At 44.8% G+C, this 71,937-nt stretch overlaps 2 protein-coding genes across 2 annotated transcripts; both read right to left on the bottom strand.

The window, feature by feature from the left end:
- Positions 1 to 34,531: 34,531 nt before the first annotated feature.
- On the bottom strand, positions 34,532 to 39,018 carry INHBB (inhibin subunit beta B). The gene is made up of 2 exons (XM_088519546.1): positions 38,622 to 39,018; positions 34,532 to 36,187 (listed from the first exon to the last, which is right to left on the bottom strand). The coding sequence occupies exons 1-2, from the start codon at positions 39,016 to 39,018 to the stop codon at positions 35,412 to 35,414; spliced, it is 1,173 nt and encodes a 390-aa protein (XP_088375672.1). The 3' UTR covers positions 34,532 to 35,411.
- Positions 39,019 to 58,922: 19,904 nt separating this feature from the next.
- On the bottom strand, positions 58,923 to 66,080 carry RALB (RAS like proto-oncogene B). The gene is made up of 4 exons (XM_010224084.2): positions 65,903 to 66,080; positions 64,835 to 65,043; positions 61,894 to 62,071; positions 58,923 to 59,800 (listed from the first exon to the last, which is right to left on the bottom strand). Exons 1-4 carry the CDS (start codon positions 66,014 to 66,016, stop codon positions 59,681 to 59,683), a joined length of 621 nt encoding a protein of 206 aa, XP_010222386.1. The 5' UTR covers positions 66,017 to 66,080; the 3' UTR covers positions 58,923 to 59,680.
- Between the last annotated feature and the right edge of the window lie 5,857 nt (positions 66,081 to 71,937).

The raw sequence follows: 71,937 nt of genomic DNA, 5'->3' as shown, positions 1-71,937 counted from the left end.
CTTGACTCCAGCTGCTTCCCACTCTTGTTTTCAGCTGAGCCGCTTGTACAAGTACCCTGATCAGGTTCAGCTGGCAGGAGGTCCAGCACCTAACACTGCTTAAGCAACAGCTTTCAGGTAACACAGCTCAAATGGACATTTGGGAGCTGTCACAGCAGCAGTAGCTTCCCTGCATGGTCAACCTGAGGCCACACAGGCAGCCTAGGGCCGCAGCAGGACTACATGGCTGATGTCCCATGCGCCAGTCGCACCCTTTAATCCCAGGGCAACTCTTCCTCACCCAAGGGAGGCCAGGGCAGGACGCCTGGGCTCCTGCCGGAGAATCTGCATTCAGAAGTGACAAGCAGAGCTGACAATATCTGTGCTACTCCGAGTATGACTTCAGTGCAAGAGCAGAGCTGCAGACATGCAAAGCATCTAATTTGCATCTCTAAAGTCTAGCTTTAAAAATACTTTAGAGAATTATCACGGGGTGAGAGGCATCATTTTGGCAGAGCTGGTGAAAATGCGATCACTTTATCTATGGGCACGTACCCTGGGCTGTCATCTCAGCCCAGCCCTGACCTGAAGGGCTGAATTTCTCCTGGGAGATGAGAGGCAGTTTAGTGCCTGCAGCTCAGAAGCTCCTGCCGAGACCCGCAGCTCGTGGCAGTGGGTTTGCAAGGGGGGTGACACAGGGCAGGCTCCTGCAGAGAGCAGTCCACAGGCACACACTGACATTACCTGCTTTCTTACAGTCATTACTAAACTGTGTTGGATTCACATGGACAAAGATCTGAATGTTAAATGTCATGCCCTAAGGTATCTTGCCCAATAACTGCTGGATTTTGGAGCAATTCTCCCCTCTGGAAAGAGGTACTAGCATCAGTGAAGTTCTAACTTTTTGGTGTTTTTTGCCTGAGCATTTTCCTCCACTCAGTGCACTCCCCTGCCTCCTCAGCCAGCATCGCCACCTCTTTGCTTTTAGAGGCAGATTTAATTAGCTATAGCAATTAATCAGGCACCTCAACTCCTCCCAGCCTCAAGTGTCACCTCTCAGCACCTGCTTCACTGCACTATAATCTCCATAAAAGTAATTATACCAGGACCTCACAGATGTTTGGCCAGATTTGCCTCCACGCTGTGATTTGGGAACTAAAGCACGACATTGCTGAGCCTCATGCACCTCTCTGCTAGCTTCTGCTTGAGCCTCAGACTACAGCCTGTCACCCAAGGATCAAACTCAGGTCAGCCACTGCCATCACTCAGGTGTCGCAGATAGAGGGACTTCCAAAACCTAGAAGCATAGACCACAGCAAGTCAAACGAAAGGGTTATCCCTACTGGCCAATTAAAAAAAAAAAAAAAAAAAGCAATAACACATTAGGCCTTTCTCTGGTGTTTAGTCATCAGACACGTTGCTTGCCGAAAACAGTGTGGAAGAGCGAGTGAAATGTAGGTTTACCACAGCAGACATTTGGGTCCTGCTTCCAGGCCCAGCCCTGGCTCGTGCTCCCTTCCCCAAATTCCTAGTTGCTATGATTATATGAGAAAGGATTAAGTCTGAAAAAGCTTGAAGTGCACAGAAAGGTTAAGAACAGTCGGTGAGAGAGCAGAGATTAGATCCCATGGGCTGTCAGGCACCAGTAGAGTGCATTTGCCCAAGGCTATTATGTGTAGGAAAGGCTCTGTTGTGCATGACATTTTACTAGTTGGGCAGGAACACATGACAGAATATATGACAGGAATATGACAGCAGGGTCTTTATATGGCTCAACGATCTTCATATGGATCAACGAGGAAGCACTGCTCCAACTCTGAAAGAAGTGCCAAAAAATAAACAATGACAAGGGTTGCCTTTTTTTCTTTGCTTTCTTTCTAAGAGCTTTTAAAGAAAAAAAATTAACAAACAGTAAAGCACTCTACCTATTTTCAATCTCTGCCATGACCCTTGAAGCTGATATTTCAAGACAGGCTGAATACTGTACCTAGGGTTTCATCTGCATTTATCCAGTAGGAAGGATAAGCACCACCGATCCCTCCTGAACCCACAGACAAAACAGCTTATGGATTCCTGGAAGAGCAAGAACTAGTGGGTGAAGAATAAAGAGAGAGATGCCCCCAGCTGGCTGCCCCACAGATCACATATCAGGCCAGCTACAGTCAACCAGAAGCAGCTTTCTTCAATGCAAGCAGTAGAGAGTGCTGACGTACCTAAATTGTAACATCAGCTCCCCTCTGAGCTTTCTGCTGCTGAAGTGATTGTGCTGGCAAAATACTCAGAATTTGGTGGGTGACTGTAGATATCAGGGGGTTTCCCAAATCCAATTTCCAAAGACACTTGCAGGGACTCAGTCAAGGCAAGAAAGCAAGAAACAACTCATAGTGCATACTCAAATGCAGTATTTCTCACCCTGGACAAGCACTTTGGCATCAGTGTTTCCTCTTGCACCATATGCTTTGACACCTGAAAGGGTAAGGCATGGTTTGCATGTGCTGACAGAGACCTAACCACTTGTACCAAGATGCATCTTTGTACCATTTTATCTTCAGGACTTGCAGGAGGCTCTGCCACTCTTGGATCTCTCTTGAAACGTGCACAGCAGGACCCAAAGACACCCAAACCAGGAGGCAACACTAGTCTGGCTGTATGTTGAAGAAACCCAAGAAGACCTCACACACCCAATTTCCTTTGGGAAACAGGTGTCTGCTGTGGGCGGTTGGTGGCACCTACCTCGAGAGCCCTTGGACTAAAGGATCAGGTTACTGCCTGCCAGGGACTCCAAACAAGAGACAAGGTCCAGCCACCAGGGTGAGGTGTCTGCAGTAGATGCTGCCAATTAACTCATTCTCCTGGTACACTTAATCTCTTATTCTGGAAAATAAAGTAAAGCTTCCTTGAAAGCATGGTTTGCTTAATCCTAAAAAACAAATTTCAACTCAATATGAAGAAAGAGAAAAGTAATTGCAGCATTGCTATTATTCAAACATAATAAAGTGTATTGTTACACAAGTCAGTGATCTTGCAACTGGTGTCTTTTGGCCTAGGCATCCAGAGATGATAATCTTGGCCATCAGGATGTCAGTCCTGATTTAAGTCTTAAAATCCTTACAAGACAAAGGAATCCTAAAATAAGAACCTAATGCAGCTGGCATACAGAAGTCTACATGAGGAAAGCTTGGCAGCATTTTTGACAACTATTTTAATTATTGATTTATTTCAGATCAACAGGGTTTGATATTTTATGTCAAACTTAGATATGTATATTCAAAAATTGAGACCTAAGGAAAATTGAGAATTCTACAAGTCAAACTGATTCCTTCATGTTTTAAAATAAGTATTCTTTTCTAAACATAAAAGCAAGGCTTAATTTGAAAAAAAAATCATTTTTCTTAGTACAAAAGTGGTAATAGGCACCAGCAAGAACAAGCAATAAAAGAACATGCTGGTTGGGCAGAAGTTACTTTCGTTTTGGACAAGCAAAATGCACTAAATTCACTTTCTTCTGAGTGTATCAGACAAAAGTTTTACTGTGAGTGGGGCTGGCACAGCCACTCAGTAGAAAGAGATATTCCCAGAAATCTGTTTTAGACTCTGTAGGCACCAACGCCTCTGAGACATGATGGAAAATTCAAAGTCAGGCGGTCTGCGACTGGGGCATTGGAAGTGTCAGCACTGCTACTTATCCTTCTCCACGTGGGAAAGGGCTGGGCGGGGAGGAAACCATGAACCTGAGAACCTGGATAGTCCTGGATAGGGAAGATAGGGATGAGGCTGATCCCTGCCACAGTGAGGGGAGAGCCATCCTACTAGGTCCTGGGCTTGTCTCATCTCTTTGCTTCTTCATGGTCAAGGCCACGTGCACCCCGTGCTCCTGAGCTCCTCAAAAGCGTCATCACCATCACTCCTCTTCCTCCCACTCCCAGGGCCACCAGGCACGCTGGTGTCATGAAACCAGCCAGCCAAGAGCCCAGGGAGCATGTCCCACCACCTGTAGTGCTCAGGAAGGCATGAGATCTGCTATCAAAGTCCTATACTTAAAGACCATATAATTTGTGCAACAGAAACCAAGAGCCACAGGCCATCTTGCTCCATCCTCACTCTGGTATGGAGGCTGAGTTCTGGCATTTCTGGCTACACCCTTCATCTTTCCCAAGAACAGCTGCTCCATTTCTCCGCTACAGCAAGAGGTGGTTTATTTTGGCATGTTAGTTTTATTTTGTAAGAAGTATTTTGTATTTGTATAACCATATAATTTTGTAGCTGGAACTTTCCCTTCCTTACTTAGCAGGTGATGTTCTATGAGGGCAAATGGTAGTTGTCAGTGGAACATGTTGAGGCTCATCAGCTCTCTGCCAGGGAACAGTCTTAGCTTCCAAGGCCTAGACCAGAGAAAGACCCTTGCGGCAATGTTAACTCATACCTCACTAAACAACCGTCAGAAAAACAATCTCCTGTGCACTCTCACAGTTACAAGTGTATCTCAGGTAGCTGCCTAGCCTGTGGGCGCTTTCAGAGGCAGAGGCATGAACTAAACTCTTTCTGGTTCCTTCTGCTCTAATGAAAAAAGCCATATTCACAAGAGGTCTGCAAAATGCAGTAGCGTCAAGGCTACTTCAGCCAATATAAAGAGTATTTAAATACACATATATGGGGCAAGAAGGTAGCAAGTAACTATGGAGAAGGAATGGAGATGACAAGAGAGGCCACACAAATTTTAAGAGCTGAAACTGTAAGACAACTTGCTTCAGAAACTACAGCATTCTGCAGTCCCAGTAGGGACAACTGCCAACAATACAGGCAGTCATTTGGAAGAATGGAGAAAAACAAAGTTTTGCTCTTTGCAAATCTCTGCTCATCCAGGACATGGTTCAGTTTCTTCCAAGGAAAGGCCAGAATCACAGATTTCAGATTTAGCAAGCAACAAGAGGCACATGAATTCACTGCCATGACTCAGCCCATGCCAGCTAGAGTCCTGAGTCACGCCGTTCTCACCCAGATCTGACCTTCCCCACAAGCCAGGAGCATCGGAGCCAGTTACAGCACCTCACACAGACTCCACTTCCAATTTCTTAAAGTAAGAGGCCAGTTTTGATACAATCAAATAAGTCCGTGCCCGTCGCTGGCTTCTTTCATCATAGCTTTCAAACAAGGCTTGGTTCAAATCAGTATCATTCGTACATATTACATAAAGCTGTGCGTTTTACCTATGCGTCATCATGCCGTGGTGAAGCTACAATATGCCTAGGACACATCTAGGAATCTCAGTTTCTGTCCAGCAAACAGATGTTGGAGAGTAACCAAATATCACTATAAAAAACACATTAGAGCAGTTGACAAAGGGATGACTTCAATCACTCAAAGACCAAGGGAGAGAGTGACAGTATTTTCTAAATCTACATTTTTTTACTCTTTGTCAAGAAAGAAAATCTACATTAAGGACGCGATCGAGCTTTACAAAATGCAAGCACTTGGAGTTCCAAACTGCCAGAATTTCAGATGTCAGTGTAATCTCAGTTCAACACTCTTGTGACTGCGCACTAAGAGACAGGTTTTACTTATTCACATCACCCACCAATGAATGCAGGCACCTCACAAGTGGAAAGCAGAGCTGCATTACCATAACATACTGACAGAAGTTTAGGAAGGGGAAGGGAGGGGGGGAACCCTGAAAATAAACCAAATAATATCATACTGAGTAGAAAATGAATAATTGAATAAAAATTAACTGAAGATGCATGAGGAATAATACAAGAGCTTAAACCAGACAGATATACAAGTACAAGACCATGCACTTCTGCTTCCAAGAATGATCTTTAACAGTCAAAAGCCACCCTAACCATAGGGGCTTTTTATTATTTTTAAGTAGGTTTTCAACTAAATTTCCTCCTTAAGTAGTACTTATTTCTGAGCATCTACTTCAAAGTCAGTTACCGTGCAGATGATCAACAACATTCAAACTGAACAAAAATGCAAGCAGCCCACAAGTATCTCCTCTACAACTGCTTATCTTCATTTCGATCTCTACCATAGATGCAGATTTGTTGGGAAGTAAAAAGAGGTCATGCTAAGTATTTCTAAAGTTCTAGTCAAGACATAAAACCACATTCAATCATTTAAACTATCATCCTGCTAGTATAGCATTGTTTTTTTCCTTCAAAGACTGAAACGGAGGTTATTCCCTACTTCTAACTACAATGTAAAATTTTAAGGCCATTTCTGGTCATCCTTCTACAGCATTGCCAAGGACATTGCTGATCTCAGCCATGATGGGCTGCAGCCATAGCTAAAGAAGAAATGTTGAAGTGCACAAAAAGAAGTTAAAACTCTACAGATGAAGTGAGCGTGCATATTATTGAAATAGATTAATCAAAACCAAATGTAAAGTACCATTTCAAATGCCATGTTTTCTCTCCTCCAGTATATATTTTCCTCTAAGAGGAAAAAATTCTATATCCTGTAGAGGTAAAATATATTCAGCAGACCTTCCCAGAAATGGACTGCCATTAAATGTCATTTCAGATAGTGCAGGATTTGCCAGCTCAAAACGTTTAAGCATCATCATGACTTTGCACAGCCCATGAATCTTGTTATTTCCCTTATGGCTTTTTCACACATCAAATGCACCAAGATCACAATTTAATTTTGACCCCATAACCTTCTCAGTAATACTGAGACTCCATAAGTAGCAACTCAGAGTCAACAAAATAGAGAAAAACAAATATTTTAATGCAACTATGACTGCATGGACTAGAGGGTGTGAACTCAAAATATTGCAAGAATAATAATTAAAATCACAGTAGTTGGAAGTGCTTAGGTAACCTCAAGAAAGTTACTACATTTTTTAGTAAGTATTCAATCAAGCTTATATGCCTCCGAGGGTAGGGGTATCAACCATTCTCATCAAGGTGTGTTGCTGCTGTCACCTTAACTTTATCATCAAGGTTTTAGTTCCAGTACTTTCCCACAATTCTAGCTCACATGTGTCTGTTTACTTCCCTCTTTCTGTATTACAGTCACTCAGATATTAAAAGAGGGGCTTACTAACTCGCACTCCCTCTGCTGACTTTCTAGTGGTGCAGTCTATTTTTTTATTTTATTTTTAAATGAGCTCTACATAACACTTTTCATTCTAAAAGCATCATGGTTCTCTTGGGTCTCTTTCAAGCAGAAAATGTGAATTCAGTCCCCTGATCTTTAAAAGGCTCTAGTCAAGTCTCTTTCTTTTTTTGGTGGCTTGATGCAACTGGATAGCATCGCTGATTTGTCTCTGCATTTAATTAGGTGTCCCAAGCAAACCAAAGACCATTCACAGTTCCTGTAGTATCAGCAAAATGTATAAAAGCAGACAGCTGCTTGTTCTTCCCGGGGACCTTGATATCATCAGTAGCCCCGGATTGCACACACCACAGCCTTGTTATATATACACATAGTGTTGCATAGTGCTTGACCTAATATTATACTGATGAGCTCACTCTGTCCCTAAAAGATGTTGCAGAGAAGATGACGACGAGGGACGAGCTTAATTTACGCGTCTAACACAAAATTTGTTCTCAAAATGCTTGCAGAATTGAGGGATGTAGGGACTACAGATTCAGCTATGGAAGAGGCACATAAGTGTACTTGCTCCCTCTACCTTTATACTGTGTGTGTGTGTGTGTGTGATTATATATATATAACAATATATATTAATATATATAAAACATACAAATCCTTAAATCCTCGGGGGGGAGAGCATGTAAATACACTTACACACACAACTGCGCATTTCCCCAGTAGTCCAGTATCACAAATCCCAGTTCCTTCATTAGCTAAACCAGGGTCATAAAAAGATTGCAGCATCCAGAGCTATTTTGATACTCACCCCAAACTTTCATTTTTCTTGTCACTGCCCTTTGCCCAGCTACACATTCCCTACATGCACTGATCACCTTTTTCCCACTTGGCAACCAGCCTCGTTGCCCTCTCTTACAGCCCTAATTTAACTACTCCTGGTATCTCTTGGGCGTTTTCTATTTAGGTCTGCTGAATTATTACATCTTTGCTGTCCACCATTCCCTTTAGTCCACTTGATATGGAAGTTATAATTGATATTGTACCATAAATTCAGCAATCCAGTGAACAAAGGAATCACCCAGCACATTGCAAACGTGCCCAGGCCCCTTTTTTAGTTCCACATGATTCTGATTCAGTTAAGTGCTGTCGAGAGGTTTCACATGAAGCTGAGCCAATATCAAGGAAAGATTTTTTTTCCCTTTTTTATTAACATACCATGAACATTTGTTAGAACTGAAAGGCAAATTTCTGATTAACCAGATTTATGACCTCTCTAACGTTCAAGCATTTGCAGAAAGTGAGTGCAAAATTCTGCGCTCATGAATATTCCCTTACCTCACATGAGCAAACTGTAGTCCAAGGTAAATTCCAAATTGTTTTTGTTTGTAAAATTTGGAATGCTAATTAGTTATATAAGTCACATTGTATTGTTTCTGTTCCGTAACTCGGTGACAAAACTACTTAACACATCTTATATTGCTAAGTGTGAAAATTACCGATATACAATTTATCACTCATTTTGGATTGGTTAATTACACAAGTTCCCACACAGATTGCCTATGGCATATTTGTCTAATGATCTAATTATTCCCTGAAGAAATTAGTGAATAACTTTACATGACAAACCTGACAATTTCACAATCTGCTCCTGGACAATTTGTAAATAGATAAGTTTGATGATATTTTGATTTTTATCTATTGGTGAACTAGTCAATCAGAATTACAGGTCTTCATCACCTCAAAAAAAAAAAAAGATAGAAAGAAAAAAAAAAAAGCTGTTTTTATTTAAAATAACTATTTCTCCCAGAGGCAAACTGGGTCTGCCCCAAGCATTACACATTTGTCTGTTTGTTAGATGAGTTGAGAATATGATTAAAGTAAATGGAAAAAAAAAAAAAAAAAAAAACTAAATCAAATATGCTTTAGACAGCCAGCACCTATAGTTTGTCTTTGGAGAAAACTGAGCAGTACATGCAAAAAAACAACAGAAAAAACTCTGGAAGCTCACAAGGACTGTAGAGAGGTCACCTGTAGTCTCTGTAGCCTAGAAACTGGGTCTGCTGCAACCTCACCTGATTTTAGATTTTGCCCCAGCACCAAACTGAACTTTGGTGTAATTGAGACCACTCACATGGGTAAAGAAGAGTCAACTCAACAGCAAAACCTTTAAGCCTTGCACTACCAGAGCCCAAGCGTTGATACTGCGGCACATGCAGCTAGGGTACACCTTGCTTGCCAGGCAGTCTGGCCTGAGCACCAGCAAATCACAACTGCTCCACACAGCAACCATCAGAAGAACAGGCAGGAACCCCCAAAATCTGATAGACTTGGAGAGTGGGGCTGAGTTGCTGCTTACAGAGACCCCAGGGTGTACTTGGAGGTACAAGCTCAGGACAGGCAGGTCCCAGTGCCCACATTGGGTCCACCATATGCTTCTTGTTGCAGGGTAGGGTTGTACTAAGAGTCACTGCATTTCTCACAGCACTACAGAAAAATAGTTTAAGAGACACTGAGGAAAGTCAGTGAAAACTCAAAAGTCTTCAAGGAGGAGCTTTTTTTTTTTTTTTAAAAAAAAAAAAAAAAAAAAAAAAAAAAAAAAACACTCTCCTTGAGATGGTCTTATATAAAGAAACTGCAGTTAAGAAATTGATTTTGCATATCAAACCTATTTTTACCAGATACAACACATTTTACATAATAAAGTCTGACAAGGGGCCATTTCAGTGGCTAGGGGCATAAACAGTTTCCAATAGAGTATATATCTAGACACGCAATCACTAGCGCTCACTATTGGAAGATAACTGAAGGTTATCTTCAGTCTGCCAGATAAATGAAGAATTGATGTCAAAATAATAAAAGTCATCCTGAAAGGAATCAAAGGAGTCAGTTTCTGATCCATATTTAGCCCTTCTCAATTATAGAAGGGGTCCTGCCAACCATCACCATGTCACGAAAATCGTGTTGGGCGTCTCAGGAAAGGAAAACAAGGGTTACAGATGACACCTGCGCCCCCATGGGCTGCAATCCCTTATCTCTTCCTTCCTGGGACCTCAGGAAAAGGTGTTTCAAAAACAGGGAAAAGAAATATGGGCAATGGAAACATCTCAGGAAAGCAACAGTGCTAGAGTGACCTCCTGGAGCTGTTGGACGCAAAGCAGAAGCAACACAGTAGCTTTATCCCTTTCTAGTAGCTGTAACGCCTGAAATAGCAGAATGCAGCTCAAAGGCTAATTCCAGCCTGGCAGTAAGGTTAAATATTTTGCTGTATTTTGTTATAAGAGCTTGTCTTTTCACCCCCCCCCAACACACACACACACCTTTTTTAAACAAAATTTTGGCTTGGAAAGAAAAACATGATATCAGAACCTGCATCTTTAAGGACTGAAACCCCGGGGGAGGAGAAGGCTGGAAAGCCTTGTTGTTATGCACTGCCAGTTGGAACCAGACCCAGATTAAAGCAGATTTCTCACAAGAATGTGAGGCATTGAGTGATGGCTGAATACCACATGTATCGCACCTTCGCCACTAGCTCCTTGCTTCTGTCAGTACCTCCATGGGCTACCACGCTGCAATCCCCACTGCAGCTATTGCCACCAGAAACCCAGAAGTCGCTGGAAGGCACCGGAGGGCAGCAGCTCCGCTGCCCTCACCGCTTGCCTGCGCAGAGCCCCTCCTTTGCTCCCCATCTCAACCACATTTCGTATTTCAGACTGAAAACAGAGTCCTAGCCTGAGCGTTTCTGTACATACAACACCTACTACTTTTTCTGCACTAACAAATCCGCCCAACAGATCAATCATGAAAGACACATTCTATTCTTCAGCTCCGCTTTGTTCGCACTAACAGGTAGCATTAGAGCAGGAGCGTATTTCTCAAAGTGCATCCAGCTGTGCGTCGTGCAGTTCTGTTTTCATAAGGAAGATCAGATAAAACAGGATGAAGAGGATGACATTACAAGGCACAAGCACACTAATACAGGGACACGTTCACTTACATCAACAAAAGACGATGATAAGAGACTAATAGAGCCTGACGATAAACACTTTGGGCAATATAAAGCACATTTTTGCTGTACTGGAGGACAGCACAAAAATAGTCTACCAATCTTTCAGCTGAGATAGTTCTCCGCAATTACAAACCTTTGCGTGACAAATCTTTTACATCTGTAGCTTTGTGGCAGTGAAAACACACACGGCTACAGCAGGCCGGGCACGTGCACCAGGCGGCCCTGAAAGATGGACTCACCTTCACCTGAGAGCAATCACACCCCAGGAGATGAGGCAGGCAGCTGCTCCCAGTATTTATAGCTCCAGGAGAAGACAGGTAAGGAAAAAGACACAGTACTGGGACACATACACAACCCGGACAGGGTGGCTGGTTTTGCTCAACTGAAAATTAAATAGAGAATATTTGGGAATTATAGATTAGCTAGTGTTAAAAAATGTAATTTAATACAAGTAAATAGGCATAACACTTGCAAACTTCCAACAAATGAAAGCAAAAGTTTGTCTTCTCATATAAGAGCAGAACAAATACATCAGAACACTACAAATCCTGAAAAATACCTTAAAAATGTCAATGCACAGTTAACCAGTGTAACTCTGCCACAGGGCATTACCTTCAGACTGCTTGGCTTTCACTGAATGAAGGATCTTAAAAAAAGGGCTGGTTGCCCAAGATGGGGGTGGGGGGGAATAGGTTTGTGTCTGTTACCAGTTTCTTGCACTTTCCTCAGAGACATTTTCATAAACTGGACATTATTGTGAGTGAACATTGCAACAGATGGACCTCTAGTTTCAGCCACTACCACAGTTACATTTATGGGTTTGTGCTACCCTATGTTGAAGAAGTATCTTTGGAAAAAGAAAAAAGTACATACAAAAGTTACAGAATAAGATCTTAAGGCAAATATCTTAAGTCTCTTCCTAGCTAATTCAAGAGTTACCTATGGCATATACAAGTAGTTCTAACCACACAGTTATTTTCATAATTGCAAAGGTTGGAAGTTTAATTAGACAATCAGAAGGAAGCCCTCAAGCCAGCCCATTTTCTTAAACAGCTTTACCTAGGCAATGGGAGCAGCATTGTGTAACGCAGTGATTTACTCTGAATAGCATAATGTTCCCTTATCTTTTTTCCTGATTAATTTCCTGACTGAAGTAGCACATAAAACCAAGCTGGTTAGACAACATGTGTCAGGAGCCACGTGTCCTATTCAAATTTGAAATGGAGAGGCAGAATAGAGAGATTGGGCCTCCTTTTCTTGCTTGTTTCCTTCCCAGGCGTGCCTGGCTTCCAGCATGACACCCGTTTGTCCATGCACAGACACCAACTCTTGCAACTGCTGCCTATCTGGGACAACTTTTTGTTAGTTTTCTTGTTTGGCTTCTGGTCATCAAGGATGTGGAGGAAGGCTCGAAAGCAGGATGCGTGTGAAAGTGGGGCTTGCAGGATAGGTTTACCAAGTGCCACCCATCTCGTAAAGCCCACCGCCACGGCAAGGACAGTGCAAGCAGGGGGTTCCATGGGGCCCAGGCTGCATGTCTGGCCCCAGCACAGGGAGGGGAGCTCGCCCAAGGCCCCGAGCTGCCTCCACGCAAGGAGGCTTCTCCCTTTCAGCTGCCTCTCTCTCAAAGTACCTGCAAGCAGGTACACGCTCACCCCTTTTCAGGAATTTTACTATTGTTTTCAAGACGGAAAAGGGAAAGGTGAACCTGAGCTCTGCCAGGGCCTCAGAGCACAGAAAGGAGATATGAGGATTAACAAACCAAGGATGAGAACCAAGAGCGAGCTGCAGATCAAACAAAACCAACGTCTGGCAGCAGCAGACCTCTAGTAGAAGATACCAGTGGGAAGGCACCAGAGCAGCCCCAAGGCCCCATGGAGGCTCCCTGCGGACACCAGCGCCTGGATGGCTCCGGGCAGGCCACGCTGCTCCGTGTCTGCTTCCCTCCTGCAAAGCATAAACAGAAGCAGCTGGGCCCAGCTCTGCTCCGTCCCACATCTCGCCTCGCCACGCGCGCCCACGCCAAGCGAGCTGCGCTACCCAGCTACACCAGCAGCAATGTTTTCCACACACGTGACCGAGGTGCAAACGACAACCCAACGCGCTGGCACATCCACCACCTGCCACGCTGGGCCCCGCTCACCCCACCTCCCCCTCGCTCCTCCTCCAGCCACGCTGCTCCCTTCCACTCCAAAGGCTTCTGCTTCTCTCGCCGTTAGTCTCCACGGAGAAAACCTCCATTCTGGTGTGTTTGTTTTCTCCCAAGCAGCAAGAAATCTCTCCTCCTTTCCCCGGCCACCAGCTTGGGGCAGAGCTATCCTCCCGTGCCCATTACCCCATTGCTCAGGGCCTTTCAGCACTGACATTTAAAGCGCCTCACAACACAGCATCGTGTTGCTCTCCCTTTGGCCATCACATTGGGCTCCTCCCCGAGCAGCGCTCATGGCAAATCAGGGGGAATACTGCTGCCCCAAACCCTCTGCTCAGGGACTCCCACTTCTGCCACCAAATCCACAGAGCGGGGTGTTTTCACATCCCTCCCTTTTGCGGAGGTGATACTACGTTGCCAGCTACGCTTTTTACCATATGCAACACCAACACGCTGGCAGTTAACACGCTACAACACAGAACCACTTGGCAACACAGAGAAAATGGGGGGAAGAGAAAAAAAAAAAAAAGAAAAAAAAATCCCTGAGCAAGAGAAGGAATGCAAAACATCGCCAGTCCTAAGCGTGCAACACTAAGTCCCTGAGAGCAAAGGGGTGCTCCCAGGCCCACTGCATGCTTGATGCAGAAGAGGAACGTCACTGCTGCAGAGCAGACCCCTTCCTAACCCCGCAAAGCAAGGAATCCGAGTGGCCTCAAGTGCAATAGCAGCAAGAAACCAAACTGCTTTTGATATCAATCCCTTTAATTCAATTGATGTGACTGCTTGCCAGAACCTGGGCTCGAGGAGCCCATGAGGCGTCACCTGCAAGATGTCAGACTTTGCCCCAGCCATCGATTATGTAACGGGCAATGCCAATTCATAAAGAAATACCTAAAGAGCAGTGTAACACACAAACAAACAAACAAAACCCTTAAGTACACAGATGCTGCTGCTGAAAGCGGCCACTCCTGGCAGCTGAGGAGTCCGAGGCAGGGAAATCTGAGTTTTGCTCCTTTTCGAGGAATGAAGTTTTGAGCTGTCTTCACTTGTAACACCACATAATTCTAGGTGGCTGCAGATTTATTACTGCATTTTCTAGAATTTGGAAGGCTTCCACTTTTGACCACATTAAAGAAACGTTTTCCTCTTCTCAATACGACCTCCATTTTCTATTTGGAGACAAAATCCATTATGATAGTGCCTGGAAAAAACAAGGCATTTAATAGTTTTCTTGAAAATTCTTTTGAATTTTGAAATTGATTAGCTTGGCCAGGGTCTTTCCCTCTGACTTCCAGGGGGGGCAGAGGGGGAGTTTGAGAGATGCTCACTTTTGGAAAGCTAAGGACTGCTCAGAGAGCTCTCTGTAGCGATTTCCAGTCTGACTGGTGATTGCCACTGAAGGCCTGACCAGCAAAATCACTTACCAAGAGACCCTGCTCTGCCTTTTACACCTTGACAGCCATTACAGCCCAAAACTAACTGGAGCTTTGCCTTACACTGGAATTATCTAACATGTAACAGTCTAAAGCTCAGACCCAAGCTGACTTGGAAGACAGACATAACAGAGATAAATTTCCTGCTAGCATTTTATCTTGGGTGCAGAGTAACAGTGGGAAAGACAAAATCAAAATATCTGTATCTTCCCCTCTCTTGTATAGAGGGCTTTTAATCATTCCATTCCCTGAAGACACCTAAAAAAACCTGTGCATGTCATGGAAAGACTATTGGCTCAGAGAGTTGCCCTCTGCTACACTAATGTCATTAACATCCTTATGTATTCATGTATGTCTATATATACACACACACACACAGAGGGGGTGGATCTCACTACTTTATCTGCATTGAATTAGGGAACTTTGAAAGAGAAGAATATATGCGAAAAGAGTAGGATATGATTTTATTCATTCCAGCTCTGAGCCTCTTACACTAATTCAGAATTTTAGAGCATCCTAGGGTGCTGTCCACACTTACATTTGGGATCTGAGGTGTTCTTTCAGCACAGTTGGACTATTCATTTTCCTTCAGTTAAGCCATTTAACAAGCATGATGTCATTACACTCACCCAAGCACTGGGACACGCTTCATTTTTCACTTCTTTCCAGAAGTAAATCAGAAAGTCTTTAAAACATTTCCTAGAGATTCCCTTCGCTTGTTGTATTTATTTCAGATATAACACATGCAAATTTAGTTACTTTATCAGCAACATAAAGCCTATTGAATTTCAAGTCTGGGGTAACTCCCAGCAACTAAAGACATGATTTAATAATAATTCTGTCATCAAGTTAAATCTTTTCCCAAGATAGATACTGAAGGCAGCCTGCCCACATAACAAGAAATGGCAAGATGCTTATTTCTTCTTGGATGCTTTGCAACAGGGCCAGACCTGTGTAAGTGGCTATCGCAGTCCTTTTGGTTCACCCAGTTTTGAGCAAGACCAGTCCTAGCAGAGACCTGAGCCTGGCTTCCTATTTCATTCATGCTCTTGCTACTTAAAATTTGCAGTTTCTCTGGAATTCCCATCTACAGACCAATCTGAAAACATCAGCTTCTCTTGAAATGAATACCAGAAGTTGCTCAACAGATAATAAAACTGTAGTAGTCACAAAATCAGATCAATGAAGAACATCTTGTATGAGAATGAATGCTTCCAAGTTGTACTCATCATTCCCTAAATGTATGCAATACTGAGGGGGGGGGGGGAGGAGGGGAGAGTGCCATGTGGAAGTTTAATTAAGTACCACCGAAGATGGAGAATTACCTGCTGAAATTGTTCAGCTGTTCTTTTTTTTTTTTTTTATTCTTGTCTGTGCTGGCCAGCAAGCAAAACCAGTTCTGATTTCCATGTCTTTTATTCTTGCATTGTTCAATCAGGCACAGGCTGATTCCACATTAAAAATAAATATACTATGTCACCACCATAAACTGCACTGGCCAAAACCATAATGTGCTGATGATCAAGGTTTTGCAAACAGAGCATCCCCCAGAGCAAGACAAACGGGCACCTCGGCGCATGGGAATGGGGGGTGCAGTCGGCCTAGCCCATCATCGGGGCGATGGCCCTATAGAGGGTTGCTAGCCTGATCCTTTGCAGTGGAATAATCTGAGCCTCCACAGCCTGGAGGAGAGGGGGAAAAAAGCACCTCACAAATGCAGGTGATGTGTTACCAGTTATTTCTCCACAACAGGATTGGAGAGAAGAAGAAAAAAATGACAGGAAAATTGTCCATTTATAGATGACAAGCTCTAAGGCATTGAAAGCCCAGGTTCCCTAAGCACTTGCAATAAAGACACTTCATCACTAGCCTCCCACACTCCTAGGATAGCATCTTCCCTTGGCTTCCCCTCCCTACAATCTACAAATCCTGCAAAAGGATGACAAAAAACAAAGTTAACCTCGCCTGATGCCACTGTGCCCCCCATCTCCCACTATTCGCACCGATTTCCCTACTGTAAGTCTTGGGCTTGTGGTATATATACCCCGATATTTTATTTCCTGATATTTTATTTTCCACTCTGACATGCATTTTTGCTTATAAATAAAAGCTGCACCAGCTTAATTTAATTTTTAAACTCTGGCAAGAGTCTTTGTACAGACACATTTCTATTTAGGCTAAATTGGCTCAGGTATGGTTCAAGCTTGTGCATAGTGAGATTAAACAGAAACAAAACAGTTTTGCTCTGAAGTAAGCTGCACTTACAGACTTCATATTTGAATCCATTTCATTCATCTTGAAGATATTTAATCTATATTTTAGTATCCTTTTCCACCTTCCATACATATTTAAGTTCCACTCTTCATAAATACCCTCATGTTAACCTAAGAAATGCGGGTTTAGCTTTTATGATTTTTGCCCAAATTCTGCCATGAAAGAAATGGTTAGCAACCATCACCACAAACACTTTGAGCCTTTTGCTTCCCTGTGTGGATCTACTATTCTGCCCCTGCCCTTTCTCAGTGATGTCTTCCAAATACTTGGTAGTCCCTGCCAATGTTCATTAAAAAAAAAAAAAATGACACCAAGTGTTTATTTTAATGCAGCTACAAACAACGGTTTGTTTTAACCCCATCTCCTTGGTCTTGCTATGCCTCGGTCTCCTTCCTTGTAGGCTGCCCACCTCCATGGCCCCTTCTCTGAAGGCCGCCTGCCCACCGCAGTGAGGCTGGCATTTTTATTCCTTGTCTCCATACTTGTTTCTCCTGCTTTGCCATTCTACCTTCCCTCCCTCTTCCATGAGCTTTCGACTCACTCCATCCTCTCCGCCTCCTACTTAATTCACATGGCACTGCACCAATTTCTTGCTAAGAAAGCAGGCAGGGGTACAGTGCAGGTTCATCAGCTTGCAGCCCCCCCTCACTCCGCAGGTCTGAGATATAGAAGTTTCTCACCTGCCTTCCTGCCTTTGACTCGTTCATTTGACCTTGTTTTATTTTCTCACACTGACTTAAGCATTTCCTCCTTTTTCCTCACTCTCCCCAGCTCTTCACACTACACTTTCAGACCATTCTGCTGTAAGAATCTCCCTCTAACACTGCCTGCTGCTCCAGCCACCATCTCTTTGGCTTTCCGCCTCTCCACTCAATGCGTGCACAGCCCACCCATGCTGCGGCCTGCTCCTTTCCATGTCTATCATGGCCCCTTCTGCCCTCTCACTCTTCTCGGAACATCCTTCCTATGGGGATCTGAAAGCCCATTCCCTGGGCCTCAAGGAGCCATCAGTGCCCGCTCCACAGCACGGCCACATTGCTCTTCTGGAAGTCTTGTCTTCCCTCAGTCCTTTGGACACTGCTCTTCTTCAGCCACTTCCATCACATCATCTTGCTGCCCATCTTCCTACCCTGCCTCTCCACAGCTCCACTTCCTAGGAAGCAGGATGGCCTGGAGCTTCTCCTGCCTCCCCTTCCTGCTGCAGGCAGCATGGCGCGCACACACAGCGGGGTTAGGTGACATCCCCAGAGCCTCTCTGCTACACCAGCCAAGCCTCAGGATCTGCCTCCCCTGTCCTTATCAAAAAAGGACCTCTGTGTGATTAGAGCTGCCCTTTTAATCTTCTCTACTTACACGACCTTTTTCATCTCTTTTCCTACACATTTTGGACCATCCTTCAGGTTAAGATCCAGGGGGAGGCCAGTAGATCCATCTGCGTCATCCTCAGGTTTGTATGCACACATCATTCTAGGCCCTCGTTAGGTTGTACCTGTAAAACCTTTCTGTATAATCTAAAAATACAACCTCCCCAGACCTGCTGCACAACTCCAAGTGTCACCCAGGCACCTATAATGACAATAAGGTGAATGTGCTGTTATTGTGACATCCTTTTCTGTCACTTTATACATGCACTCTTTCTCTACTGATCTTCCACAAAATTCTGCTGCAATGATCAATTCATCCTTAACTACATTTTATTTCCACACATTTTGGCAAGAGCTTGTTTTTTTCTCCGCCTGTGTAGTGCCTAGAGCAATAAGGTCCCCACACACTACAGCAGTGTCAATAATATATATTCCCAACTGTGCTAGGTGCTATACATACACACAGTGACACATAGTAGAGCAGTGCTGCCACTTTTTCTCTTTGTAGTTTAGTTTAGGTAACAGATGATCACAAGATAGAGGAGTAAATGACCCTACATCATAAGATCTAATGTCCTCAAACAGTTAAGGCCAACACATATTTTCAAATGATTTGACTGGATAAGGCATGAAGTGTAAGGAACTGCTAGCAGATGTAATTTGAACCACAACAGGGAGTATAGCCACAATATCAAAGGAGTATCTAGAGTAATTTGTAGTATCTCTCACCAATACAAAGATTTTGTCAGCCTGTAGACTGGAGGCACAGACACATGATAAGATAGCCAAGATAAAGAGGCAAGAGGTAAAAAATAAATATATTTAAGTCAGAGTATGTAGCAGCAAGAGCAGTTATGAACACAGAAAGCACCTGCTAGTTTAATATCACTTGGAGATACCCCCAGCCAAGGGGAATTATCTACTCCTACCTGGTCTCTCTCCAGGGGCCTCTGCACAATAGACTGTGTAAATAATGCAAGAGTTTCTCTTCCCTTTATTCACAAGAGTTCTTGGACAGTCTTGGCTTTGCTGTGGAACAGGAATAACCAAGTGGATTACCTGAAACGCAGTCCCAGCAGCAGGCCTGGCTGTCCACAATTTGACACCATCTTCTCTTGAGTGTACCCTAACTGGAGGTTGGAAACAACCAAAGCTCAGTTCCTCTAACTACTACAGCTCCTACAGCCCACAGATGAGGCTAGAGAGATTTGGAGACCTGCTCACTGTCCCACCTCACATGAGTGAAACCAGGGCTCTGAAGCCAAAGCATCTTCAGTCACATTCAGAAGCCCCTATCAGAGTCACTGCCCAGCTCTACCAGGAGCACCGCAGAGCAGCTCATACTCACTCTTCCCAAACTGCTCCCAAGCACGAGATTAACTCTTTATTCTTATCCAGTTCACAAGCACTTGGCTGGAGATGAAGACTGATGCTGTTTGTGTTAGCATCAGGAGCGCTCCACGTGCTAATGCGGATGTAGGACCCTAGCCAGCAAGGCAGCTCCTCTCCTCAGCTAATCTTGGTCTCAAGCCTTGGATTCTTCCCCATTTTTTTCCATATTGCCATGCTGTGACTGTTCTTTCACAGCACCCTCGACCAAGCATTACATTACTACTGAAGAAGCAGGCACCACAAGAACAATTTGTTAGTTTCACAGCTACAAAGCAGGGGTTAAAAAAAAAATAACAACTCTCCTGATGCCAGCCCTTCCTGGCCAGCAGCACAAGACCCCCTGACCTGAGCAGCAAGGACAAACAGACCTGGGACGATCTCTGTCCCCACAATTTTCCCAGCTCTAGTGCCTTTTTTCCACCCATTGCTGGAGGCAGGGCCATGAAAGGCCCACATGCTCACAAGATGCTCCATCTCCAGCAGCCTGCAGCACAACCTCCAGAGGAGGGCATGACAAAATGCAATTGTCCAAAAACGTCCCTAGGAGAAAGAGGTGGGAGCCCACGCAGTTCTCAATCTCCTGACCAGGAAAACAAAGCTTTTATTCTCTACATTGTATGATTTTTTTTCTTATAATCTACATTATTCTCATCTGTACTAAAGCAATGCCCATACCAGGCTTCTGCCTTCCTCAAAATACCCTCATACACATCTTAGTCTTAGGCAGGCAAACATGCTCCTCCCCCCACCACCATACACAAACTTCAGACCTGCTTCTAAACCTATTACATGAATGTCAGAGTAATTAGCCTAGCAGAGGTAAAACCAGCATAAAACAAGCCCAGGTGGAGTAAGAATCAGATCCTTCATTTTAATTTCTGCATAGCCCTTTCCCTCCTCCCCCACCAGCCTCAACACTCCAAGTTCAAGGCAAATGCTTGCAATATTTCTGTGTTATCCTCAGTAACACGACAAGAGTAATTACAGAGTCCAGGGGAGCTAAGTAACACTGCTAAAACAGTGGGTGGTCCAATGACCTGAATAGCTTCTGTGCACTTAGGTGGTGGTGGTGGGAGTCCCCCCAGACCCCCACTCTGTACCCTTGGTAATTCAACTGCTCTCTGCAACAGTGGCCTTTTTGTCTGGGACATCTTGGCACCAGGGCTGCTTAGCTGAAAGAACCCAAGTTCTTTCAGGTGGTCTGCAAAGTTAACTCACTCCTTAAGCGTTCGTCCTTGGTATCCACCACATTCCCATTACTCTCCATTTCAAAAACCCTGCGCTGAGACACACTGAACATTTTGCAAGGAAAAACTGCTCAGAGACAGCTATTCCAGGTGCACAGGCTTTTGCAGAGTACATTATTTGGGGTATTCTCAAGGAAAAAAAAAAAAAAAACACCCTACTTTTACAGTAAGAGAGCCATTTGCCATGTGCAATGCAATGAAATACTTTGCCACAGCAAAGTCTGGTCTAAACATGTTGTTGGCCAATAAAAGGGGGGAAACACGCTGCCAGTAAACATTTGCGTGGTATGTCTTTGAAGGCTTCAAGGCAGACTAAATGGAATAATTGTGAAGATGTATTATTTATAATACAACAAATCTTCCCCACAAGATATAGGTCTCCATTAATCTAGTACCCAAGTGCTTTTAAGTGCATTTTTTAATGTGTTTACCCTGCTAAGGGAGTTATGTTTTATTATCTCCATTTTGCATTTGGGGAATTGAGGTACTGGGAGATTAATAGATTTGCTCCAGGTTACATAGCAAATCTCCAGCAAAGCACAAATGCAGACCAAGTGTCCCAGATTGTTCTTCTCCTCTGGATGTATCCATCAATATGCCAGGGCACATTAAAACATCAAAGATCTCTTGTGATGTGACTTTTTCCTGTATATATACATATTAAAAAAAAAAAAAAGAAAAAAAGGCCTCTCATGAACAAGCAACATGGTATTAGAGTCAACAGAAGTTCATCCATTTACACCAAAGCTGAGGGAAAGCTGTAGCCATAGCAGGAATATTCTTAATTTTCCAGCTATCTGGCACACACAACCCAGAACTACAAATGCCTTTTTGCCAATGAACACTGCCATCTGGCAAGTGACCTATTCGCTGATAAAGACTCACTGACACTGTCTCATACATGCTACCATCTGAAATCAGATATTGCTTCATGCCTCTCTCAAACTTACTGGAGCTGCGAAGGGGTTCAGCTTCTTAACACATGCCCACAAACTGAACTGCTAAACGTGGCTTTGGGGCACATTTAATGGGACAATGGTTATCTGGATTTGTCAGATTGGTTTTGATCTTGACCTATCTAAGCGAGGAGAAAACTACTGAATCTTTCACTATGCCCTAAAGCAGCAGCGTTCTAGGTGACCGGTTTCACGGGACTCGGAGCAGGAGAAGTTCTCCCCATGCCCCCTTCACCTTGCCTTCCACAGGGAGCCTCCCAGGAGGCGAGGACCTGGGCTGGTCTTCATCCCATGGTGGAGCTTGGAGAACTGGGGACACTGAAAGCTGCTTTCTCCTATTCCCCAACTGGCAGCCCCATCCCCTCATGCAATCCTTCCTTTGAGGAAAAGATTCCTCCCAGGGCAATTCAAGCAATGTTGCTTGAAGAGGATGAATCTGAGGTTTCCATTAATTTCAAAATCTCCAGTTTAAACTTAAGTATAAATGGAATTTGGCATAACTGGACTGTGCCTGCAGATACCCACACATACTCTTGTCAGCACGTTAAAGGAGATGCCATAAAACCTCTCCATCTCACCACAAAAATAAAAAAGAACAACCAAGGGCTTTGCCTAAAGGAACTTGCCTGGGGAAGGTAGTCATGGGAGCGTGAATTATTCATTCTCAAGATCAAAAACTCCCTTCAGTGCAGCAAAGCAAGTTACACTGAAGGTGTTCTGTGGAAAATTTATGAGACTGGTGAGCTGTTTCTTGTCAGCATGGACTGCAGGCCCACTTTAGCTCATACTGCTCCTCCTCGAAGGAGGACGGAGTCTTGGTGAGTTTGCCCTGCGAGCCATCACATTTAAGTTAGTCTTGCAACTGGACAAGCAAGACTCGATTGTCATTAAAAAGCTGCCCCATCAATCAGCAAACATCAAAAAAGAAACACAAGCAGACTGTACTTCTGGGGACAGGGGTCAGTCTTCTATTTAAGATTAGGGCTACACATATGTAAAGAACAACCATGCAGCTCCAGTCTACTCGGTGGCTCTGTTCCCTTTGAATGAGGCTACCCCAGGGAGGGGAGGGAGTTACAAGGCAAAATACAAAAAACTCAGAGGCACTCGGATGTCCTTATCCTCCTTCATCAAGGTAAGCACCACATGCACAACATAACGGTCTGCCTCCAGCACAGCGTCTGTGCCCCCCATTAAAAGACTATTCAGTGTCAAATGTGCACTAGGGTTTTGAACAGCTAAACAATGAATTTTCCCAGTGTCTCTCCTGCTAATGAGTGAATAAAGAATCCCCCAGGGAATTTCCCTTCATCTGCTCACGAGTGCCACTTTGCTAGTCACATTTATCCGACAAATCTTACAGATGGCTTGGCACAAGCTTGCAGCAAGCAACCATCTTCGGAGCTCGGATTGGCCGCTCGAGCCACGGAACAATTTCTGTGTTGAACTGGGCAAGCTCACGCGAGTGCCCCCTACAAGCAATTGCTCCTGGACAGCTACACCTTGCAAATTTAAAATTTCATTGCGTACAATCTCAACAGAAGACCCTGATGAAGAAAATGGCATTTCCCATGTTGCAGCTGCCACGAGAGGAGCAGTCTCTCGTCACAGAAGAACTCGTGCTCTGACCCAGACAGAAAGATAACCCAGAAAATTACTTCCATTGAGTCATTTTCCTGCTGTTATTGTGCTGAATGCCTTTTTGTTAAAGATGAGTTTTCAGTGTTAAAATAATGGAGGAAGAGATATATAAAGATCCATCTGCAGAACACATTTTAGAGAGATTTTTGTTTGTTTTCCAACATTGTCTGCGCAATGTTGGTTGAGTCGTTCAGGCTCTTTCCAGATGTGTACTCTCCTTTTGTGCTATGTACCCAATTCTAATTCCAGTTTGAAAGCTGTTTGACTCAGGCAAATGAATGGCAGGATTTAAAAACAGATACAAATAGTAAAACTAAGGCTTTGTAGAATCCCATAGGTACTATAGATGGGACTGTCCAAACACAGACCCTTCTAATCCACCCAAAAATGCCCTTAAGACCTGTTCAGAGTCAGACTTAAACCCATAAAATCCAGGAAATTCAGAGATAAGCCTGGATATCTGGACAGATACTCTGTCCTCAGTTCACCTTCCTTGGTAAATGCTAATGAATGCATTTGTTTATTCCCTACAGTTCTATGCAAGGAATATCAACAATCTGATATTATGGGAGGAGGTGAAATTTTTTCCTCCTGTATGTGGTGTGTAGGAGTTGCTCAATATAATTTATTCTCTTTCACAATAAGACTTTACAGCTCCTCAATCCTTTCAGGACTCTGAAGCTATGCAGGGTCTGTCTTGTAAAGTATTGGAGAAGAGGCCTCTAAGGAAAATCAGTTATTACAGGAAATGGGGCCAATTTTCAGTATTGCACAGTCTCTCTCCCCCATTAATGGTAAGCTAGTATTCCAGTACAAAACAGCATCCAGATGGGTTTCACCAAGGATCTGAACCCTGCATTTTTATAGGCAACAACCTAAGACTAAAGTCCCCTAGTTGGGGAGAACTGAAGTACTCAACACCTGTGGAGCAATGACTTATGGCAGCCTGTCCATAGCAGGGTTGTCACATAGGTTAAGAGCATAAGAGTGGCCACGCAGAACCACCTAGCCCAGCATTTGGTCTCCCGTACTGGTCCAATGCCTAGAAAACAGTAAAAGCAAAGCAACTACTTATGCTACTTCCCTCACACTAGTGCTAGCCTCCAGCTATTTTCAGATCCAGGTATTTCCTAAGCTAAATGTGGTTTCTAGGTACTCAGTAAGCCTCCACGCATTTCTTTACAGAAACCTGTCCAGTCACCCCTTGAACCTCTATAAGGCTTTAGCCTCTGTAGCAACTTTCAGCAGTGAATTCCACACGCCCATTACCGGTCCCAAGAAGAACAGCCCCTTTTGTTTGCTTTGACCTGGTTTCTTCTAGTGCATTTAATGATCTTAATTCTTACATGGCAAAAGAACAAACAGCAAGTGCCCACCTTGATGCTGCCCCTGGCACCTTGCAGAATTCTCTCCTACCTACCTTTCCATTCCAGGCTAAAGAGCCTCAGCCCATTTCCTCATGTGGAAGCCATCCTGATGATCATCTTTATCTTTTCTTTGAACTATTCCAAGTTCCACTACATTTGAGATGAGTAATCCAGGACTGCATGTGGTATTTAAGGTACCGACAAATATGACTGAAGTATAAAACCATTTCCTTCTTTCCTTTTGGGCTCCCATTATGACCCTTTCACTTCACACTCAGGAAGCACCATCTTTCCCATGTGATAAGCAATACAAAGCAGCAGCTAAAATGCTTGTCCCTAGTTTTATAGCAAATCTGTGAAGCAGCAGGGAAGTAGACTAAAATCTCCAGGTCCTATTTTGATACTGAAGAATCCAGTGATGTTAAGTCTTAGTCCTGAGGACTTGGCTAAATTCCAGTTGCAAGTTCACTTGCAATTTTTAAATGAATGAAGCAGCCTCAAATTCTGTTTTTAAGTTATATGCAACAGTACTTTTTCATTCAATCAATGACAGGTACTATGACAGAGATAGATCAGGTCCTCCTAGGTTCAGGAAGATGCCTGTACATGAACTGTGTGTTAGGAGATGTACCCATTCAGAATAATCCAAGTCTCAAAGTCCTGACACTCTCAGTTCAGGATATAAAACTATGAAATCATCTTCTGGCAGAAAAGATAAGAGAATCCATAGCTTGGTCATCTCTACACACCCAAAAATCATCCTGTTATTTACATCCTTTGTACCATCAGCTCTTCTCTTTCCATCCCCAGAATACACAGTAGGAGTAAGTTTAGCCTGAGCAAATATTTCTACAGCAAGAGGAGAAAGATGTGGCAGAGACTCCATGAATCTGCTAGAGGTTTTGCTATTGCCAGCTAATTTGATGTGAAAGATATGCAGATACTACTATCACAGGCAGCCTGTAGGATAGATAAGAATTCCATTTATGACAAAAAAAAAATTATCCCTAGTAAAAATGGCACAATTCCATCAAAATCAATAAGGTTGCACCTGTGAATGCCAGCTGTGAATTGAGTCCATGGTTCTTAAATGATGTAAAGTGCTTCAGGAGGAAAGATGCTATATTTAGGTGCCATATTATTGCTATGTAGACATTTTCATAACCCCTAATTATGGGGCTTTTTTTTGCAAGCTCTGTAGTATTAACTGGATTGGATAAATATATAATTAGAGAGTGTTTCAACATGTACACTCTTGATGCTAGAAGCTTTATCAGCTCTTTCTTTCCTTCACGATCTGTTTTGCTTTTCTTCTAAAGCTGTTCCTATCAATTATGGCAAGATTTACTGAGAGCCCCAATAGCAGATCACTGCAGACATCGCGATGGATTAGATGACAGCTACATTTATGTTCTAAACCTCTTCTGATTTCCAGAAAGGCACCTCTGGATAATCATTATATAACAACATTGCCAGAGGCTAAGCTGATCAGACAGAGAAAACCAACACCACCACAGCAGCAACAAAAACTCTTCAGATGTTCCCTGACCCCAAAACTGTTTATAGGCTAATGGTTCCTACTCTTAGCAGCCCTGACAAAGTCCACTGTCCAAATACCTGCTAAATCCTGGTCCTTTCTGCTGCCAGCAGATGGAGAGGACAACCAAAGGATGTCCTTCATTTTCTGCAAGACTCCAAAGATACACAAAAAGCTTAGAGGATCTCAAGATCTCAGATAAATATGCTCCTGTCTCAAAGGACAATCAGCACTAACAAATTACTAAATTGGTTGACAGAAAAAAGCACATCTTCTTTCTTGCCAGTGTCCTGTCTTTTCAGATTTAAAAAAAAATATATCATGAACATTTCAATCTAAATCCGTCCTATGCTAGCAAGAATATTACATAGTACCAGCATTTTCCTTTCATTCCTAGGCATTAATGAAAGCTAGTACTGTTTATTGCTTAACAAAAATAAATTCTTACACAAATATCTGTTTGCTTTTTTTCCTGACCAGATACAGCAAATAGACTGTCTGGATGTGTTTACAAACCTTTATCACTTACACCAGCTCATGCCCAGCGAGAATTCAAAAAGCTGAGTTACAAGCATAAACACCTGAAAACAGAAGTTAATAAAAGAAAGAACTGAGAACACTCACTGCTAAAGTGACATGATACAGATGCTGTATTATTAAATGTCTCACAACGGTATTACGACATGAGTCAGAAAGCCTGGTGCCATGAGCATATTGCAAAGAAGAACAGTAGCTGTTATCACCTGCTACAGAGATGCCCAGAACACAGTGCCGGGAGCCCAACTGCTGACTGATCAGAAGCAGGTTTTGTTGTTTTCAAGTCAGCAGGGCAAGTTCACAGCTGGTGCAAATGGGCACAACCTAACCAAAGCTGATGGAGCTGCAGCAGCTTCAGCAAGGTGCTGATACTGCACCAGAAGTACTACAGGCTTTGCTCTGTGCGGTCTTGCAGCTTGTTTATGACCATAATTGACCGGGGAATTCCAATATGGTAGGATTTTGAACCCGCTTTCTGCACGTGTAGCTACTTGAATCTGGCCATACAACTGTTGCAATGTTCAACATCGTCACAAAAAAGTTTGCTGTAGACAAAAGACAGGCAGCCATGAGCACATGGAATGGCTTGTCATCCTTTTTGCCCCTTTTTTTTCCTCATAATTGCAGGCCACAACTGAGGATGCTGAAGAAAAATCTCTGTCAGAGCTGACCTATGTTTTTTATGCTTTTCTGACCTTTTATTGTCAAAGCCCAACAGACAAAGTGGGGACTGAAATCCCAAGGCAAACTTACTTACTTGTGCTTCCCATAATTATATGTCTATTGGTGCTGCACAAAGGAAAAAAATAAAAATAAAAGCAGATTTCAGTTGGGCTAGAAACATGTACATGGCTTTACTTTCCCTGCTCGATGAAGTAACACAGTCCAAGGAGGTAGGATGGAGAGGTTGCGTCCTCCAAGCTTCACACATTCACAATTGTCAGTAAGAGGAAACAGGAGCAAGAGCAGAGTAAGGGGAATCAATGTACAAAATGAAATGTGGGACTTAATTCATTGACACACACTGGTGAGCTAGTAATCTGGCCACGATGGTGTACAACTAATATGAAGAACTAGCATAAAACCCACTCAGAAAACATTCTCAAAGGGGCAGGCAGCTATGCTACTTCAGCACTCATCCACCACAGTGATCCGAGAGAGTTTGTTTCATCAGCAAGCCTTTAACAGAGCAGAAAGCGATCTGCTTGAGGAGGGCAGGAGCGCATTTTTGTGCATGTTTACACATAAAACGCTCCCTGAGCCATGCCAACATGCCACCCCAAGCAAGCCAAGCGTACACAAGGCACACAAGACACAAATAAATACTTGTGAGTCACCAATAACCACCCTGCAAATTACATAGCCTTACAAAATATTACTACTTAAGATAATTCACACAAGTGAATACAGAATACACACGTATAGGGCTCTCATTAATGCAGATAGGAGCTGTTTCCTTTCACCAGCACCCAATACCCTCCTCCACAGAGATAAGGATTTTTATTTAAAAAAAAAAAAAAAAAAAAAAAAGGTGTCCCTGTGGCTGTGGGTCACTCCAAAAGAGCCATAAAAAATAAAACCAGATTATGGGGCACATCGCAAGGAAGCACATTGAAAAGAGGCATGGGAGGGGGAAGGCAAAGGCTTCAGATGATGGAAAGTTCTGGAATGCCCCAACAGCAAAACCCCCCCAACGGACCAGGCACACACCAGCCCCATCACCAAAACGCCTAGGGACAGAATGAAGCCCTGCTCAGCCCAGGCCCATCCTCAGCACCCTGTCCTGGGCAGCACAGTGCAAACACTGCCCATTTGCGTGGCCGACATAAAAGCTTAAGGGCTGCTCCCTGACTGCATCTTCACCCGCCTTGGATACAAGAGCCATCTTCGCAGCACTTGCAATAACACATTGCAGCAATAACATACAATTATCCTCAAAAACAAAGTAGGAGCTGGAGATAAAAATAGCAAACCACTAGCGCGCTTACCAGCTAGGGGAAAGAGACGAGACGAAGCTGGTCGTGGCCAGGCACAGCCAGCCACCATCTTGAGGCCTTGACAACCAGTCCTGCCTGGCACAACAGGCAACACGCAAGGTCCGAGGTGAAGAACTTTGCTAAGCTGAACCAAGACAAACTGAATCAAGCTGAACCAAGATGGTGGTTCAGGATCACCCAGCCCAGCTGGCTTCTATGAAGTCATTTGGGAGGCAGGAGCTGCCCCCAACACATGGCACCTGGTGGGGATGAGGCCCCACACAGCTGGCCCCAGTAACCAAGTCCCAGGTCATCGTGGACTGTCTAACTCGGGGCAATTAAGACACTGCTCAGCTTTTCTTCTCATCCTTTGTTCCATTTATTTATTTATTTAGTCAGATCTGCCGCCTTCACCCACAGTGGCCACTCAATATTCCTAAAAACAGTGGGTTTTGCACTATTGGCTTTCACCACAGTGACTCCTCAAAACAATTTAGAATGGGGGAAATATATTTATTTCCAAGGAGGTGGGCCTGTGAATCTGGTAAGAGTGTTGGCTTAAAATCCTGAGTGGTGGATCACAAATATATGAAATGTGATCCATGACAAAGGAATTCATAGCCATGTCACAGCTCTTTGAGGGCCTCACAGCTCTTTTGGGTGATTCAGCTGGTGTGTCAAAACTTGACATCTCTGCTTTCTATAGGGAAGACTGGGTCAGAGCCACACATCTTCAAGGAGGGCCTCTACTCAATAGAATTGGCCAAATCAGATTAAAAACCCAGTATCTGTGATGAAGGCTGCAAGCTGCTTGCTCTGAGAAGCTCCACTGATGTGAACCAGAAGCTCCTTGCATGTGGTCAGGCCCTAAATTTGATACTGGAATTTAAAAACAAATTAAGACTCCTATGTAATATTGACTTTTTTTTTTCTTTCCCAGAGTAAAAGATTTTACTGCATGGAATGTTATATGCAGTGGTTACATGAGTCCAAGTAATTGTACCAATTATATAATTTGATATAATTGCACTAATTACATAAACACATAATAATGAAATATAAGTTATTCCAAGAGCTAAACTGGAAGAACATTAAAGAACCTAATTCTGCTCCCACTTATTCTAGTACAAATCAGAAACAATTCCCCTGAAATCAATGAAGTTACCCAAATAAAATTGGCCCCCAACACTATGAGAATCCAAGTAAATCCAACTTTTGGTTCAAGGGTATTGACTGTGCAAGCAAATGAAAGCTACTGTGGTATTTTGCACTGAGGGAGATTGCTAATTCCTGGCCAAATTCCAGCATATGCAAGGAGATTCTCCCTGCATTTACGACCGGGTTAGGTGTCTTTCTTCTTCTGATCTCTCATGCAGTATCAGCATCTTTTGCTAAATCATTTAGCTGTTAATATTAAAGCAGAAGAGGGATTCTTTTTGGAAATACTGAAAATGAGCTGGGTACAGTCAGGATTTCAAGAAAACCAAGTTCTTGTTTGTCTTCAGTCCTGCTGGTGCTATCTTGAATTAAATCTGCAGACTGATACAAGTATTAACAGAAACGGGCTCTTCTCTTAGAGAAAACAAAAATCCTGACCCATTTTGCAAAATGTTCCTCAACCCTTCAGACTAGAAACCACTCCAAACAAAAATTATTACGAAGAAGGATTCATTCAGTTAGGGGGTTATATCTTATTCTATGGCAGGAGGAGTGCAATAATTAATTTCAGTTAGTGACTTTACCTTGCACAAGTAACGAAACAAAGCAGGTGAGACCTGGCAATTTTGGAGCAGGTGTCTATTATGTGCGGAAATACATGATGTATGCAGAGCTAATCCACTGTGTGCTCTGTTGCACCACATCGTGACAGTCACTCCTTTCACACAGTCCTCATTAACACCAGTGGGAGTTCCAGGCACAGGGACGTGGTTTTTGCTTGTGTTAGAATATTTTAAAGGACGAAGAATTTCCAGCTCAGGAGCTTCAATCTACCCTGGTGAATGAATGCAGTGATTTTGCATTTACAGGACCAAATTCAAAATCTATCAGAAGTCCTCAAAAGACATTTAACCTCAGGGGGGTCTGGAGTGTATTTTAAATACACTCTTCTCAGAGTGTATTTTAAATACAGCACCCAGGTTAGTGTAAGGGAATGAAACGAGACCCTCAGCTTTCTAAAGATTGGAATGAGAGGCAGAAAAATACAGACCAAATCTTTCAAAAAGCAACCATCAAGCTTGGGCATCTAATTTTTTCAGTTTGCCTAATTTCAGATATGTAGGAGGTGGAGGTTGCAAAAAGTGGAGTTCCCACAGCCTTCCCCCTGCAAAAAAAATCTAGCAAGAATGGTAAACTTGTCACATCTCTGAAAAATCAAGCCCAAATTGGGTCCCCTAATTAAATACCTTTTCTATTTTATTTTTCTTTAGCCTTAGAAATCTGTATGACAGGTTGTTATCAGCACCAGGCCTCAGGAATACTTGGCTTTCAGCAGCATGTTCATACCAGCAAACAATTCCACGCTTCAGAGAGCTCAGAGCATGTTCTGCTCATCCCTTTTCCGGGAACTGTTTTGTATAAAAGAACGGGATCTGGGAACCTTGATCCCCAGATGATGCTGCTCTTTGCATTTTACATTTCTGCCCTGGGAACCTCAGTGTCATAGGTTCAACTGGCACAGCAGGGGAGGAAAACTGTGTGCAGTGCCCTTCTTTACTGCCCCAAATCCCTCCTAGAAAAATCTCTAGCTTTAAGGGAAGTGTGAGCTTGGATTTCCTGGGGGAATTAAGCCTTGCAAATTCATCACAATGGAAGGGAAGAGTTTGTTAGCTACCTCTCTGCACTCAGGAGGAACAGCGGGCACCTTTCGCCTCCAGAATGAGCCAGACAGGAGCTATCCAGGTCCTGCTTCCCTTCCCTGCTCAGCTCGCAGTGAACCCATGCTGCAGTAGAGCTGCAGTCACTTGCGCTGAGCGTGATTATGTTATCACTAACAAAAAAGAAGAACAACTCTGCACCGTTTTCTAACAAGAGAACATAACTTTTTTGCTCAACTCTTTGAAAGTGTTTAAGGTCCCTGGCTGTTTTGGGGTTGGAAGGGGGGGCACATGGGAGCAGCGCGGCCTCTGCTCATGGCTCCCCTCTCGCAGCCTCTCGGCAGCACCAGCCTTTGGCTTGCCTGAATCCTGCTTTTAAGCTCCTCTCCGAGACACCTTGCTCTATCCGTGGGATAATATAGAGTCCTAATGCCTGAATGAAGCTTGGATTTGGCTCCAGCAACCAAGCCCGTCCTTGATTAGGAACAAAATCTAACCAGGCCCGAAGTCCAGGGCCTTGAGTTCCAAGTGGAAAGGCTTCTGAAAATCCACTTTTTAAGAATGTGGCCCATTGGCATTTACAAAGACTGGATCATATTATGTGAAACACACCTTCGCACGGAAGGCACGTGTGTTTGCCACCAGCCTTTGGGTGGCAGGGTAACTTCATTTGTGTTAAAGGGAATTTGTTCCTTGCTGAGGAAGTAAGGCTGATCAAGGGAGAAAAGACAGGAGAGAAATCTGCTAGGAAATGGAATAGGAAAGCTGAGCAGTGCTTTTGACAATACATGTGTGGTTAGAGGTGGTGAGAAAGCTATAAAACATTCCTCAAAATTTGGTCTCAGGACATTTTGAGCAGCAGCTTTTTGACACAGCAGCAAAAAATATTTCTAGAGGTTTCCTGACACAAAGCCCTTTAATCCAAGTGTCTGGACTTCAGGGGAGGTGTGGGCAGAGTTACACTTGAATTTGAACTGTATCAGGCACCCATCGTTAGTTGCAGTAGTTGCTGTTAGAAAAGCATTAGTTGCTTTTTCAACACTTTCCACGTGTCAGGGCCAGACCTGAAGTTTGCTCGGTCAACAGAAGTCCTTGTGTCAGCTTCAATTGCATGTGGCCAGACCTCCAGGAGGAAGAACTTTTCTGCAAAGATCAATTAAATCAGTATAGAAATATATGTGTAGCGGACAAGAATTTACTTGAACATTTGTCCATTTTTTTTATTAGTAAAGAGGACATATTTTTACACAAGTGCCTGGTGCCAGTTAATTTAAAAATAAATGTTTGTCAAAATGAGCTTTGACGTGTTTTTCCTGGAAGTGCTTTCTACGTGATTTTTTATCTCTTCTAACAGATTAGGGAGCGATCTAGACAACAAGTTACATTCTTACATAGCAGGTGAACCAGGAACTTGCTCTAAATTACCGACAGGTATGCGGAACACGCTTCCACGTCTCCTTTTAGGCTCTCCTGGTGTTAAACAGCTGAGAGACCCATCACTGACACAGATACAAATAGGCAGATGCTTACATATATAGGTGGAAAAAAAAAGGGAAAAAAAAAAGAAAAAAAATCAGAGTACAACAGCTGAACTCTGAGACAAGGCTTTCTGCAATGACTAATATGAGTACAGCCTAATGCGACAGTTCACCATCTGTACCCACGCTCAGTGCGGAAAGTAACCAAGTTTCTCCAGATGTTACACGCTACAAAAAAAAGCACACACAGTTTTCAGTCTTTTTTTATTTATTTATTTAAACTGTACACAAATGTAAAATACTTCAACAGCAAATCTAAGTGAAAATTGTTTGGTTTAAATTATTATGGAACAGAACCTAAAAGGAACTTTATTAAATAAACATAAAAATTGGATTTAAAGGATGCACATATTGTAATGTATTCTACAATAGTCATTTTTTTCACTCTACGTTCCATGTGCGTATGGTATAGAAAAGACACTGAATAGAACAAACAGAATCCATTTTGTACCCTGAAATAATTGGTAGGCCTCGTGAGGGATTGCTCAGTATGACTACAAGATATATGATGGCTTTGCCATCTAATAAAAATTATAACTAATATGTTGGCCTCTTTGGTTCCAAAATTTATGTATAATACATTTAACTGTATTCATTTTTTGCTGCTATAAAAATAACATTTTTTTCAAATGGCAGTTTTTTGACTAATCATGCAACTAAATCAGTGCAAACATTAAAAGCAATCATTCGCTTTAAAAAAGAAGCAAAAGATTTAATTTCAAGTATAAAAAAATATAAAAAAGTCATATCATAAGTCCAGTTTTGTCTAGTATGGGTCAACACTTTAAATTGCATAGCTCATGCGGCACCTGTTTACCTAGATAGTGAGCAAAGATAAGTGCACTATCAAGTACCACTTTTCAAGGCATTGAAATTTGCAAGTGCTATTATACGTGCATTCAAGCAGTTTGCAAGTGCTATGCTGTATCATTATTTTCTGATCTTTATGGCCATCCTTGACACCTCCTGGTAAGGAAATTGAAAGCACTCTCCTCTCTCCTGCTTTCCAAGACTTGTTAAAATGTTCCTCGCCTGTTATTAAATGCACTGCATTTTTCAGAGTGTCTCCACTGTATTACTGTCATTCCTCTTTAGGGTTCATTGGTTTAGCCGTGGTAGCGTTTGTTTGTTTGTTTTTCCCCACGTGACGTGTCCTTGCTGAGTCCCCTGTTGAAGAACACAGATTGCAACTTTGATTTTTTGTTCTTAGAACAGTGAGAGATGCTAACGGTCAACACAGTCCAGATATGACACCAAATCCCCTTTTCCGAGACACAACAGGTATAGCCATCCACGGATTGCTAGTGGTCAGTTAAAGCATCAGATAAAGCCAGCCCAGCTCGGGACTTCGCAACGGTCTGACGTTAGAAACACAGCAGTTGCTTATGTATCTGTCTCCTCTCCTTCCTCTCTTTCTCTCTCTCGCTCTCTCTGCTGTTATCACATGATTCCTTACTGGAAGTGCGGTATGAAGATGCGGGTATCTGTGATGCTTATGTTTAGATAAATTTAAATTAAGAGGAAGTGATCACCTACAAAGGCAGGTGTTCTGCAGCCTCCCATTACATCTAAGAGGTGACAGTCTTCTTTTTCTTGCCTTTTGTTTTCTTAATTTCTAAGTTTGGTCATTTTGACACCTGCGTGCAAGAATATGTCGCGTTCTCTTAGTTTGTGCTTTTGCCATGAGCCAAGGGAGCTCATTTCGGTCTGACTTCGCTAGCAGGTGGGGAAGCAGCTGCTGAGCCATTCACTTGTACTGGCAGGCATTTAGTTACATCGTCACTGGTCACTGACTTCCTCTTACTGATGTCCCTTTTTCAAGCTGCCTTGTGTGTGTCCGTGTGTGTAGGAGCGCGTGTGTGTCTATGTGAGTGTGAGTGTGCGTGCACGCTCTGTGTGTGTGTGTGTGTTTCTTTAAGATATTTCATAGCATTAACTTATAAGTGGTAGAATATATAAGTGTCCAAGATCCACAAACTGCCACTGTCCTGACACCAAAGTGAAATGATTTTTTTTTTTTTTAAGTCAAACTTTTCCACAGTGACTTTTCAACACTGATGCCTGGATACACAGTGAAACTTCCTCCAATACCATCTAGTACGGGAATGTTCTCTCTCTCTCCCCCCCAAAAACACACCTTAAATCAAGCACAACCACATTCTTCCACAATCATATTGGGAACGTCCCTTTTCACAATGTTGTATTCATCATCAAAGTACAGCATTGACATTGTGCTAAGTTTGGTTGGAATGCAACAGGAGTTCACGGTGCCCGGGTTCAGCCCCCGCATTCGGTACTGATTCACTACCGCGGTGTGAAAAGAGGAAGCTGACCCTGGGACTCCGGCCAAGTAGGCCGGGCAGCTCCCTTCACAGTAATTCCCATAGTAACCTGATGGTGCTATGATCCAGTCATTCCACCCAATGAGTCTAAAGTCAATGTAAAACTGTTGCCTGCAACATAGATTGGTCCTGCCATCACACTCCAGACCTCTTTTCCGGATCCTGTGTTTGTTATCAGCTAAACGGGCTTGCACCACTAAAAAAGGCCGGTGGGATTCCTCCCCGGGGTCCACATAAATTGGCAGCACTGAATACTCTTCACAGCCCTCACATTGAACATCCAAGTTCAGTCTCCTTTCTCCTTTCTCAAACAGAGCCTGGATCGCCTCTGTCATGGGAAAAGTGTGCCAACCACTTCTTTTGAGATCAACTTTCTTTTCAACCACATTCCACTTGTTGCTAGTGTCCGGGTCTTGGAAATAGACTTTGACTCTTACTTTTCGCCTGCTGCCTTTCTCTAAGACATATGGAAGCAGCTTCAAGTAAAGCCACAGGCTGGCTTGAACGACAAACAAGTTCTGGTTCCCTTCATTCGAGATGAAGAAATAGAGGCGGACTCTAGATGAGGCCAGATCGTCTGCAAGATAAGGAGAGATCAGCAAGATTAAGTCAAAAAGAAAATGTATCTTTTGTGCAATTCTGGATGCAGAAACGACACTAGAACGCAGCTGATCAAAAGAGCTAAGCGACTGTATCAGCCAGGAGGCATGCACTGAATCAGATATCCAGAATTTGTAATAGAAATGAATTGAAAAGGGACTTCCCACAGTAACGTTCATAATCGGGCTATAGTTGAATGTGTCAGATCACAGCAAAGGCTCTCCAGAATACACGATTTTCCCAGTCAGCTTTAACGATGTTACAACAGCACCTTGAAAAGACCAGCATTTGTACTTTCCTATCTCGCCGGTTTAAGAATAGTTTTAACTTTCAGATAACCCCTGATTTTCACAGGGAAAGTCTCTTTAGTAACCACTGAAATGTCAATGCCAAACAACGGATTTTGTTTCAATTTTCACATATTCTTGCCTCAGTTTAACAGAGAGGATTCACAAGATCGAGGGAAAAAAACATTCAATGACGAGCCTGCTTGCTCAACAGATTAAGCTATCCCCCACGTAGTCTGGGGGAAGAACTGCTCTTAATAATTTCAACCTTTGCATTTTGCTCTGAGAAGATAACTCGCATACGAGGCAATCAAGCAAAGCAGTTGCTGTCATCGTAATGTCATTACTGACTGTTCTCAATATACTTTTCAATAACGCCAGAATTAAAAGAGTGAGATTATCACAGTAAAGCAAATGTCACCAAATGTCTGACATAACCCATTATTTGTAAACAAAAGAGCCTGCTGCATGAAATGCCGCAGAAATGCCGGCGTCCTTGCCGGAATTTCGTACTCTAAGTCCTAACTAAATTTGGCGGGGGTGATGAATGTGCAAGCTGGCCTTCCCAACGGAGGCTGTGATTCTGGTGCTTGCATCGAACCCTCCCAACCGCTACTTTAAATTATTGCAGGAAAGGCATTTTCTTCTCTGCCCTTATCCGTTTGACTTCCTTCCGTACAGAGCCAGAGGTGTCTCGTTCTGCCTTTTACTTCCCTAAGAACCTTTATTATCTTTGTCCACCTCTGAATGGGATTTTTTTTCATAGTCAGTATCCTCATTTGTTACTCCAGATGCTGTTCAAATACGCCTCCGGGGCCCATTTGGTACCTTGTAATATTTCAGGGACAAAAATTTGCACTGTGTCTGGCTACGTCTTACATCAAGTAGATTTGGAAGTGCTACAAAAGCGAGCAATTAATTGAATACCAACTGGAACTAGGAGCCTACCGCAGATCTCCTAACAACGGCCTATTATAAAGTAAGAAAACCCAAAATGCACACTCGAAAAAACCTTCTGCACGTTAGCAAATACACAACTTCTTTATAAACTGTGATGACAGTGACAGAAAAAGAACAGTACAGTGTTGTTGCACCAATACACGTTACTTGTGTTGTACGGGAACGTGCGTCCATAAATTTTGTATGGCGACTATAACAAGCATATGTATAATGCAACAGATCCCATAGATACTGTGCATGTAGCTGCTTTGGGTGGGAGGGTAGATAAAGAAGATGAGTGGGCAGTGTACAGAATAGAGAGAGATTTCTTTTGTGGACAAATGATACACAGATGCCACAGGAAGATAGAGAAAGAAATAAACTGAGGGAGAGCCCAGCGAAGGAGAGGGATGGGCAGGGAGACAGCAGAGCTGGTGTGCAGAGTGATGCCGTTACGGCCAGATGTGCAAAGTGCACGGGCAAGCGGCTGCTGCGCGAGCGGGTGGGCTGCCCCGTAGCACGTACCGGCCACGGCCAGGCGGCACCGCCGGGGCTGCCCAGGGCAGGACGGCAGAGCTCGCAAAAGGGTGGATGGGCACAGGGCAGATAGACGGGTCGTGTGACAGAGGCTACTCGCAGCCGACGGGCCGGCAAGGCCAACGCTGCGAACAAAAGCTAAACCGAAGGGAAAGGAATGGAGAGAGACGGAAGGCGAAGGAAAGTCCTGGCAGACGGATGCGTGCAAGGACCCAGCTGAGCGTGCAGGGCAGCCAGGCGAGGCGAGGGATGCAGGGGACGGAGCGGGACAGGCAGAGGAGGGACAGGGCTGCAGAGGGCCTGAGGGCGAGCAGTGCTGCAGGCGGCAGGGCTGCCGGGGCGCAGGCAGGGGCAGGGAGGCTGCGGGACAGCAGGAGCTGCAAGGTGCAGGCGCAGGGCAGGAGGGAGAGCAGAATGGGAGGCAGACACGCGGATGAGCCCAGCAGGTGCCCACAGCGGGAACGGGCAAGGACACGCAGGGCCACAGGCAGGGGGACAGGCAGGATGCCGGGCAGGGACGGGAGAGGAGCCCAGCAAGGCCGGCGGGGGTCAGGCAGGGTGACAGCCGGGGTCGGGCTGGGGGGACAGGCAGGGGACAGGCTGGGAGCCGGCGGGACGGGCCGGCGCGCGGGGCCGGGCGGCGCCCACCTGTCTCGGCGAAGCTGATGATCTCGGAGACGGGGTCGTGGGCCGGGGGCCCGGCGCTCGCCTGCCCGTCCAGGCTGGGGATCTCCACGCGGCCGTCCTCCCGCACCTTGCCCGCGTGCAGCTTGCGCAGCGCCGTCACCATGGCCGCCTTGGGCACGGCGTGCGTGATGTTGGGCCGGTCCCGCATCTGCAGCCGGCTCAGGATGTGCCTCTTCACCGCCTCCAGGAAATCGCCGTCCACCTTGCCCGGCTCCTCGGGCCGCCGGAAGCCGCACGAGGTGCATGTGTCGTGCGGCGAGGCCCCGGCGGGCGCCGGCGGGGTCGGCGAGCCCGCGGCGCGGAGCAGCCCGCAGGCCAGCAGCGCGCCCAGCGCCGCCCGGAGAGCCGCCCCGTCCATGGCGGGCGAGCGGGGGCCGAGGCACCGCGCGGAGCCCGGCCGCGGGCAGCGGCGGCGGCGGCGGCCGAGCCGGGGGGCCGGCGGCGCGGAGCGGTGCGGAGCGGCCGCGGGGGAGGCTGCCCGCCCGCCCGCCCTGCCGCGCGCGCACCGAGGGCTGCGGCGGGGGGGCGCGCACGGCGAGCGCGGCTCCGCGGGGGCGGGGGGCGGCAGCAGGTGAGGGGGCGGCTGCAGCGCCCGCCGAGGAGGGCGGCGGCAGCGGAGCGGAGCGGCCCGGGAGCCCCGCGCCGCCTCACTGGGGCATCCCCGAGCGGCGCCGCTCCTGGTCCATCGCTCGCGTCGCGGGCCGCGCAGAGCCGCTCCTCACGCCGGCGTCATGGAGGGGGCGCGGGGAGATAAACGAAGCAGATTTATACACAATCCAATTTATAGCCGGCGGAGCTGGGGGGGCGGCGGGGGGTGGGGGGGGAGAAATGCTGCTTGTGCCCCCCCGCCCACTCCGCCCCCGCAAGACAACGATCCACAGGCCGTGGGTGCAGGTCGGCTCCGCTCCTCTGCGGCTCGGTAGTTTCCCCTCAGCGTCTGCTGCTCCTCAGCGCGCGATCGAAGTTGACCTGGAGCATGGTCGGGGATGGGGGGCGCCGAGGAGGTGCGCGGGCGGCAGATCCACAGCTGCGGGGCTCCCCTCCGTGCCCCCCGCCGCGGGGGTGGGCGGCGGGGACGCGGCTGGGACGGGAATAGCGGCGCGGAGGCTCCGGCGGGTCCCGGCGCGGCCGGAGTCGCTGCGCGGATCGTCGCGGTCAGACCAGCTCTTCTGCTCGCTGCCTCGCTCGCTCTTTTTAAACAAAATCTCCGTTGTTGGCGGTTTGGGTTTTATTATTATTATTATTATTTTAAGTGTGATTTTTGTTGTTGTTGATGTTGCTGCTGCTGCTGCTCCAGTTAATCTGTCTCTCTCCCTCTCTCCGCGTCTTTTTGATCTTTCGCTCGCCTTGTGCTGGCTCGAACGCCGTGTTTGGTTTTGTTTTGTTTTTAACGCGTCTGATGTTCCCTCTCGGATCCGCAGTGGAAGGTCTCGGGGAAGCGGCTCGCTCCTCGCTTATCTTCCTCTCATCTGCTCCTGCTAATTTACCCCCCCGCTGCAAAATCACGACATTGTGGCACTTTGTACTGAAACTTTTATACAGGAGTTAAAAACCACGTGGGAACTCCAACCTATAACAGAGACGCCATGGGCTGCTCGCTATTTAGGAGATTAAGTTAAGTCTTTTGCCCCCTGGGCTATTACAGTAACTTCCTGATGTGGAAATATTAACTATGCTGTTTCTTTAACTCCCCCCGTGCCCTCCCTCCCTCCTTCGCCGTTCCTCAAACACACCCCCGCTCCGCTCCGCGCCGCTCCGCGCAGCCCGCCCGGCACCCGCGCAGTCACCGCGGCCGGGCACAGGCGCAGCCCTCCCTGCGCGCTGCCCTTAGGCACTTGCAAGCAGTAGCCTTGGCCGCCGGGTTGGCTGCGCGACGGGGCGCGTTTGTGTCGCTCGTTTTGAGCGGGGGCCGCGGACTCCGTTTTCCGCGAGGCACGAGGAGCGCGGAGCCCCGCGGGGCCAGGCGGGCGGGCGGCTGCGCAGGAGCGGAGATAACGGGATCAGAGGGGAGCGCTCCGCGGGCCGGGGGGAGCCGCGCGGTCCCGCCGGGCCGGGCCGGGCCGGGCCGGGCCGGGCAGCCCCGCGCGCTGCCCCGCGCGCCGGGGAAGCCTGGGCGAAGGGCGCCCCCTCTGGGCCGCGCCGGGAGCGGGCGGCGAAGCGGGGCCGGCGCGCGGGGAGCGGGACCCGCGCGGAGCCGCCGGCCGCGGTGCGGGGGGCGCCGTCCCCGCGGCCTCGGGGCTCGCCCAGGGAACGGGGCCTCGGCGCGGAGCTGACGGGGCTGCGGCGGGAAGGCGCATCCAGCGCCCCGCGTGAAAACCAACCTCGGCAGCGGCCCGTTTACACTGAGGCCGGCTTTTAAGGGGCAGAACCAGGACACGCATTTCCTGCATGATCCCAGCGAAGCGCCTGAGACTTTTGCCACACACCTCAGTTTTTAAAAGGAGAATAAACTTGCATATCGCTCAGCTGCACCCACATGTCATGGTGAGCCCTGCCAGTGGTCACTAATAAACAAGCGAGGCAACCAGAGAGAGACTCTGATTATTCCTGCAATCTAAGAATATAAGGGACAAATGCTACTCCATGTTACCATTTTCCCCCTCTTTCTTGTTCTTCACCGAGCAAGTGTAGACAAACACTTAATGTTGTTCAAAAACACTTCACAATCTCAATCTGATTGCTCGTGTTGCTTCTAATACAAACACAATCTAATTTCATATACTGCACTGTAAATCAAGCCTAAATCCCCAGCCTTCCCAGAACTACCTTGATGTGAGATCAGAAGGAGATACGGGATTTCCTCCCTGCCAGTAACAGGTTCTGAATGGGAAGGTTGGAATGCAAAAAAGAAATAATGCTAAAAATCCAATCACTCTGACATCCTGTAAGCTAATAAGAGCACGTGAATGCAACAAGCTTAGTGCTTCACAGTAATTAATTTGACAGCAAAGAGCTAACAAGAAAACAACAGGCAGAGCGGTGATGACTGGTTCATAGAGGTCACTGTCAAACAAGAAATAGGTGCAAACACAGCCCTTCTGCCCTTGAAAACAACCATGATCATTGTCCTAGTGCAAATGAAATGCCAGAGAGGCAGAAATCATGTCTTCGGTGGAGATAACAAAACTGGGGAGGTATTTCTGAGCAAGGTAGAGATTTTCTTTCTCCAATACAGTAATTTGTAGCCATCCCATAGTTACTACACGGCATGTGCTGGCTTTTTTTTTTTTTTTTTTTTGGTTAGCCAAGGACTTTTTGCATATTCAAATATCGGGTGGCTTATCTTATACAGCAATTACTAACAAACTAATATGCCAGCAAGCACTATTGTTATTTAAAGTCTGCCCGACGTGCAGTTCCGAGGGCAGCCCTCAGCCAACGGCCTTTCTCTGGCTTTCCTCCTGGAGAACTCCAGCAAACCTTAGGCACTTTCCAGCAGAAAGCCCTACAGGGAAAGCAAACAGGGCTAACAGAAAATAACAAGCCATTTGCTTTCTAATCTTGCCCAGCGAGCGCGGCCTATTGATTGAGTCATAGGGCTCTGTTAATATTAAGCTCTCCTCAGCTTGCAGCTCTGTCCCTTGGGCATAAACTTGTTGCTTACACATAGTAGCTGAATTATCAGGGAGCTGGTGGCTTCACACTCCCCCCCGCGCAGCTCTCCTCCCCTCCTCCCCTTTATTCTGTTTGCTCTGAGCTCATCTGCGTGAGGATACATTTTCACACACACCTTCTCAAACCGGCTGCTATTCATCTGATTCAGGGTCATGCTTTTCCATACATTAAACGCAGGGGAAAACTGGGAAGGAAATGGCTGGGAGCTGTGCTTAACGGGCAAGCACACACTTAGCAAGGTAGCCCTGCTGCGGGGAGGTACAATTTTGGAGGGTATTTTCTGTAGGCGCATCAATCTCATGACTGGGATCTGTGGCTTATTAAAGCTACTAGTCTAATGAAATCATTGTGGACTTAGAACCTCAGCCAGGGTAAATCAGCAGGTTTCTGAGCAATCAAACTGCTACAAGTCTTTCATATAACCAAGGTATTTGCATATGCACGTTTCTCTCCGGAGGTGGCAGATGCCCAAGACCCCATCTCAGAGAGGCCCATCAAGGCGCCCTTCACCTCGGAGCCAGCAGGGAGGTCTGAAATCTGCACGGAGAGGCAACGGCACAAGGCAGCTCCCTTTCCTAATGCCCTCAGTGGAACTATAACAAAGTCCCTGCATATTCCCCTGCATATTCCTAAAGCACTTTTCGTGCCGTGGCTGTTAGGTAACTTGCTGCTAATCCCTTCGAGGAAGGGTTTTGCAGTACTCATAGCTGTACTGAATAAAGCTTGCCATCTAAGAGGCCTGGTGTGCACTTCAAATGCTTCCCCTTCCATCCCAGCAAATGCCAGTTTGACTAGCACTAACATCCTTTATTTTTTTTCTTCTACTGCAAGCGTTTTTCAGATAAAGGCAAGCTATGCTGGCAAAAGCTTTTTTTTTTTTTGCTCATATAGCTGCATCTACATGGGAGATTTTTGCAAGTAGTAGAATGCAATCTTTTTTAAATGGCACTTCAAAACAGTGCTGCTATCCCACAGAAGTTGCAAGGCTGGACCTTGAGGTACACAGTTCTGCCCTGTATCTGAAAGAGCTTTTCTATAAAGGTAGCCATTACCGTCTCTCTTTAAAGACAGTGAAACAGAGATGGACTCTTGCTGGGTTGGGCTCAGGGTTCAGTGCTCTATCTGGAATTTGTATTCATGCCATTCTTGCACTTCAGATTAAATTAAGTATCCATAATCAAACCAATTCCTTACTATGCAGACACTTAAAAAAACAACTGCAAAACCAGCAGTTGTTCCAAGACCACTGAAATTTTGTAGAAGGAAAAGTCCTATTGACGAACCTGTAGGCAAACGCCGTTCTGAATGAGTTGAATGTTTTCTGAGATTCAACTCATGAAAAAAACCCAAGAGGTTAATTTGGCTCCAGACTATGCCACAAAATATTGTTAATAGATTTGCTGTCTCTGAAAACAGGGCCCTACTCAGAGCACCGCTTGGAGAAAACTAAGGATCCAGCCAGAAAGTAAGGATCTGACCAAATGGGAGCTTTTTCTGTGGAGTGGCTAAAATGAGAGGCTGCGAGATGAGTCAAGGAGAAATGCCAAGCGTGTGTGTGGCTGGGGGTGGGAGGGCAGGTTTAGAGCCCAGTGCAGATTTTGAGGATCGACTACTGAACCCCAGCTCCGTGCAGGAGTGTCGGCAGGATGGGTACGTGGGGGGAGGCCAGGGAAGAGCTCGGGGATACTCACAGCCGCGTCTCCCGCTCCTGCCGCGTCGCCTCACGGCGGCCGCGCTCAGCGGCTCCGCGCCCCGGCGCTGCCTCACGGGCGGCGCCTTGGCCGGCAGGCAGCGCCAGTCGTCGTCACGAGCCCTCCGCTCTCCGGGAACGTTTGAGTCCAGGCTCCCGAGCTCGCTGTGGGAAACAACGCGCAGGTGGATCCCGTGCGCTGCGAGCAGCGCGGTCAGGTACCTCAGCTCAGCGCGGCCTCAACGCAGGGCACTCCTTGCGAAAGGGCCTAAGGTCAGAGATCTGCTTCAGTTCTTTCAGCAGAGGGACTCTGCTGGCTGCCTTCACGATATCCAAAAGGGAGCCACCACTCAGGGCTCTCCCGTTTGAGTTGAGGGCCCCGAATTGCTCTTGCTCCCTCCGCACGGTCTGTCCTCCGCAGTCCAAAGCCGTAGCCTTATAGCCAGGCGGTGACTTCCACTGGGGTTGCTTGTATTGACCTAAATAGGTTGGGGCGGGTGAGGACACACAGGCAACATGAAAAAGCTGTACTGGTTGCCCAACAAAGAAGTGTCTGCTTTGTGGTGAGCGCTTTTAACATATAAGCACTTTCAGCGTAGTTGAGCAGTAGTTAAAGAACATGATTTTCGTGTTTGTATAAGTTCACACCGAAAGCTTTGCAAAGTAGCAAAGGGAATAAAAATAAAATCTGCATTTAAGTGGTAAACAACAGAGTTAAAACTTGACTGCCTGTAATTTGAACACTATGTACTGAGGCAACGCATTTAAAAGTCGCCTGATGCAGAGCATCCAGCAGCGATGCATGTAACAGAACAGAAAAACTAACGCTGAGATGGAGCAGTGCTAGAATGCGTAGTCCTAAGAAAATCAGGAATTTCAGTGAAGACAAAGTGGAGACTTTTCCCACTGGTTTTAAACAGGCAAAAAATGGCATCTTTGCAGTGCCATGGGAAGGATGGGTTACAGAAGCTCAAGTCACCTCCTCGTGGGCAAGCAGCAGCATTTGAGAGGCAGCTGAAAAGCTGCACACTCTTCTCTACAAGCACAGTTTGGAGGAGATGCATGCACCTATTACCAGGCCAGGCATCAACTAGCTGACCTGTGCCCAAGCCAGAAATCATTCTCTGCACTCCGTTTTCACTAGCTCTAAGTCGAGTGCAAGTTGCTTTGAAATCAAGTAGGGGGGAAGCAGCGAACATGAGTTGTTCCTTGTCACACACAGATTGCCACGAACAGCATGGCCTTGCTGCTGCGAGCTATGCGTGTGTAGCAAAAGCCATTTCAAGTCTGTTTCATACATAAATTGCTCCGTTTTGCTTTCCACGTGCCTTCTGTTACATTAAAACCAAACTACCACGCACTTCGGCGATTTGCACAGGAACATTTGTGGGTTTTTTTGTTTTTTGTTTTTTGGTTTTTTAATATTTTCATGGTATAGTCTGCTGATGCACTCACCATTGGAGACAGGAACAGAGCAAGGGAACCGGCCACGTGTTTATTGGAGAGGATGGCACCAACAACCAACATCAGCCCATTCCAGTAGGCAGGCTCTTCCCCTGGGGTAAGGCAGCAGCAGCTACCACCCTTGTGAAGCTCTATCCATTTATCCCAGCTGAAGAGCTGGCCCATATGATTTACAGTCGTTTGCCTGATGTCATTTTGCTACTGTAGGCCTCTATCAAGCAGATTCAGCCTTCACGCATATACTGCATTCACATCAGCTGCAAACAAGCTTCTCTCTTACTGATCAGCTCTCATGGATACTCCATTACTGCTAAACCATTAGGAGGATTTATCAATAAAATATTCTGAAACGTGTTTTGCCCTAGTCAACATGTGCAAGTCTGCACAGTCTGTCTCGTCATGGCAGAAACCTGTATATGCTTTGGAAATAAAATGAAATATCAGGCATAGGTGACTTGGGTGCTAATATGTGCCATTCCTTCCAAAATACCTCAAAAAGCATCAAGTCAGGCTGCCCATTTCACTGAGAAGTTCCACAAAGATGTTCTAAGACCGCTGGAGTCTTTCAACCCCCAGGTTACAAAGAGGTCCTCCTTCTCAGCTACTTCCCTTGCAGCTATCTCCTCAGAAATGGGCTAAGGACAAGGAAAACCGAGGGTATTTCTAAGGTGAGGCATAACCCTAAAACTTTTCCACAGCCCTTCAGCATTTCTGAGTCTCACCCCTAACATTTATTGCTGTGGGTTAGGTCCTTACTGCAACATTATTAAGAATAAATCACAGCATGTTGAAATACCACTGTGAAATACACTGGTACTATTATATGAGAGTAAGAAAGCAAACCACTACAAGGCAGCAAGAACAGGAGCACATGGATCACATTAAACAGACACCAGGACTACCAAAGTTACATGGGTACTAAAATATTAGGAGGGTGTAGAGCTAAAACAGGAAAGTGCATTGTTTGAGAGGGTTTTTTTTTTTTTGCTTAAAAGATGAGAGAGAGGGCCTAGGGGAGGGGGAATGCATGAAAAAGAAAAGGATGAACTTTTTTTTTTTTTGGCTACTCTAAATGGGGTTTTCCTCTGCTTAAATGCTGAAGGACAGAAAGATTTTAAATTAAAATCTTAATAAATATAGCCCTGAGGCTAGTAACATTATTACATCCAAGATGATTACAGCAACCAAGCCACAAAAGAAATATATATATATTTATTTGAAACATAATAAACCTCAATATTTAGCTAGGAGAAGGCTAGGCACCTAACTGACTTCCAAACTAGTGAATTTTCCATTCCACTGTGCTGAAAGGATAAACCAGCACTGTACATATTTTGCACAGTTTGGTTTCATTTCTGTGCAAGATAGCATTCTTACTGCTTATGCTTAAAAAAAAAAGGCATAAGAAAGCATACATCTATTAATTACAGTGGCTCAGATCATGTGCACGAGGATTGGCAGGAAAGGATCCCAAGTTTGCAATATGCAATAGCAGATATGGAGATAATTAGTTAGCTTCATTGTGAAAGAGCAGTCTGTGTCCTCCAGCTCGCTGGAGTGAACGAGGTGTGTTCTCCTCGTGATATTTGCCTTTTTCAGTTGATTCGCATCTGAAGGCAACATACCACAGCTTACTTGTTTGTGTGGTCTTTTTTTTTTTTAACTATGGGAATATTTTAATAAAGGATATAGGGAAAATACAAGGATACAAAGAAAAGGATACAAGCTGATAAAGATGATTAAATCATAGAGCGACTGTGGAGTGGGTCATGAAGTGTTATAATCCTCAACTCCCCTCTGCTTTCTGCCTCAATGTGTTAATGCATCACACTTTAGTACAGTGACACTTTCAGCCCTAGGTGGAAATTCACACATGATGAAGAGGTGGAGGAGGATTTCCAGATGGTCAGACCTCAGGGAGTGCGAAAAGGTGGGGGGAGGAAGGGAGAAACTGCTGAAGGGAATCGGACTTTGGTCACATCAGTAATTTCCAGCTGAAAATGGAATATTAAAAAAAAAAGGAATGATCCCATACCGGAGCCAGGTGCATTCAGGTTTGGATGTTATGCATGACAAATCCTCACCATTTCTAGTTGTAAAAAATCCCTTGGAAATATCGGTTTATTTGTGTGTAAGAGCGAAAGGTGTGAGCTTCATTTTCTTGGACAAATTTCAACATGGGTACTAAGGCATCCCAACACAGACCCCAATTACTTGTTTTGTTCTACACATCTCCTCTTGACTAGAGGTTATTACAGAATGGTACTTGCTCTGAGTCGCACAGGAACTTGCCCTGCAGCACAGGCTGTATTTGGCTGTTGGGTGTCCTGTGGGGCCCTCTTCTACAGGACCACATCTCCAAGAGCAGTGAAGGGCACTGAGACAGAGAAAGCGCAGGCCTGAGGCCAGTGGGTCCCCATCACACCCCAAACCAGGCCCCATTCTTCCTTTGGGGCAGTATAAGGCAGCAGCTGCTATCACACAGCTGGACTTCTCTAAGAAGACCTCATTTACTGTGGCCTTCAGTGGGGAACCAGGAGGTAGTCACAGTGTAGAGTTCAAGGGGTCTGGTCCTTCAGGAGTAGAAGTGTTATGGCTGTATAAGGAATTAGCAATAGATGGTACTTTGCACAGTCACAGTTCTTTCCAGCTGTCAGGGTCACAAAAGCTTTAAGATTAACTATTACTAAAGCATCATAGTACCCCTATATAAAAAAAAATCCTCAAAAATCCTCAGTATTATCCTTGCCCCTCCACAGTGGTGGAGGAACACCACAGTGTAGGGTAGAGCTGAAGGGCAGAACATAGACAGCAAGGATCAACCTTTCAAAAGCATAACACATATACTGCCTCTCCCCCATGGAAATCTGTGAAAGTTGGACCTTCAGTCTCCGGAAAGCTTCAAGGAGGTGTCTACGTGGCTCAAAGTGTTGTTTCCTCTGAGACTAGAAGTGCTACAGCTCTGTTAGGTGACACCACCAAGGCGAAACTCCTGCTTCTCAGTGGGGCTAATACAACAGTGCAGCGTTACCCCAAATGAAAGGAACCTGGGCAGGGCTGTTCAGAGGAGCTTGGCCCTGCACTGGACTGTGTGGAACGACAGTCCACGCCAGCAAGTGCCTCTGCTTCCCCAACAAATAGGACTGAAGGAGCCCAGTGCAACCTCTGTAGGGCCACCTACACAGAAATCTCCCTATAATTACACAAAAAGTCACAATTAGATGTGATGGCTTAGCATCTTCCCTGTCGCTGAATGGACGCTAAAGAAGCCAACGGTATGGCCAGCATAATGGAAAGGAGCGTTTTGTTGATTGTTACCAGTATGGCTCCATGCTATTTACCTGCGTTTTCACAATAGCAAAAAGTAAATTGACAAGAAGATGGTCAACCACTTGGACAAGTCTCATGAGAAGCAAGGCTGTCATGCACAATTCCTGCTTTGGGCAAGTGTCCCAAACGTTTGTGGAAATTCCACTCCCTGTCCTTTCCAATACTAACCACAGCGTGCACATACATCAGGAAAAAAAATCAAGGACGCAGAAGATACTGCTTTCCCTTAATCAACTCCCATTGCAGTTTTAAATCTGTAAAACATTACTTCTAGTTGGTGCCATACATCTGCATCCACAAACGGACTTTAAAATCACTTCACAGCAAAACGGGCATCTAATGCAGAAGTGACTTCCAGGGCATTTAAGATGCCCAGGTTCCTTTTTTAGCAGCAGGCCAGAAGCCTCCAAGCCTCATACAGACTGCAGCATCCATCTCAGAGCTAACTCTCTTGCATTGATCGACTGAACGTCTCTGACTTTCTTCCCTAAAGGCCTCAGCACAGCAGGTGCTTTCAGCCTGCCCACATTCTACATCAGGTGCCCAAAACATGCAGCAACAAACATGTATTTTTGTTCTTTTTTCCTAAAAGAACTCAAAGTGGGTGGAAAGGATGGTAGCAGGCTATTCTTATTCATACCTTTATTTAGTCCATAGTCCAACGGTTCATGAAAGAAGAGCTGGGCTCATCCTTATCTCTGCCTTACAGGAGTCCCATGAAGTGCGAGGTGAGTCAGGCCTCCTCAGAAAGGGCAGGTTATGGAGTGATGCTGGGACAGGAGTTCTACAGGCCTCCAGCCGAAGCAGCAAAGGGAACAGAACCCCCCAGGTTCTGTTGATGACCTGCTCTCCTGAGACACAAGGCTGCGTCTCCCTGCTGAGCAAAGAATCTGAAAACAGCCAATTCGCACTAAAGCGGCCTGGGCAGGGCAGCGACAGTCCCCTCCCTGGCACAGAGCATAACCCGGTAAGCGCGCTCGTGTGGGAGCGCAGACGAACAGACTGCCCGCGGCAGAAGGGCATCGCGCCACGTGAAATCCCCCGTGCTCTGCGCGAGCACTGCGAGCGTCGCGTACACAAAACAAGGCAGCGCTGCCAACCACCCTGCCTTCCCCTTCCAAGAGCGGACCCACGCTCTGCTCCTGGCAGAAAGCCAAGGGAAAGTCTAAACTGTGAAGCTGAAGGGACCTGAAGGCCCACGAGCAAGGCAGGCTTGAGGGGCCACGTTCCCTCAGGGAGGCAGGGACCTCGCGCAGGCAGCAGAGGTACCTGTTGATTCTGGGGCCTGCCCTTTTGAGGTGGCGCATGGCACAGGAAACGTGACCACGTAACCCATAGCGGGGTTGTGGTGGCTGCCAAGAAGGGGCATTGCAGCACACCACAGTGGGACCCCAAGTCTCTCTTAACACTGGGAAAAACAGCCCCCAACAACTCCCCCAACCCAAAGCATCGCTGCAGTTGCCGTATCCGTATTCCACAAAGCAGTAGCAGATGGAGTGGCCCCAGAGCCCAAGTCACAGCACAATAAAGGTGGTGCAGATTCAAGCCAGTCCAAAGCGGGGGCACAGAAGAAGGTGCAGGGACATCAGGAGTCAGGCTGCTCCGTGTTGCCACACGACCCCCTCCCCGCTCTAAGGGACAGGGCACATAGTCAACGTGCAAGACTGAGCTCACGGCAAAATTGGTCACAGTGCAACTTTGATCTTCTGTCTATGCCTATTAGGGCTGAAGCTGTTAAACTGCTGAAGAACCCAAAAGAATGCAGATGTAAGCAGTGATGGATTTAGACATGACAAACATTTAACTATATGAATCAAGTCTTGAACATAAAGCAATTGATAACAGTTCAAGAGGTGGTTCTTACAGCAGATAAGAAACAGTTGAATGGAGAGAAAAACAAATGGAGAGAAGAGGAATATTTGCCCATAAGAGAACTGCAGTTATAAACCACTACAGGCCTGTAGCAGCAAGGAGTGAGTTGAGGTCCCCGTCCCCCTTGCCTCCTGAAGGCACAGGGAGGGTTTCAATAGCAGCAAGACCTCCACCTCCTGCTGCCACCCTCAGCACTGCTCCAGCTGGTATTGCCCAGCACCAGGAGACTCCCCTCTGACAGCAGAGCAGCCGTTCCTGAACTTTGGGGGGAAACGACTGCACGGATGTTTCACCACCTGTGGCTGGTCCAGACGCAAGAAGCAGTCAGCTGGGAAGTTTCATGACATAGTGGAGGTCTGGTGAACAAGAGAGCATCATAAGGTCTGGTTTTGCTACCAGACTCGCACAGACCACAGAAACGGCGTCAGGAGCCGGCCAACCTGCTGCACGGCGCGCTGCAGCTGCTTGCAGGGGACATGTGAACACTAGAAGCAACCCTCTGGTTTTGGGCTCATGACACAAAAACACCTGGAAAAGGTCTTCCTACCAGGAAATGCTCAGATCCTTTAATTGGGAGCCAGAATTAACATCCTCACTAAGCCTCCTTCTCTATCTTCCCCACTTTGGAGCTTTGGTTAGCTCCATGAAGGAGCCCGTGACAGAGGCAAGGGAAGGGCTCCGGGGGCAGCAGCGGTGGCTCCCGCCGCGTCACTCGCGCTGCCTAGAAGGAAAGAGTCACCGCGAGGTGTGGCTGCTTGGAAAGGGGCCTGCATCCTGCGAGAGCTTTTCGCCTTCAGCTTCCTTGGCTTTTCCGGGGCTAGGAACAGGCTGCGAGCCCACTCTAATTTTTATGTTCGAGATAGATCCCACTGACGAGTTCCCAACAAAGTCCTGCCAGGCTTGAAAGATGGACAGGCGGAAGGAAAAAGAAACATACAAAAACAAAGTATGCAGCCCTTTGTCACAGACTTGCAAATACTCCAAATTCACTTCATACCTTGGACTCTGTAAGATTTTTGTCTCATGGTGAAGACTATTCGCCTGGAACCCATATCCCCATCTCCTTCCAAAAAAGAAGGAAAGATAAGTTTTAATTTGGTGTTGATGCAATATTCACCCCACCCAGAACACTGTAACCAACTTTGAAAGCTCATGTAAAAAACATGAAGAGTAATTTTTACTTAGCTCTTGTTATGAACAATTCAGAGATAAGAAACAAGGCAAGACACGTCTCAGCTGCAAGTGTGAACATGATCTCAACACTGCAACATTTTCCTTGCCTGGCTAGAGATGGGTTGGCAGCATGAGGTATATGAGGGTAGGTTACAGGTGACAAGAATGTAAAAAGCCTATTATTAAACTAGGTGTAAGCAGTCTTGAAACTTCATTAGGGCCAGGGAATTCAGCCTGGACATTGCACCTGCTTGATTGTTCCCTGGAAATTAACATTAAACGAATGCTCTAAACTCAAAGCAAAGTTGGAGAAGAGTCAGAGGCAGCTCTGACAGGGCACTGGATGGAACGAGGCTGCTATGACAGGCACGTTCCATGTTACTCTGCTCTTTCAGGAAAAAAAAGGGAAGCCTTTTCATCAGAAGGCTTCACCAGGTGCAGGGGGCAAATCATCAGATGTCCTGTAACTGTAACTGCAACAGAGGAGTGAACTGAGCAACTGCAGCACGTTAGAGGTGCATTTGAGCACTGACCTGTTTTTGTTCATCTGCCATGGGAGAGACGTGTGGAAAAATTGTGGTTTGATGCATTTGATTAAAAATATGCTAATGAATAAAGAAAATGAAGAGCATCCCTTGGGCTCCTGGCAAGCTGCCAAGATAGACACTAGGACCACCAACAAGGGGTCCTTATGCTTCAGCTTTTACAATCCTTCAGATTCTAAGTGCAGAGGATGGTGATACCCAGCAGAAACGGGGCTAAAAGTTGAGTGTTTTGTGTGTCCTGTCTCCACTCCTCTCCAAATGTCACAATATTTGAAAATTTACGCCCCAGGTGCTGGAATCAGCAAGCCTATGAACATCTTTATTTTCATTGAAAAAAAAATACTTCTGCCATCATTGTTGCAGAAAGCAAGCTTGCAAACACAAAGCAAGTGCACTCGAAAGGCTTGGAAACAAAGAGACTGTGAAAGAGAACTCCAAGTTCATTTTCATTTTCTAAAGCATCTCATTATTTCTAAATCAAATGTAGTTTTGGAGGCCTGACTTATGGTTTTTGAGCTCCTGAGGCAAAGCTGCAAATGTGGCCTCTATTCCCACGCAGCAGCAGCTCTGCCTCCTCCCTCCACGCAGTTCAGGGAGGCGGAGGGAGGGGGAACGCGAAGCAAAACACCACAAACGGGCACAGCCTCAGCCTCCACTCCAGCACTGCTGGCTGCACCATGGCCCGTGCTCAGAGGGGTTTGCTCGAGGTGCCCCATGAGAAAGCTCTAGCCTGGCTGCGGGAACGGACACATCCCCTGCTCTGCTGCTGCTCCCTGGGTAGGAAACGGCTCTCGTTAGCCAAGGCTGAAGTGTCAAGCTCTCCCTGTGGTAATGACCCATCTGTGGGTAGTTGCTTCTCCTATAACCCGATTCCTCATGCAGTCCTCAGAGCTGGAACTGGGCAGCTGGCCACACTTAGGGAAGTGACCGAAATCACTGTCCACCTATTTCACACACTAGTGACACTGCTGAGCACCCAATTCGAGTACAGTCACCAGGCAAAAAAGGGATGAAGTGCTAATGTGTATTTAAGTTGTCTGAACACAAGTGGGACCAGTAAGATTGAAATCCAAGGGTGAAGATGAACTTCCAGCACAAAGAACTAAGCAGGCCCATAAAGAAAATTGAGACCCCATAATAGAAGGGGGGTCCAGGACACTGCCCAGGCTGCTAATCAGAAGAGCAGCTGCTTTTAAAGCCCAAGACCCAAACACCCTGCAGGTGCCTGTTCAGCCAACTAAGAGGCTTCCCTTTTCACAGCTCCACCTCCCAAGAAGGTAGCCAAGTTCAACTCCAGGTTTCTGAATCCAGCTATTCTGGTCAAGGATCCATTGCTCTTGATTTGTCAGGGCACTTCCCATCTGTCATTAGGACTGGGAGCATTTCTCTCAGGCTAGGAGCAACACCAAAGGCTACTGTGGGCAACCTTGCCACAATTGTTTGCATTCAGAGGCAAGGAAAAATTGGCCTCGTTTTTGAACTACAATTCCTTCCCCTGGTCCCTGCTTCCATAGTTACATGCATAGAAGTGTGACACCATCACTGTGGAGCGAGCAATGGTGTCACAAAGCACTCATACAGACCACAGGTTGAGAAACACTCATCTAAAGAGCGAGCTCAGTTTGTTGCTGTTTTCAAAAGGGGGAAAAAAAAGCAAGCAGCAAGTTTCCTTGTCTTTCAGTGCTACATGTATGCACAAGTTTGTCCTCAAGTTCTGGTATTTTGCCTCCGAAGCCAACATGCATAAAACCTCCGATAGCCTGAACACTAGACTTTAAAAACAAACTCTATAAACTGATTATATCAAAAACATGATTCTGCCTCAAAGCCAAGTAACATTGAAGGGAACTTGCTGCAAACTCTGGAAATTAATCATCTTTATCAGGAAGGCAGCTCCAGAGCATATGGGCTCAGTCTTACCTCAGCATTTCACCTCCAGCCCCTTTGCAGTTACCAGGCCCAGGAATCCACTTACAGGCGTTTCCCTGGTAGATCCCATTCCCACAGCAGATGCAGGAGTTTGAACTGGGGAGGGGAGGAGAGAACAGGGGGATTTTGAATAGAATATTCCCCCACCCCCTTCACAACGACATCTTTATCTGTCAAAGCAAAACCCAGCATTTTTAGTTACCCCTAGAAACAACATGTTTTGTGAAATACTGCACAGTCCCACCAAACAATAAGCATTCTTTCTGGCATGCAAATCAGTGCTCAGCGAGCAGGACAAACTTACACTTGCAATGCAAACTGCTATAATGCCATAGAAATCGTAAAGCCACCATCCTCATGAGAAACTGGATGTTGTTACACACTAGAACGTTTAGGCAAAATTAACATCAGCATTTGCATGCAAAATGAAACCTTTAATTTAGAACAAGGAGTCTAACTGCACAAGAGAAGGACGCAGCAGAGCAACGAGAGCAGCGGGCCCTGGTGAGGGTGGATTTCTCCATCAACCCAGGTGGCAGGTGAAGGGCAGCCGCGCGCGGCCCAGCCCCTCTCCATGGCAGAGCCTCGCGCGCTCGGAGCCGCCAGATGGAGCCAGCAGTTCTCGGGAAGAGGCGCCCGGGCCATCCCAGCACCGGGACGGGGCTGCAGCAGAGGACACGGCAGCACATCCGCGAGCCCGAGGGCTGGGCACGCGGCTGCAGGCCTGGCCGGAGGGGCAGCAGCAAGAGCACGTCCCCCTTCTCAGCTGTACGGCAGCGACAGCAGCGCCCGCGCGCAGCTTGCTGCAAACTGCCCTTCTGGGCAACAGAAACACGATTTAACGGGGTGTGGAGTCTATCCCAAGGGGCTAAACAAGCACCAGAATTTTTACTAAAGTTTGTTCATCGCAGATCTGTGTAGAGAATTTCGTCTAAAACACTCAAAAGATTAAGCAGCAATATGTCTACACACTATTACTTATTTCATGTTATTTGATCTCCAAAAGTGACCAGTGAAGGAAGGAGGAGAGTAAGGGACATCTAAACAGTCGGCAAATGGTCTGTTGCAGCCAGGTCGTGGGTAATTAAGATGAACTAGTTTGATTCAAACCACTGGCAGCTCAGTACAGAGACCAGGCTGCAGACCACTTGTCCAGAAAAACGGGAGACTTCAGTCACCTCCTCCCCCCTCTACAGCTTTTAATATAACCATATTACAAGTCTGATACAGGCAGGTTGGCTCTGGAAACAAAGCCATTGCCTGGCTAGCTCAAAAGCCAGTAGACTTGCTTATAAAAAACAAACCCCCACACACCTAAGACCCCTATCAGACAGACATGGTGCTTTTTCAAAAATCATCAAGAGTAATAAAAATGAATTGCATTAGCCTGGTAAGAGTGACTAGTTTTACACATGAAAAACATCTGTGCAAGTCCAAGGCAAAGCTCTCAAGCCATGTAATGGGGGAAAAATGAACTTGCATTCTATAGTACAGTAGAAATAAACAGTTTAGAGGCAGGTTTATTAAACCTTGCCATCACAATCACTTCCTCTATGCTAAATCTCTTTCTTGGTGTTAGAGATAACACCTTCTCCTCCCAAGAGAAGCACCTGCCATTGCCGTGAAGTAGGGAGATTACAGTGAGAATCAGCTTTTTTGCCCCCTTTCCTTCAAAGTCAACAGGAGGTGAACACAGCAACATATTCTTATAGCAATTAAAGAAAGCTTCTGTCCACATGAGCTCTAGAGGGGGTTGCATTGATAAGCAGTACCCTCCTCTTATGGAGGAGGAGAGCGCCCTGTCAGATCCCAGCAGCGCTTTAACGTTCAGGAAAGCTTCAAAAATCACAACAAGTATCCAGTTAAACGAGTTCTTCCTCTTACTGCCTTCAAGATTGCTGCTTTGCACCTTAGGCCTGAAATATTCTAAAACACATTAGCTCCGCAGCACACAACTGGAACTTCAGAGGACTGTTGATACCATACTGAATTTTAATGCCCAGTAGTGTTTTTCTCTGTTTTCATTAAACCAAGATTTTGCCCAGAAGTTACAATTAAAGGAAGCCTCTACAGAAAACACTTGGCACAGAGAGCTGAAGATATTCTTTATGCTTCATCTGAATGCTCATCTGGCAAATTCTCACCCTATCTAGGAGGAGTCAGTCTAGCCTCACTCTGGAGTGTAACTTGCTTTTTAAAGTAGAACTTCACACTGGACACAGCATCTTACAGCAGTGGCTTGCCTTCCGCATTATTATTTGCTAGAGTACTTACAGAATAGCCACAGCTAAGCCAAATGCAAAGGACTACATCCTTCCTGCAGGAAACAACTCCTTTCTAATACTAAAGACATTGCCCAAGAACACTACTCGAATGCTTGAGTTAAAGTGCACAGTCAAGTCTTGCAAGACTTTATGTATTAGCTACTTGCCCATAGTCCCGCTCTAGGGAGAAGATTTCAGGTTAGATTATATTGACTGGGATTTTAATTACCTAACACAAAAAGGCTGCTAGAATACATCAACTTCACAAGAGCTCCCAATTGTTCCAGCTACAGAGCATGGCAGCAACACACACATGTCAAAGCCCTCCTTCATGTGCTCCAACCAGTTATGGAGATTAGCAGCTAAAGCTTCCTTTACACTGGGCACAGGGAGCCCCAAATCCAGAGGCAGCATTTCTGCTCTCATCTTTTACTCTAGTCAACCAACTTGAGGCTGATGTCCAAACAAGCCAGTCTGGAGGTCATTCAAAGATCATTGAACTCCACTGTCCTCAGAGGAATAAGCACTGAGGTACTTCCATCATGGGAGGTAGAAGCAACCATATTCCAGGCCCAGGGAGCAATTTTATTGCTTTCCTCATGTTTACCACAAAAGGATACTAGAATGCTGCCAGATTTAATCTCTAACCTTAGTACTTCTAAAAAGAGAAAAAAGTGACAAGCTGAGACCATGGAAGAGATTCAGCATTTAGCAACACAATAGCAAGGATCTCGTTCCACACAAGCTCCATCTCAGTGGTAGAGCTGTTATCAGGGGAACAATAAGCTCTGTGAGAACAGCACACAGGCTGTAAGAACAACAAGAGTCTGCTCCAAGTATAACTTCACCTGTGCCACCACCTACTGTAACCTGTACTGTCTGCATGGAGAAAGAGAACAACCACATGGTACTCAAGATCCCAACCTGGAGCTATGCACATGCAACTTCAGAGTTCATTATTCCTAGGGGAATAAGTTATTGCTCCCAATTATGAGACTTTCTATACATTGTCTTAGAGAAGCTTGAACTAATTAAGCTTATGATGAGCTGAGTTTATCCACTAGATGAAGGTTTAAGCTGAATTTTAGTTCAGACCTAAAGGTTACGTGAGCTGTCTTCTTCTAGAAGCACATCTTCATTTGCTGTATGCACAACATGCACTCAGCCTTTGTCTGTGGAAGGTCAAGATGAAGCTTTCCAAGAAGTATTACAGCTCCAAGCACCCCGGTGAGTGTTTGAACTGTATCTCATATACAGTCTCCAGTGACAAGTTCTACGAGCCTCCAGCCTCTGCTTCAATAGCAGCTGTGTAGTGCCTTGCTAATTATCTTGTTTCAAGAAAGTTTACAGAATGGGCTAATGATTCTTCCAGATCATACAAAGTAACAAAAACAAAGGAATTGAACTTGACAAGAAGAAAGATTACAGCACCTTTTATTTAGTATAGGTTCCCCAATCCAATGAGTTGCCTGACAAGGAGAACTAATTATGGAAGACAATGAGTTTATGATAAGTCCCTGCAAAACCTCAGACCAATAGAGGCTCTAATGTCTAACACATTTTACTCTCTTCAAAGTTCAGAGGCAGAATGCACAAGAGCAATCTAGTACATGTTAAAAATTCTTCTCAAGCTTAAGTTACAATACAAAGTACTGAACAGTATCTGCTACTCCATCTCAAGAAAGAGCAGTATTTGTTAACCTCGTGCTGCAGCGTGCTCATAAAAAAATCCCGCCCTCCCCCCCCCCAGGTAACTGCATTTTAAGCATCTGGTACAAGCAAGATACAGTTACTCCTTTATAAAACTGTTCATTTCTTCTACATACAAGTCCCTAATTCACTGAGAGACTTCACAATCAGCGGTTAGTAACTGCACTTAAACTGTATCAGGATACAATTTAGGAAGCTGATAAGATGGTGAGCTAAATACTGATTTTTCTTCCATTTCTAGGCTGGTTCTGTCAATTAAAGTGACCACCATAGTATAACTAACAGTAAAACTCCAAATGTGTCTCCATGTGCTAGGTTGCTGTGCATAGAAACAATACATACAAAGTTAACAGCAAACAACAGACATAGCAACTGCTTAACTTCATTTTCTTTTTGACACCGTGCAAGTCGCTAGCCAGCTAATCACTGAGAGGTAGCATGTTTGCCTCGATTCCAGGTCGTGGTTGTGAGGTGTTACCCATCTTCCTCAAAGTATTCATGCTCAAGTTCCCATTTCTCCAACATGATCACAAGTGTTGCAATATAAGCAGAACAGATGACCAACACGTGAATTTTCAGGCCAGTACCAGGGAGGACGACGATGATTGATGGAGAATGACTTTAAATGAATCTAGCCACAATATGTGGAAAAACCCAGGACAGCATTTCAAGGAAATGGTGGCAATACAATTCCTTTCAAAGACAGTCTTGCAGTTATTTTCTCATCCTCACATCACTAATTTAAGAATGATAAAATGGGGAATGCACCTAGCCAGTATTTAAATACCAATGGTTGCATTACTTAAGTCTGAATCGAGTCCATAGGCTTGATTCATGAATGCTGTATTGACTCAGCTGAACAGGAACAAAGTTAACTTGAATGTTGAGTTGCCTCTCAAATGTCAGTTGCTATTTATTAAATGAAGGATGGGGAGAAAAGCAGCAGATTTAAGACATACCAGTGACCACTAGCAGATGATAGAGACTCAAACCTTTACCAGATGCCATCTAAATTGTCTGTAGTTTGCAACAAAGGGCAAAGACACTGAAAATTGTTCAAACCGGAACAACTGTGCTTGTTAAGGCCAATAGAGGTTCAAGAAAAAAACACTCAGAGAAACATTAAAATATACTAGGAAGTTAATATGAAAGTACTTGGTATAATCAAACAGAATTATTGTAGTTCTGAGACTCAGTATATATCTAGCCTTGAAAGACACTGGGAAGACAAAGCCCATTTCCATATAAGTAGGCATAGGTTTGTTGCATACCAGAAATGGTTTCAAAGTTCTGTTTTCACATTTTGAAGGTGTGATATGCAAAGCAAGAAATAAGGGAGTCAATACAGACTTCCTTTCATGAATCCAGCCCTATATCCTTAGTGGTATCTTATCCTGCCACCTGTAGATGTTAACAGTTCCCCGAGCATCACAGTAAGCAACATCTTTCTTTAAAGCTTTTCTTGTTCTTGCCACTTTTCTTGCCATTCTTGTCTTTGTTTTCTGACATTTTCTTTGCTCTGATTTCTCTCATTAGATCAAAGAATACCTGGAAGAGGGAAAAAAAGATTTACAACAAGTTCTGCTGGCAGATGACCAGTATTAGGCAAAAACATAAACACCACACACACTATATACACCCAGACTGACATAGATATACACAGATGCCCGCAGCAAACTCAGCAACACGACTGTGAAGTAGAAGGAAGTAGGGCAGCCTTATCCGATTACTACATCATCCAGCAGCCTGTTTCAAGAAGCTTCGCTAAAATATCATTCTTGTTGGAAAACAATACACAGCAGGGTTCAGGGCTCACAAGAAATTTGTCCCTGACACATCCAATCAAGCACCTCATGTGTTAACCAGGGAAGTTTAGTCTAGCTCTGTCCAAGTACTTCAGAGCTAAGACTATAGTAGGTAGTGGCCTGCTTGTTTTATAAGTGGGTTCTACCAGTAGCAATATTATGGTACAGAAAACGCTCTTCATAGAGATATTTAGAGAAGAGTGATTACTCTGATTAAGTTTCACCAAAAACTCTAAAGATTTAACAGAAACTGCAAATTTGATACCTAGGCACATACCACCAGTAACGTTCAACAGCTATTTCACTGCAGAGCAGTAATGGGAAGCTATGTTTTTGAGCCCTGCAGAAGAGCAAGAGCTTTCTGCTCTGCTTTCTGTTGCTCTACAGAGTTAGGCTTTAAGTGAACAGCTATACATCTCTTGGGTACTTGGAAACAAAATCTTGTTACTGAATAGAAATAAGATTCCTTTCTCACATTCAAAACCTTCTTCTGGAATGGTTTGTTTTGCCACATTGCTGACATTCCTTGTTACAGTGCCTGTGAATATGGCTTAAAGAAAAGGTCTAGATCACCACATCTTTCTAAACTGATGTTAGGCTCAGAGACCACAGATATACAGCCATACTCTCATTAAACTCAACCAATAAAAAACATCCAGTTTAATAGAAGAGGGCTAAACGCTTTTTGGTTATATTAAACAGCTCGGAGGCAAAGACTGCATCCAGGTATTTCTATTTCTTCGTACTTACCCATTTTTGTATCTGACAGTCTAAACTTTCCAGTGATTCCCCACAGTTAGTTTCTTCTCTAGATTTAAATTGTCTCATGTCTTTTACAGCCAAAAGATATCAAGAGCTATCTATATGCTGTTTTAGCCAGGGATCAAGCAGTCACATGTTATTACAGGGTAACTCATGTACCAACAGCACTTTTACCAATAAATTAATAAAGACTAGGAGAAATTAGCAGCAGCTTACAAGTTAGTTATATGTGCAATCTGGCTAGCTGCACGCATTCATTTGCGTTTGTAAAGTTCAAACAGGTGCAGGTTACCAAACCAAACATTTGGACTCCCTAGTAGACCAAGCAGTAAAGTCTTGCTGGGTTTTGGTGAAAAAAGGATATCACCTTTTTCTAGCAGCCCCTAACTACATTGAACAAGGTGGGGAAGTCCAAATCTGTTGATTTTCTTACTGATTCAACCCTGAACAGTCAGCTCATTTTCTTCAGGAAACACCCCCCAAAGGCAAGGCTGATGCAAGAAATCAGCAGCACGAGCATGCTGATGAGAATGACGAAACCTAGACCAGTATGGACACGCAATAAAAATGAGAAAAGGAGATGGCAAAGAGCTTTCTATAGTTCAACACAGTCCTGGCAAAGGGAAAAAAAATGCAACATCAGCCATACCTTGTATAGCCCTGAAAGGAAGGAAAACAGAATTTCACAGGCAGCTATAGCTTATATGCTTGCTATTTATTTTAAGAGGACACAGGCTATAAACAAGGTAACACCTGTGGTCCTCCTGCACACTTCTGAAGCCCTTAAACTTATCTACCCAATGTATTACTGGAAAGCTGGTTCAGATGCAAACACCTAAAACAAGAAAATAGTATAACTTAGTGGTTCCCAGCTCCTCTAAACTAGGCACACAAACCTACATAGTTCATTGAGTAATTGTTTTAATAACATACACTTTTCACAAACTCAAGTGTGGACTTGCTTTTGTCACACTTTAAAAACAAAAACCATGCTGCATACACACAAGAGCGAGTCACTCAGCTACTAAACAAGTTAATGATGTTACTGTAGTAGAAGTCAGTCTTTTGTCTTACCTTATCTACATTTGCTCTAGTTTTAGCAGAGGTCTCTACGTACTGCACACCCCACTCCTCTGCCTTACTTCTAGCCTCTTCTACAGGCACTTGTCTGCGCTCTTCCAAATCAGACTTGTTTCCAACTACCAACAAAGGGATTTTATCCTCTTCAGCCTTCACACGGAGAATCTGTTCCCTAATGCATCAGGTATTCAAAATAAAGATATCTGTTAGAAACAGCAGGAAAAAAAGTAGCTTATCAGGAGCAGATTGTGTGGTCTGCATACTTCTGGTGTTTACAGTGGTTTTTAATGTTTCCCAGTTGAATACACATTTTTAAACAATTACAAGTTTAATATACTAATGCTATGTGCTTTACATTAATCTAAAGTTCATTTTTCCAGAATAGCTGTTTCACCATTTAGTTGGAATGTTTGCTACCCAGGTTTTAATAGAGAAGAGTTGTACAGCAGAACAGCAACTCATAGCAGCAGTTCATATCTGAATGAAAGAAGTGTCACATCTGCCAAGTTTCAGCATAATACTTAGTGACAGTCTTCAAGCTATATCCCACCTCCACATAAGCCCAGGAAGCATCAAGGCTTTGCCAAGGCAAGAGGTCAGGAAAAGCATAAGTAGTCTGCAAAATCATTAATAAAGGCTATCCATGCAGCATAAGAGAAGAGTTACTGAATAGTGTTAAACTGGACTAGCAAGCTTCCTTCTCTAAAAACTCCATAAAAAATATGGAATTAGTACTAACCAGGATACCCCTGTTCATTCCTAACAAACCTGCCAGCACCTGGGAGAGCTGATTGAGAGCCACGCTGCACATGAGCCTCAAAGTCAGTGCTGCTACTGGAGCAGCAGCACAGGCAGAAACCACACAGCACATGCTGCTGTCCTTGCACCCTGGGAGGGCTGGACTAGTGCAGTTGCTCTCACTTTGCCTTTCATTTCCTTATGAACAGGAACCAAAGCAAGCAGGGTGCTACCCCCCTTCCACATTACACCGGGTTTAGCTACTTTAGATGCTGGCATTTTCTGTGCACGAAATAGCTGAATGAATTTAGAATGCAAAATACTGCATTAAGACCGAAGCCGACAGTCCCCTGCTACAGCAAACGGTACCTTCACACATCGTTAGACTGCAGGGGCATCGAAAGCAAACACTGAATGCACAGCACCAAGAGAGCTAACAAGGCTTAAAATACACTCACAGTTAACACTCAATCTGTTCATAAGAATTTTAAAACTTACAAGATCAACAATTCTGATGAATAGTTTAGCCCATGGCATTGATGATTGATGATTCCTACGACTATGCTACCTCTTCCATGGAAAAAAAGGGGGGGTTCCCAAGCAGCCAAATCTTAGATTTCAGGAAGTTACATTTAGCTAATTCCATTCCACATTTACTTCTGAACTATTGAAGAGTAGGAGATTATCCATCTCAAAGGTTTTAGGTTCTAACTCACCTGCCTTACCTAACACACACTGCCTGGTGCTTCACTGTTTGGTTGTGCTGGAGTCTAGAACCAACAAAGTTCATCTAGTTTGGGCAGGAGGGTTGGGTGGGAAGAGACTGCCAAGATAACTGTCCTTTTCATCTCAAGGTCAAGCCCAAGGCTTGAGACTATGATTTTGCTTAAATATGCAGGCAAAAAACCCATGCTGAATACTTCCAGGAAGCACCTCATCCTTTTCCTGTTTTTGAATGGCCTTTCCTCCCTCTTGCATCAGGCAGAGCACTGAACACTGACTTTTGCAGCCCAGAGATGCAACTGTTTAGTTGCTTCAAATTCTGCAAATAGAAGAAATAGGGGAGGATAGCTCTTCTAATGCTCCCTATAAGGTGGCCATCCTCCTAAAAATCAGGCAAAAGTCACTATGTGACTAAGGAAAGCCTTCACATATCTTTTTAAGAGATTCAGTAGTTTCCTAGCACCACAGGGAAGTTTTAACACATCTAGAACTTAGACTCTCCCAGAGCATGGGAAAGTTAGCCCTTTTTTCTTAAAAAAAAAAAAAAAAAAAAAAATCCTAGAAACAAGTCTAAGTACTAGTGTTCAGCAAGGTAGACACTTCCTATTAGGACCTTACAGTACTAAAGCTAACTGAACATAAGCCAAGCTGATAATTAAAGGGTTTCTGTTCTGGCAGGCATTAGAAACTCTAACACTCTCCTTATGTTTTGGAAAGTTTCACTCCAGGTTGCACAGCTGTCCCAGGAAATCTCTGAATTGCCCTCTCTGCTGAGGCTATAGCTATTAGCCAATGAAGGTCAGAATATCTCCCCGGAACCTGCCTACACGAGTTCTGAGACGAGAGCAATGGATCAACCCCCCACCCCAGTTCTCTTTCATACTACACAAGCCATTTCCATGCTCAGGCTGGTACTGATTTTTACATCAGAACAGCTAATCCTGGGAACAAAACTGAAGCACTTACTACTGCTGCTTGTCTTTCTAGGAATACGCCTGCCTACAATAGTGGTGCTTGGCTGCCAACCCTTGTTTGGCACCCAGCCATACCTGAGAGTGAAGGCTGATCCTTCCTTTCCTTAGAGCACCTGCTTCCAGCAGTAAGCAACAGTGTCTGAAATCTGGCCAAAAGGTAGACTTAATTCCAGAAGTACTGCTTGAAGATAATTAAACTCCACGTTTACCAAGACTGAAGAGTTGGCTGGAATGCACAAGTTCTAGGAGTCCAAGAATCTGTTACTTGCCTTAAGTTGCTGCTGGCATGAGATACTCCTAAGTTAAATGCATGAGGACAACTATAGCCAAAGGCTACATATAGTGGTTTTAGTTACCAGTTACTTGAGAACAGAGTTGTTGGACTGACACCTTCATTGACCAAATGGGAAATGACAAAAGATAGAGAGGTATAGTTTAAGAAAAGCTGTCAGAGCGGCATAGGATCTAAATCCAAGCTGCAGCCACCACCACACACTTACCGAAACTCTGCTGTTGCTGTAAAGGATTCATGCTCCGTTATTGAGAAGACTAGAAGAAACCCTTCCCCGCTGCGGAAGTAGTTATCTCTGATGGCTGCATAATCCTCTTGTCCTGCTGTGTCCAGAATGTCTATCTGAACTTCTTCACCATCCAGAACTACTTTCTTTCTGTAGCTGTCAGCCTTAGTAGGCTCATAGTCTTCCACAAACTGATTAGCATAAAAACAGGAATTAGTTTAAGACACTGTCCAATGGCACTCAGTATTTTCCTGTATCCATTTTTCTTCCTAAATTCCTCATGGCCTTTCCATAGTTCAGTTACCTAAGTTGCATCATTTAATTTTACTACAAAAAGAAAATTACTTAAGCACTTAATACATCAAAGAGTCTGCTTAGTTAAGAGAAATAGTCTTGCTAGATGAAACTCTGTCCAGCAACTTCAGCACAGTTTAAAGGACAAAGGAACATCTAGTATAAGCTGTCAGCAACCTGTTATCATACCCACTTTAAGAATAAGGCATTTGTGAACACACCCAAGGTACAACTATCTGAAGTTTAAACAGGTGCTGACAATCGTGTTCAACTGCTGAGCATGAAAGAATGCTCCATAATTACACAGGCATAGAGCTGCCGGGCATTAAATGTTGATCTGACCCCCCCCCAGAGCCACTGCCAGTTCAGCTTGTAATTTTGCTGGCAACACAGGTCCAGTGTGGACAGGTCCAGGCCCACAAACTCAGGTCCAGTGAAGGCATCTCATCCTTCTATCTCCTTCCTGTCTCACAGGACATCAAAAGGTTGCATGATGAGTTCTCCAAGCCAAGCCTAGCTAGGTTAAAGCTTATGCCAGATGAGCTACACCTAAAGACTTGTGCCCTCAGGTTAGCCTTGACATGGTATTCCTTATGTCAAACTCAAGTCAAGGAAGTGTCCAGTCAGCAACTGACACTCTGCATTATCTCAGCAAGGTACCAAGACCCATCCTGTTTGTCCCCAGAGATGCAGCCCACTGAGGTATCTATCACCTCATTAACCTAGTAAGCTGCAGCACTGCCAAACCCAACTTACCTCATCGTACATAAACTGAAGAGTGAGTGCAGATTTGCCTACACCTCCACTGCCAACCATGATCACTTTGTGGAGGGCCAAGGAACTCTGGTTCTTGCTCTTGCTGGCAGCCATTGTCCTGTTCTCCACAAATGCCAAATGCCAAGCAAGCAATTAGATCTGCAAACAGAAGGGAAAAAAAAAAAAAAAAAAAACAGTCAATACCCATAGCGTCACTGATGACACGATGGCAGTTTGCCATTATCCCACTATTGGTAAAAGACCAGAATAAAATCCTGAGAAGTAAGCCATTCAAATATATTAGGACTCAACTTGTGAACTTGTGTCACTGACGTCAAAAAAAAGGTATGAACCAGGTATTGGAACAAATACCTGCCATTTTGGCAACAGGGCCCCTAATACAGACAAAGGCTTGTCAGAGAAGCTGCTGGTTGAACAAGCTGCTCTTATTTGTAAATCCAACTTCAGGGACTGCTACCTAGAGAAGTTGTCCATGAAAAGACTTTCTTCTAACATCATAAAATTATTTCTATAGTACCTATTACAGGACTTTATATCTTTCTGAACTATTTATGTGAATGCAGCTTAGTTTCAAACTAAAAACAGAGCTATATCTTAGATCTACTCTAAGTAGAAAGATGACTATCTCCTCTACACAGGAGCAGAAAGAGCAGCAATAGAGTAAATTCTAGCAGAAATAAATTGCAGAAGCATCTAGTGGAAAGTCCTATGACAAGGCATTTGTTTCATGCCATTCCTGCCTTTTGATGTTACAAGTCTTGCAGTTAAGCAGGATTTTTTTGAAGAAAAAAACCCACAGCTCCAATACTTCAGGGCTTGCAAACAGTAAACTACTGCTCTCCCCTACAGAGAAGCTTCCACAAACAATTACTAATTTAAGCAAGCTTCTTATGTGTCATGGAAACCAAGTATTTAAGTGATGGAGACCTGTTTTGAAACTATTAATGCATTTTGGGAGAGTAGCTGGAAACTGCAGCCCAGATAAGCATCAGCCACCACTGACACAGACAGAACAGGGAACAGCAGCTCTAACAGCAGGCTGGGACAAAAGCAGAAGTGATGATGCACCAAAACCCCCAGCTGAGACATCACCAGTCCTGTAATTGTAAACAGAGAAATAAGCAGACACGTGAGCTCCGTGATTGCTACAGTGAAGATGCAAGGATGGTGACACTCGTGTCCTCACAGCAGAACAACCAAGGGCCCTACTGTGGCAGTGTTTTCTGACAGGGGCAGCAGACAATTCAGGTGACATTTCATGTGGAAAGCAGCAATATTAGCTTGGCTTTAGAGCACCACCAGAAACACAAACTAGAGCACAACATACCTATCAGAAGCCTCATTAAACAGAGCTTCATTTAATCCAAAGGACACTGCAATCACCATATTGCACAAGTTTTACTGGCTTGAAACACAGAAGCCTACAGCAGAAGTATTATTTTCTAAAAGCCTCAGGCTAGCTAGCTGTTCAAAACAAAATTATGTAGGGGCTAAGGAGCTGTTGACCTCATAGCAAACTACAGAATTATTTAGGTTGGAAACAACCTCTGGCTGTTGTCTGGTTTAAATAACTCGTCCCAAGCAGATGGCCCTAAGCAATCCAACTTATGCCCAGTTAAGTCTTGTGAATGGAGATCCCATGACCACTGAGCAGCCTGTTCTGGTGTTTGACCACAATTACTGTGAAGTTCCCTCCCTTGTTATAACTTGATCTTCTGAAAAAGAAGGGCTCCAAAACTCGCAGAATTAGTGCATACCACACAAGAACAACATGTCAATCAAGAAATGACCTCAGGACAGTATTTTCAAGCATCTGACTTACAGCATTTCAGCATGCAGAATATTTAATCACACCTGCTTGCTACAAACACTTGGTAGAGTAATACAAGTTAATCATTTTTAAGTGCTCACCCCAGGATAAACATTGGTAAGTGAAGACAGGCATTCTCCGCTGGTAACCATCTATTTTATTATACAGAAGATCTCTCACCCAAAACACTGCTCAAGTACAACACTGAAGGTTAAGGAAATGGGAATACAGAAATGAAAAGTAACCTTTAGTGATTTTTCAAAGCAGTCATGACTGTTCTTTACCCTCCACGTAGCTACACGAGACAGGTAGAACAGACTCTGGCTTTAACACTTAAAAAGTACAACGCAACTGCAGCATAGAAAGATTTACTAACAGTTTAATTAGAACATAGCAGCTTCTTCCTTCCTTTCAAGACAGATACCATATTTAATATTAATACCTGGCCCTATTAAACCACTTTTGGGGTAAAAGGCCATCCAACTTAAATCAGCACAAGATCTCCATAGTGCTAAACACTCCAAGAGAATATTAAATCCTTCCTTGGCCATCCCACCTCAATACTGAGAGAAGACACCAGAGCTGGCCTTTGTTTTTGTATACACAACTCACAGCAAGAGCTAAACAATAAACAAAAGCACCTGACAGCATGTAAATATTGACAGTTTGAGCACACCTAAAGCTAGCTTTAGCTACTTAACCCTAATATTCAGTTTCCTGCAGAGTGATTACTAGTGCTAATTGAACTTTTTAGATTGATACTATATGAACCCTCTCCAAAGGCCAGTGGAACAAGGCCAGGACATAACCCAGTGCTGCATTCCAAAATCCTGAAAGCTTCACATGCTCAGCAGCCCTTCCCTGCTGGCAGAGGAGATAGAGGGCTATGCTTCTCTCTGGCCTCAGAAAGGGCTGGGCAAGTACAGTGTAGAATGGAAGCAGAACACAAAACAGCTAGGTAGTACAGAGCAAGACAAAGCTACGCCTCACAGAACTGCGAGGCACTGGACATAAGAGACAAAACACTAAACATACACTACTGATTCTGTAAAGGACACTAAGATAAGCATTGATAAAGCAACAAGAGAAGTTAATATTTTGTTTACTTGGATTTCTACCTCTGCAGTCCACGAACCTCTTTAGGCAGCACTGTTCAAAGCTCTCCTGCTACACTTCTTGAGGTTAGACTCCCTAATAACACAAGGGGAAGCTCCCTCCTGAACCATCTTGGGTTAAGCAAGGAACAGTTTCTCTCTATTCTGTAGATTAAGCATCCTTCAGCCAGTCAAGATGTTGACATGACCTCATCTTTACAGGAAGAGAAGTCTTGCAAAATCCAAACCACCTCTTTCACAGCAGAAGGCAGACAACCTAGAGGAGCCAGATAAGCACAGCTGCCTTTAAAGCATGATTCAAATCCCTTCAGTAGCCTATTGAAGCCCTTCAGTAGTAGAAGGAGCCCCTTCCTATCTGAAGATAGTAGGTTCTTTCTCAGTTTAAGTTATCAGAAAAGAGCCCACTCAGAGCAGATCTCTAGGTAAGTCATCTAATTTTGTGATCAAAATTATCCTTCCCAACCTCATTCTTTACTTGCTGAGAAAGGAACAAACAAGATATAACTTCCACTGGCAGGAAGAGAATTTGATAAGGTTGGATTCTCAGTTCAATCTATTGTTCTGTCCCCAGGTTTAGTGACACCATCCTGAACACTGTGGCAAGTGTGTGACCTGCAAACCACCTGGTGTTCTCATCCCCCCTGCTCTGATGACTGTTCACACAGCTCTGAAACAAAGGGCTAGACACAGGTAAAGTCAGATCATCATCACTGCCGTGGCACAGTTAAAAAGTGCAACTAACAATTCACTTTTATCTAGTTTAACTGACAGTTTAAGGCCATGGACTGTAACTGTACTATTTCACAGCAAGTTACACAAAGTCATTATTTACCATACAAATTCTGTGATGCAAGTGGGAGATGCTCTCCAGACCAAGAAATGAAGGCTATACCAACAGAATTTAGCCACATGAAGCACAACAAGATCTATGATCAAGCCACAGTGGATACCAAAAAGTCGTTTTGATTTTAACTTCTGAGAACCTGTACTTGACTAGCAGGACTAATTCTACCAATAGGTTTGGCAGCCAAACCATGCCACCCTCAACAAATCTGAGCCTAAGCTCAACAACTGTTTCAGTCTTCCCTTTTCTTACCTGCTGAGATCACAGCCTCTACAGGTTAACTAAGGTCTCTTGCTCTGAAGGAATCAGCACAATGTTGTTTCATTCTTGTCTAGTCTATAGAAACAGAGCACTTCAAAGCATTTGTTTACAAACAGCTCCATAAACCCCAAATTAAAGCATTAGTTTGCTAGTTTTACTACCTTCTCCTCCTCAGCCTAAGCAGTTAAATAATTTCCAGAACATTCAGGATAACTTTAATGGCAAGATGTATAAAGCCTCCTGTTGAATTACTACCTATATTTTGAACTGGATTATACCTTTGTATCCCTTTTTAGTTCATTTCAATTAAGGCTCACAGTTGTATAGTCGTTTAAGGAAAGACAGTGAGAAGTGCTGCTTGTCACTTTACCAAGAAATAACCCATTTTGCTAAAGCCCTCCCAAGCCCACAGACAGAAGGAAAAACACTTAACCAAGTGCGCTATTTTCTAGCAAATATGCCATTAATACAGTAAGAAAACATTCTAGACTCTTCAAGGCTCTAATTGGAATCACTTCCAATTTTGCCAAGTTTGAGATTCAAAAAACTGAAATAAAGCTCTAAACCAGCTCAAAATTGCTGAGATCAGCTCTTGTTCTCCTGCTGTGCAGCTGATATCTTCAGGCATCTCTTTTCATTGCTGCCCTGCCACTGAAAGCAGACATTCTTTGGCTTTTAAAACAGGACTCTGGAAGCCCAAGAGCCCAGTAGTTTGACAGAAGAGCTTTGTTAAATCTTTGATACCTATTTTTAAGAAGAATAAAATCTGGGTATTCAACTTACTAAAGACTTAAATATGATGTCACCCAAAGCAAGCACAGAGAAGGCCGTTTTTTGTTTGTTTTTGCAACAAGAGCTTAGTGATTCTCGCTTACCAGAATACGAATTAGAGGCTTTGGGGTGTTTGGTTCTGAGATATGCCTGAAAACACCAGCAGAAATTCCCTAGATCACACAACTAATTAACAATATCATTGAGCCATGAACTGCAAGAGCTCTTCAGCTATTTTGAGATTATCCTGAAAATATATAAGTACTGAAATTCCATTAGCATCCAATGGACTGTAAATGCTCCAACTGGTAGTTGGAATATGAGAACAAGTTCTTTTGAGATTAAAAGTGACATTCAATGCTACTAAAGTTTCAAGATATGCATACTAAAAATAAAAGTGCTAGTCTATCATCCATTACTTAGCTAATACCTTATATCTTGGCTTGCCTCCAGTTATTGGTTTTCACACTAAAAGGAGAGATTATGAAGTGCTTGGCAGCAACTCCTGCTTAAGAAATCCCTCTATCTTTCCTCATGTACTGCCATTTTTGGTCTTTTCTGCTGTGCCAGGAGATTGTTATTTTTCTATAAACTAGGGCACACTTAACCAGATCAAGGACTGCATTCAGCTTAAGAAGTCTTGCAGAGCAGATTTTAAGTGCAGTTTCACAGCTCCTGTTTGTAGCACCCAGTGTTGCTGCCATGGACGCCCCTCTATCAGTCCTCTGTTCCTACCATCGCCTCTCCAAGGCCATCTCCTCCCACAGGAGAGCCGGTCAGTGCAGACTCACAACAGCAAAGCCCATCCCTTGGGCCAGTGCTGAGGGGAGGCAAGCGAACAGGTTTGCGCAGCTGAGGCCAAAGAAGATGGGACTTGAGCAACCTAGAGAGTAAGGGCACTGCTGCAGAGGCAGGTTCCTTGAGTCAGGCAAGCCCAACAGCACCAAGCGTTTACCCAGTGCATGCAATTCTGAAAGATGCAGCCACGCATGTTTCCATAAACAACCAAGAGGTAAACAAACTTGTTAGCAGCAGCTTCAAGAAAATCATCTTGGTTAGTTGTCTTCACATCAGTAGATAATTGGAATTAAAACCCTCTTACTCTGCACTCAAGTTGCCTATTTGAACAAGCCTTCACAGGGTTAGTCATTGGGAGGCCTCTGTCCATGGTGAGTCTGGCTGTCAGAGGAGCAGCAGTTTAGAACAACCCTTC

This window comes from Tinamus guttatus, unplaced genomic scaffold (genome assembly GCF_059628265.1).
Source record: "Tinamus guttatus ecotype Peru unplaced genomic scaffold, ASM5962826v1 Tinamus_guttatus_pri_ptg000060l, whole genome shotgun sequence".
NCBI classification, from domain to species: domain Eukaryota; kingdom Metazoa; phylum Chordata; class Aves; order Tinamiformes; family Tinamidae; genus Tinamus; species Tinamus guttatus.
This window is presented reverse-complemented; position numbering and strand designations above follow the sequence as displayed.

What these genes read in the sequence shown, in the direction of transcription:
- INHBB (XM_088519546.1), bottom strand. Translation starts at nt 39,018, where the DNA reads ATGGACGGGGCGGCTCTCCGGGCGGCGCTGGGCGCGCTGCTGGCCTGC. An exon ending in CATCAGCTTCGCCGAGACAG is followed by an intron (nt 36,188 to 38,621) that starts GTGGGCGCCGCC and finishes CTTATCTTGCAG; the next exon opens with ACGATCTGGCCTCATCTAGA.
- RALB (XM_010224084.2), bottom strand. Translation starts at nt 66,016, where the DNA reads ATGGCTGCCAGCAAGAGCAAGAACCAGAGTTCCTTGGCCCTCCACAAA. An exon ending in TTCAGTTTATGTACGATGAG is followed by an intron (nt 65,044 to 65,902) that starts GTAAGTTGGGTT and finishes TATGCTAATCAG; the next exon opens with TTTGTGGAAGACTATGAGCC. An exon ending in ACAGCAACAGCAGAGTTTCG is followed by an intron (nt 62,072 to 64,834) that starts GTAAGTGTGTGG and finishes CTGATGCATTAG; the next exon opens with GGAACAGATTCTCCGTGTGA.